Below are 71,186 nucleotides of genomic sequence, written 5' to 3' on the forward strand. Positions count from 1 at the left end.
TTTTTTGCAGAACACAAAAAGCCTTAATATCACGTGAATTGAAATCCAAGATTTATCAATGGAGGGATTGAAATTTAGGATAGCGTAAGAGCAAAGTAAGTTCATAACATTATTTATTAGCTTCTACAAAAAAGATTCAAACTCTCTCGAAGCCAACCAGAGAGGCACTATAAAGTCTAAGTTGGTGCACAGGCTCACATGACATATAAATCTATATCAATATATGTACTATAGATTATAAATAGAATCAATTAAATAAATAATGTAGAGTTTGGAGTTGCGTTTGCACTATATGGTCATTTATCTTCTGAATTCACTCTTGGTCCATTTAAATTTCTGATATTGATGGTCACCATATTTTCTCAATGGGGTCATTTATGCTTTAGTTCCAATGGGACGCAAGATCAACATCCCATATGTTTATCAAAAAAAGGTCGGGCCAAAATTCAGCCTTAAATTCAATTGTATTCCAATGGAGTGCACAAATTACAAAAATATCGATGTTTAGGGGCATTCAGTGCTTGCAAATTTGCAATCGAAATCTGGTGATTAAAACCCAATTCAACTATTTGGAGAGGAAGTTGTAAAGGACGCACCTATAAAAGAAGACTAAATGCTCTAAAATCGAATTGGAAACTCTTAACAAATTTAAAAAAAACCACCTTGTGTCCAAAGATGGAATTTCCAATTTTCTCTATTAATTTATCCGCTCGAGGAGTGCCGGCGCCAGAACTTTTTGACATTTGTGTTCTAAAGCCGATAACAACGCATTTGATTACCAAACTTAAACTTATGTCCGCGCATACAAGCAATGAGATTTAGGTGATTTTTAAATCTCATCGATGAAGTAATCATTGACTTTGCTTCGTGTCATGGCATATGGCCTGATTTTGCATGTCGAACTCCACGCACCAAACACCGAATAGAATTCCGATCCCAGGAGTCAACATTTCGATAGGGTTTTGGTGCACAGACGGCACGTCCCCATCTCAAATTTCTCAGGGGGATCTCCAACTCGTGACCGAAAGTCAAAGATTGGAGCTGCCCCAACCTTCATTTATTAGACCTAGTATTACCTATCAGCTCTATGGGGGAGGGTCTCGTTTACTTTTGTCGAGCTAATTAGGCACTATCAGATGGAAGCTCATCCCGCGAAAGAGTTTTAAAAATTTGCACAAGAAGCCATACAAGATACAAAAAAAAGATATGGGTATATATGCATTCAATGAGCGTTGTGCACCACACCATCATTTATTGTGAAATATGACTTATATTAACAACCACAATGAGCGTGACGAGTAAACATGATTAATAGGTAGGTTTGGTCTGGTGACGGCTTATTAGATTTGTATGCACATTCATGCTTAAAAACTATTAAAATCTTTATAAAAGAATTGATTGAAGCAAGGCAAATCAACGGCGGCAAATCCATCCATTTTCACCCTTTCGAGCATACCTGGCCTAGATGAGACTTAGGAAGCCACTCATTTGTCGATCAAGTTCTAATATCGACATGATAGAGGCAAGGAAGCTTTAGTGATGTGCACTCAAATATCACATCAACCTCTGTAGGGCCAATTCGAAAGTTGAATACAATATTTCTTGATGGTGAAGTCTCCATATAGCATAAATTGCTCCGTGACACATTTAAAACCACGAGAGAGAGAGAGAGAGAGAGAGAGAGAATCTCTTTAAAATTTCCCTCCTTTTCCATGAACAAAGAGGAGTAGGCGGACCAATTACCAAACCCTCATCCTGAAATAAGATGGATACATTAAATACTTCTGCTAACCCAAGAATCTCCCTCACATTCCTAACCACCAAATAAATAACCCAATCAATCCTATCAATCAAAGAGTCCCATACACACACCCGGTCCCCTGTCCCACCCGTGGCCACTTTGGCTCTTCTTCTGGCATTGCCTCTCCAACCACGCTTTCTCATTTAATTTCTGATGGATGTGGACATCGTGACATGACATTGCATTATAAATGCGTTTTGTTCGTGTCCTCGAGTCACGTTTTCCCATTGCTCGTGATTTGATCATCCACTAGTGAAATTTCCCGGGTCGAGACACGGGACATGTCCAAACATGTCTCTTTTCACTAGACTCCCGTGGGGGCAAAAAATGTAATTTTGCCTTGTCTTCCATTAGGTTCAAGCAGATGTCCTCGTCATCTTCCTCTAACGATGCTGTATCTACAGAGTTGAAATTAAAACGTTTGTTTGGAGTTAGATGTCATTGTTTTACCTCTTGATTGAATTAGTACACTAGGGGGAGAGGCATGGGGATACTTAGGTGTGGAGGAAGAGAGAATAGGAGGAAAGTAGGTGAGTGGCTATTCTTGATGGAGATATGGCGATGGAGGAAATTGTTGATACGTCCTTATGATGATAATTTCATTGTGAGAGAATAATTGATGAATATGTAATAGTCAATTTGCATCAAGAAAATGCCAACAACTTTTGATAAAGAGTGTTGATGTTGGTGCGCACTCATTTGTGTGCGCTAGATTAGAAAGTAGAAGAGAGTGATTTTAAGTTGAACCGATCCAACCCCTCACCTTTACGAACTAAAATTTAGTTGTAGACCTTAGAATTGATCCTACTAGTCTGAGTTTTAGGTTACAAACCAACTCTTTCAAAGAGAATTGGACAATTTAAAAGGGTTTTTTTCCCTTTTTATTCTTTGAAATGACAAACCCCAAACTGGTACACTTGTCACGTGAAAGTTAATTGATATACCAATTTGAGATTTTACGCTCTATTTATCATAGTTTACAATTTTTGTGATTTTTGTGATATTAATCCAATTTAGTGGATTGTATATTTGTTATAAATTTTCAAAATACATATTCTCAACACACAATATTTAAAATCATGATACTAAGCCACTAAAAAAAATGCAAGAAATAAAACACTAGTGAATGCCACTTAGCAAAATTCAAACACTGATGAAAATCAAGAGGGAATTATGCAACGCATCCCTTAGTCAAGCAAAACCAAAACTAAAGCAATGACTTGAAATCTCCACTTACTAAAAACAACAATTCGTAAAAGATGAATACGTAATATAAAATAAACAATAAAAATGTTTAAAACATACAACATAAAAAAAAATTACAAAACTTCATTCCTCGTCCATTTATAAAAGGATTGCTCCAAATTGTATTATTTTGAAAATAGAACATACAACAAACATAATTAAAATGAGGTTGGTCTCCTTGTTCAGTTCAACACCCTAACTCTGGAATTGGATTGCATAGCGTCGGTTCCCAACTTTTGGGATCGAGCATCGGACCACACAATGTAGTCCAATCTAGTTGCTCCTCACTACTAGGAAGAGAGATAAGGGAAGAGTTGGTCAAAGAGAGAGAGAGAGAGACAGAGAGAGATTGGTGACCTTCAATTTTATTAAAAAGTTCATTTAACAGGGGGTAGACACAGAAATTTCATGAAAAATTTCGTTAAAAGAAATACTACCAACAATATTTTAGTACGTATGAATACGATATATATAGTTGGTGAGTCAGAGGACCAATCAATGTTATACTTTAGTAAACCGAAAATGATACAAATGTTTCTTTTCTTAAACCTACATAAAGACCTTACTTAAGGAGATGGCATGAAGCGACACTTTGATAAATGGGATGGGATCCTCCTGAAGTAGTCCGTGGACTTTTGTGGCTCTTCACCGTGCTTTCGACTCTAATAGGTTTCACGTGATGTAATTAAAGGTAAAGAGCGTGCATTTCGTCAACCTCTGCTTGGCAAATGGGTTGAGTATATTAGTCGATAAATCGAAAAATCAAGCACGTAATTGACTATAATTAATTCGAAAGAAAAAAATCCAACATTACTTAAAACGTCGTGATTAGCTGGAGTGGATTGATATTCTTAGTTAGTATAAATTTTTTACTATCTTCTCTTTTTTTAGAAGAAATGCACCTAAAGTAAATGCAATCGAATTTTTTTGCTAACTCTATTTAATTTAATTAATGAAAAATACTGAAACGGTTTTTTTTAATATTTTCTCTCTCTTATGTGGAGATGGCATTGTTAAAACAACGTCTTTTGAATTCAAAAATATGGTTTCTAATACAAATTCATATAATAAAGTTTAAAAAATAAGCTAAATTAGAAAAGAAGAAAAGAGGAAGACAAAGTCGCCGAAAAAGGACAGGTGAGGGTGGGGGATGGCCTGCGGGGATCACGGGGCCTCGGCGGCGAGAAAGTATCTGCATAGAGATTTTTGCATGCGCCGACCGGCCGGTGATGGTGGTGCATTGTGGGTTAGCCCAGGAGAAAGTATCTGTCCATAAAGATTCGAATCCAGTACACGCATTAATGGTGCTCAGCGAACGCCACCGAAATTTGGCTTAAGAAGTTGACAAACCCTTAATTAGGAGCCGAAAATAGAGGGGAGACTTCTGATATCCGATGTTCCCGAAACCGAAGAGGCGAATTAATTCAATGATACTCCGTCCTGATGCCGCGGTCCATGCCCCTCTTTCTTGTCGTCCAGAGAAAGAAAAGTAGAGAGGAGAAAAACAAAATAGGAAGCAACGACGCTCTTTTCTCATCCCTTTCTTTGACCAGCCCAATGGCAAAAAGCCAACATCAAACGCGGTTCGCATAGACTCTTTCAATTTCGATCGGCCAACACGTGAAGTTGACATGAACGCACGACGCACCGAGCTCCGACGTAAATCCCGTTTGATTCAGCATTTTCAAAGAATTTTGAACCCCCAAAATCTCTCGGGAAAAAATTTAGGATGTTTGGATCAACATTTGAAGGCTTCTTAACAAAATGCTTGCTTTTGAAATGTTGGCACGTCGGATGATATCCAGCCGTTCACACGTGCACGCGGTCCGGAGAATTTTACTTCGCAATGCGTCCGAGGAATTTTATCACTTTCTGGAAGCCAAAAAACCAGGACTGCGGTTGGAATTGGAGATTAACAATTCATAGGAAGAACCCTCTCTCTCTCTCTCTCTCTCTCTCTCTCTAGAGCGACGTCATCATGTTTTTTTTTGTTGGGTGGGAAGGTTCAGATGGGGCCGGTGACATTACCGTAGAATTCAACCCTTGAAAACCTAACAACGTTGAATTATGTACACACACGCCCCCCAAAAAAGAAATCATAAAGAAAATCAAGATCGAAGAACGTTTCTAATTCCTCCTCCTGCTGCAGCCGCATTGCTCGCCATATATAATACCTCATAAACTCCGAAGAAGCCACAGCGAAGGTGGGAACCGAGCGCCTTTCCAACTCCTGACGACGACGCAGCCATGATGAGCCGCGTCTGCTTCGTCCTCCCCGGGGACCAGTCCGGCGAGATCTGCGTCCGGCCCCCGAAAGAAGGGCTCGAGAAGCGCCGCCACCGGGATTGCGGGGGTCACGTTCTTGGTCTGATCCGCCAGCAGCTGCGCCGGCTCCACGGCTCCAGATGTGCCGTCAAGTTTTGTCATCATCAAGAAGAGGAAGAGGACGGCAGCGGCGGCGACTGGGAAGAGAAGCCCGAGAAGCAGCGGTCCGGCGTCTTCTTTGACATGGAAGGAGTCCAGCTGGCTGACAAGGTCGGGAAGGACAACCCCAGGATCTTCAGCTACTCGGAGCTCTACATCGGCTCTAACGGGTTCAGCGAGGATGAGGTTCTTGGGAGCGGAGGCTTCGGGAGAGTGTACCGCGCGGTGTTGCCGAGCGACGGCACGGTGGTGGCCGTGAAATGCGTGGTGGAGAAAGGGGAGAGGTTCGAGAAGACCTTCGAGGCGGAGCTCGTGGCGGTGGCGCATCTCCGGCACCGGAATTTGGTCCGGCTCAGAGGGTGGTGCGTCCACGAGGACCAGCTGCTGCTCGTCTACGACTACATGCCGAACCGGAGCTTGGACCGGATTCTGTTCCACCGGGCCGCGGAGAGCCCGGCGCCGCCGCCTCTCGGCTGGGAGAGGCGGCGGGAGATCGTCCGCGGATTGGCGGCCGCGCTGCATTACCTCCACGAGCAGCTCGAGACGCAGATCATCCACCGCGACGTCAAGACGAGCAACGTGATGCTCGATTCTCAGTTCAACGCCCGGCTCGGGGACTTCGGGTTGGCCCGGTGGCTCGAGCACGAGCTCGAGTACCGCGCCGAGGCGGCGCCGCCGCCGTCGACCAAGATTCACAGCCGGTTCCATCTGGCGGAGACCACCAGGATCGGCGGCACGATCGGGTACCTGCCGCCGGAGAGCTTCCAGAGGCGGAGCGCCGCCACGTCCAAGTCGGACGTCTTCAGCTTCGGGATCGTGGTGCTGGAGGTGGCCTCGGGGAGGAGAGCGGTCGACCTCGCGTGCCCGGACGACCGAATCGTGCTGCTCGATTGGGTCCGGCATCTATCCGATGAAGGGATGCTGCTGAAGGCAGGGGACAGCAGGCTCTCCGACGGCTCCCACCGCCTCTCCGACATGGAAGGCATGATCCATCTCGGCCTGCTCTGCACGCTCCACGACCCGCAGCTGCGGCCGAGCATGAAATGGGTTGTCGAGGCCCTTTCCGGCGACGTTCCGGGGAAGCTGCCGGCGCTCCCTTCCTTCCGATCGTGCCCGCTGTACATCTCTCTAGCCTCCCCAGCAGGCACGAGCATGAGCAACACGACCACGGAATTAGGCCAGTCCGCCACCACGTCGACCGCCGCCACCGCCACGACGTCCGGCACCGCATTTAGCGCGTCCCACTATGTCACCGCCGATGCCGAAACCATATATGCCACGGCCGAAAGAGGAGAGACCAACAGCGATGCTGACAATCCCTCCTCTGCTAACGGCGGTGGCCGGCCCCGGGTGAACGGTTTCTTCTCGGTCGAAACCCCGCGCGAGATATCGTACAAAGAGCTTGTGGCCGCCACGGACAATTTCTCCGACAAGAGGAGGGTGGCGGAGCTGGACTTCGGGACGGCTTACCGCGGGTTCCTCGATAACCGCCAGCACATCCTGGTCAAGAGGCTCGGCATGAACAAGTGCCCTGCACTACGAGCCCGGTTCTCGAACGAGTTGCACAATTTGGGCAGGCTCCGGCATCGCAGCCTCGTGCAGCTCCGTGGATGGTGCACCGAGCAAGGAGAGATGCTCGTCGTGTATGACTACTCGACGAATTGCCTCCTGAGCCATCTCCTGTTCCATCACAATGATCCGCGCAGGGGCCGCCCCGTCTTGCGGTGGCGTCACAGGTACAACATCATCAGATCGCTGGCTTCGGCAATTCTTTACCTTCACGAAGATTGGGACGAACAAGTGATTCACAGAAACATCACCTCTTCCGCCGTCATTATTGATCCGGACATGAACCCGCGGCTCAGCTGCTTCGCCCTGGCCGAATTCTTGACAAGAAACGATCACGGGCATCATGCGGCGCATAATGCAGACAGATCGGTTCGAGGGATCTTTGGCTACATGTCCCCTGAGTATATGGAATCAGGGGAAGCTACCACGATGATGGATATATACAGCTTCGGTGTCGTGATACTTGAGGTGGTTACAGGATACATGGCGGTCGATTTTCGGAGGCCTGAAGTGTTCTTAGTAAGAAGGATATGTGAATTGGAGGCACAGATGAAGACAATAGAAGAATTGGTTGACATGAGACTGAACGGTGAGTATGATCTGGGAGAGCTGAAGAGATTGGTCAAATTGGGAATAGCGTGCACGAGATCCGACCCAGGATCTAGACCGAGCATCAGGCAGATCGTGAGCATCCTTGATGGGAACGATCGATGCTTCATACAATGCCAGAGCGAGAGCCTGAACGAGTGGAGCCAAAGAAATGCCACTTCTTTGTCAATGATCAGAAGTATGCAATCTCTAGGAATTCAATAGGATCTTCCAAACCAGTATGAGATTTCAAAAGAGCAGAAACTTGATACTGTCATCAAATCGCCGAGAGCGATCTGCAGATAATTCCTTACCCTGTAGAGTAGAGTGCAGAGTGCAGAGAGAATGTAATAGGATGGATGGAAGTATGTAAGCACAGAGGTCTTAAATAGTCAATAGTGTTGCCGTTGACTGTACACATTGCAAGTTTTATGAGCTCGTGTATGTATTTGGCTTGGCGCATGTATGTACAGACATCGCCCAAGTTTTGGTTCTTCTGCGAAATTTGGTCCATCTCTATGTATGGCGCAGAACAAGCAGACACTTCCTAAAGAAATGTTTGCCAATGTCCTAGGCACGGAGAGAACCATCCCCAACACTGTACTGGTCCACTCATGCTAATTTCTACGACAGACTAAGAAAAACACTTCCCAAGAAAACGATTTGGAAAACGAAAGGGTCATGCAAGAGTGCTTCTCTCAACTATCTGTCCATTGTAAGCAGAAAGATTTGTCTATCTGAGATCCTGCTAAATACGCATGCTCGATGTGCAAGATGAAAGCGCCATGATCCATAGCAAGTGCAGCTCTGAACTAAAGTGATTAGTGGAGCAGACTCATCCAATGGAACCTTTCGTCTCTGCAAAGCTTGCTGTAGTTTCTCGAAGGGGCTTTAGCACGAAATTCTGGAGAGCATCTGCATAAGAACATCAATTTTGAGATGCGATTGAAAAACGAAGTATGGGCAAAAGGAGAATATCAGAAGGAAAGTCATCAGTGTTATCCTGCTCTGAAAATCTTTATCCATCTACAACAGAACAAGAGCTTCATACTGAGCTTGAGTTGGAGATATTAGTGATCTATCTAGTGACGACCGTAATCTGCGAAACTCGTTATAAAAACTGGGCATGTCAGCATAAAGAGGAACAAAGTTTAATTTATTCTTTGTAAGAAACTTGCAGGTTTGACCGGTTATTGGACGGAATAATGGACAAAACACGGCGCTAAAAACACTATTCATATTCATAAGCAAAAAACCGGGAAAAAAAAAAAGAAAATGTAGGGATAAATTCACTGGAAGTTTTAAAATTTGTTACAAAAGTCTAATTCAATCTTAAAATTTTCAAAAATAATTTCTTAAAATTTATCATAAATGTGCAATTGAGTCTTAAAATTTTTAAAAAGTACTATTTGACTTAATTTGACTAATTTGAAAATCACATTTTCATGATAAGTTTTGGGACTTCATTGCATCTTTGAAAATTTTAGAACTTTCCACTTTATTGACAAATTTTGAACTTTCAATGCACTTATCCAAAAAAAATAAGAGTTAATACTTTAAAAAAATTTCAAATTAGTACATGTGACAATTTACCCAAAATTAAGTTTTTTATTATGAAAAATCCTAAACTGGTACACCTATGATAAATTTACTTCAATTGACCATAAAAAATCCCAAATTGGTATACTTATAACAAATTTACTCTAATTAACCATAAAAAATCCCAAATTGGTATATTTGTGACATTTGCTCTAATTGACCATAAAAAATCCCAAATTGGTATACTTATGACAAATTTACCCTAAAATAATTTATTCAATTGTCAAAAACATTAAACTGGTACATTTGTGACAAATATACATTCGTTAAATTAAATTAATATCACAAAAAATCACAAATATTGTATAATGTGACAAACGGAGAGTAAAATCACAAATTGGTACACCAGTCAATTATCACGTATAATTCAATTTGATAATTTGATAGTAAAATTTAATGGAAACTAACATAGATAAATTTATCACAAATGTATTAATTTGAGGTAAATTTATCAAATGTGTATTTGAGTAAATTTATCAAATGTGTATTAGTTTGTGGTTTTTGATAGTTAAAAAATTAATTTTGGATAAATTTATCGCAAGTATACCGGTTTGGGGTTTTTCAGGGTATTAACCCAAAAAGTAATAATGAAGTTAGGATTCCCAATATACCAAATATATTCAGTTCCTAATAAGATTGATCCCTAAATGATGAGCGGATCACCAGTTTTAGAGGTAAATAATTCTGCCCGATAATGAACAAGGAGAAAAACAAGTTGCATTGTGTAATGGTTAGAAAATAATACTGGACGGTGAAGGAACAATCAAAGAGACTAGGAAAATGGAAGGTAAGAGATCATGATACTTTCACGCCAGTTTTCGCTGGCTAAACGTTATATATGCACACGAGCCAAACCATACCATGAGCACATCGTTTTGCCACGAAAGGCAAAAGGGTAGTTTTATAACAGTTGACATTATTATCACACTTTGTCGGTAGTTCCAGTACTCTGCCCTAATAACAAAAACCAGGACAATGTAAATCTTTCCAGCAATAAAAGAAGACAATGCAAAATCTTCCAACAGTCTGCTGATAGTAGGTAACGTGCAATGCAATTACCAATGAAGTCCTTGTCCAGTAGTATCTACTTCTCCTCCAATGACGAAGTAGATTTCAGAAAACTTCACCATGAAGCATTTGGTAAAAGGTGAAAAACTCAAAACACCTTCTGATGGTGGAAGCATTGTGTTAGTGATATATCCCATTAGTGATTAATCTCCACATAGGCAGTCCAAGCTTTCCATCAACACAAGAATTGTGCTAAAAACTTCGATTATACCATTAATTTGTGCCGATTCCAAATATCTACTTTTAAGATATACAGACTACAGTTTCTATAATTGACACTGCCAGTTGAATCAACCAAACAGGAAACGATGACGTCAAGGACAAATAATGATGATGGTGTCATGTTCGCTGGAGGCACATGCTCACACTTCATCACATATTATTCATCATCCAGTCTACTTGCTTTTGTGTGCTGCTTTCCATTGGCAATAGTTCCCGATTACCAAACACCGGCCTTAATCTCTTCTTCATGGAAATAACATGCGACCCTATAGTATTCGGTGAAATTGAGCTGTCCAATGATGTCAAGCAGCTTTCCGCCGAGCCGTCACCGAGCCAAGATGGCAAGCCAGACAGTGAGGTGCTATCTAAAGCAGCTGCTAGTTCTGAGAAACAAGGCATCTTCAGAGTATCAACAGCCCTTACTCCAGGATAGTCATTAGAGACCTTTATAGCTAATTCAGAGAGCTCATCTCTGGCTTCTTCAAGCCCAGCAGGGACCGCGACTTGGTCATTGAGAACTTTACAAGCTTTCTCAAGTATTGATTGTAGATACTTCCCTTGGGCTTCAATCCGCAGTTGGAGATGGCGCTGCACCTGGGCAAAGCAAATGCTTTAACGAAGCATAGTCAAAATGTCATAAGAGCATCCTATGACGGTTAAGACAGTTTATTACTTCTATAGCGCCATGAGTTTGTGCCAATAAACTCTTTTGTGCTAGGATATTAGATATTTTGCTTTTATTGGTACTTAAAAGAATCTGAATCTTGAGTGTTGATAATACTGGTGGTGGGTAAAATGATTCGTTAGTGATTGAAGAAAAATGTATAAGAAATCTTCTCTGATATAATGAATAGTTTAAACATTCTCTCTTTTCAATCGACCATCATCAGCCAAAAGCATAAACCAAGCACACCTCTCACATTATTTTATTAAGCAAGAACTTTCCACCAGCAGAGTAAATTCAATGCATGAGAACCAGGTTCGTTCAATACCACTATGTTCTCTTAGCAGCAGCTAAGCTGAGTACAGCCAGCTTAACATATTAATAGTTTCAGTTTGCGCATTCTTGGTAATGCATCTTAATGACCAATTTGGTAGAAACAGATCTGCTATTTCCATAAATTTAAACATTTGATGCCAATTCTATTCAGACCAAATGAGAGGAAACCAACCTCTAGTTGCTCATGAAGCCTTCGTTGGACTTCCATTTGGACACGCAAAGCCTCAGTGACTCGGTAACTGCTGTTTGAAAGATAAAAAAACAGCCATTACTTAAAAGCAGATAGACACCAAAAGCTTTATTACCATAAAGGGAATAGAAGCATACTCATTAAGTTCCTGAGTGAGGATTCCTGATGAAGATGTAGCAGATGAGCCTGTGTTCAGACTATCCGTATCACATGGGGCTGCAGCATCAACAATAAACAGTGAGGGTGGCTAGTTACTACTCTCTCTGTTCACGTATGTATGCAGAATTGGAAAAAAAAGAAAACTTAAACAGAAAACTTTCTGCCAACATCTTAAGAGAATAATTTTTTCCAATACAACTAGAAAGATGTGGTAAATAGCTTGGTAATATACATCAAAGGTGGAAGTGGACCTTCCTATGGAATGCTCACTAAACCCAACGGGGATGTTAATTTCATTCAAGGAGATATTGATTGAACTGGATGGATATAAACATATAGAACAAGAATGCATGTAGAAATGTCCAGTTTCCTTTCATTTCTAATCTGTATTCGATGGTCAAAGTTCATTTGGCGAAGTTTCAGACGGGAGGTTCTTTTCAAACTAGCCTAGCCATGATCTACACGAGAAAAAGATAGATGTAGTCAAGGTGAAAGAGAGCAGACCATCCTTGGAGTTGCCACTTGAATCTTTGCCTGACTGTTTACCTAAACGGAATTTCTGCAAGAACAAGGTACAAATTTAAGTGCAGAGCACATGGAGGAATAACTACATGATAAAAGCTGGCTTAGAAAACTCCAAATTATAGAAAAAAATGAATGACCATAGAAGCACAAGACAAGACCACACAACCATGCAGTGGAAGTAAAAATTGGTAAAAGCAACCAAATTATGCTTCACTTTGGCAACGAACCTGAAGATGAGACTTCAAGTGATACAAAGTAAGGCCTTTTACACCCATGGTTCTCATGATAGTCTTTGGGGTTGCTTCTGCAAAGTCACACAAAGGGAAACATGAAAAAGTCAGATAGAAAGTCAAACCATAAAATCCAGTAAAACGGCATCAATAAAATACAAAAGCAAACTGAAATTTCAGATGAAAATTGGCGACTGAAATAGCTATTGCCTTTTTAAAGAACATTTCTGCCCTTGTAAGTCAGTATTCCGAGTACAATTGGCAGGGTGGATCGCCAGTGCTTTTTACTACTATATGAACAGAAAAGACAACTGCTAAAATGCCATTTATGTGGGAGAATTGGTTCATTATGCCGAAACAATATCATGTGGCATGATCGTATAATGACATAAAAGTATTTAAAGTGGTCACTGGTTATGGTATAATGACAACATGAACATATAATGACATAAAAGAATTGGAATCATCATGACACAAGCCACATTTAGCTTCCACGAGGATTACATCACCTGAAGTTTTTGGCAGGCTAGACATTCCTACTAAAATAGAAAAGTAGCAGAAAAGGAGAAAAGGAAGAAAGAAAAAGAAGAAAGAAGCAGCAAAAGAAAGAAAGAAGCCAACTAAACTTGCAAGAAAAGAATCACTACAATATTGAGATCCTTCTCAATGATAGAGAACACAAGCTTTAGAAATATGATCAGGGAAAAAATGTTATTCACATATCAAAGGAAGAACATATAAATGCTTTCAGGAAAAAACCTTGCAGCTACTTCAAAGGAGCAACTATAATCATCTTAATTGGAGAGTCTAGAAATTAAAGGAGGAATGAGGGTTGCAATGAATGGCTGTGATTCACGAGTAGCAATGCTCTTCAATGGCAGCTGTCCACGAGCATGGTCATGACCCTGCACTTGTAACACGCATGTTGTCTTCCCAAGTCTTGCACTAGATTTGCTTAAGAAGAACTAATGTCGACCACACTGTCACTATTTTCAGTCATATCCAAAAGTTTTAGATCAAATCAATCGCGTAAAGCTCGCCATAAGGATTTAAGTTCAGAAAAAGGCAAACTCTACCCATCTCTTCAACTACTAGCAGGTACATGGATATATAAAATAAGCCCATACATCTGAACAAGTTCCAGCAAATATTTGAAAGCAAAATAAACCCAATCTTGGTTCCTACAACTTCAAGATTTAGACATCATGAACCACCTTATAATGGTGCCTTCAGTTTGTTTCTCTCAACACGCCCACCAAAACTCATGAACTAAACTCGGAAAACAAATTACCAGAATTTGTCCATAGAAAGATACAAATGACATGTAGCACTCATGGGAAGAGCAATCAATCAAGCAACACAGCAAGGTTCAAAATCTGGTTGAAGATTAACGGTTGAGTGCCTACGATAACTAACCTCACATCCATCTATTCGTTTTGAATTTTAGAGAGTTGGATCATAGTTCAATAATGTTTACCTAATACCAAAGTATAGGATCCTACATCCGAATCTCCAACCGCTTCATTTGTCGCCCTATTAAAATCAATCCCCACAGTCCAGATTAATAAAGAATGCTTGCCAACACAAAAGAGAGAGCGTCGAACTATTTGGAAATTCAAGTCCGAATTGTTTACTTTTTGCGAGGAAGTTACCCCGGGTGGAGAGACCAAACAGTTCTCGGAGTGCAGAATCTCCCCCCAGATTGCAAATAATTCGCTAGAGCTACGCGGAGAGCAAACAAGTAATCGGTTCTTGTCGCGCCGAGTTTCAAATAGAGCAGGCAGCTCCTTGAAAGGAAGATTCTTTTTTTAGCTTCTACTCAGGCAAAAATAATCTTGATGAGTTCTGGGTAGCAGTCAACAAGCGTCATCACCCTGAATTTTCTATGGATTACTGAACTCTTGCACATTCGTATAAATGACAACAATAAGAGGCAAGTGTTTAGTCAAACTGTTGTAGCTCTGTCCAGTTGGGCTTGCAATCAAAATCCAACACTAGAAATCACCCAAGATCCTCCACAAAAACAAGAACCAACTCCGATCAAATCAAGTCAAACGAGAAACCCAGGAACCAGAGAAACCTCAAGAACCGTCCACCACCACCACAAGGCGAGGCGCAGCCCAAAGCCGAGGACTTACTGTCGGGACCGCCCAGCTGGGTGACGGCGTCGACGAAGCGGTCGTGGAGCTCGGCGGTCCAGCGGAGGCGGGGCTTGGGGTCGGCGGTGAGGACGAGGCAGGCGTCCCCGGCCAGGCCGTGGCCGGCGCCGTCGAAGTCGCCGCGGAAGTCCCCGCTCGGTCCGACGCCGACGCCGACGCCGACGCCACCGCCGTCGAGCGGCAGCGAGTGGAGCGCCTGGTACATTCGGGCCGGGCTCTCCGGAAATGGCGGGTCCCGCGCGGCCCGAGGACGGCGAGCGCTCGCGCTACGCAGAAGCGATCGTGGGTCGAGAATGCGTTAGAGAGAGAAAGAGAGAGAGAGAGAGAGCGAGCATGTGAAGAGAGAGAGAGAGAGAGAGTTCTTTTCTGACAGAGGAGAGAGAAAAGGCATGCAAGCACAAGCTCGATAATACGGGGAAGAGAGAGAGAGAGAGAGGGAGGAGAAGAGAGACAGGACAGCTCGGCTTTTTGTTCCGTCTCCTGTCGCGCGGGCGAGCATCGCGTACGGCCGGCGTACGTGAGCCCACCCACCACCCCCCCTAAAAAATCGATCTCGTGCGGGGCCACGATCGCGATGAAATGAGCTCACATGCATCGAGTATCGCCGATCCCATTAGGGCACGACTTGAATCGAAGCAGAGCCGATCTGCCCCTGAGCTCGATTCTGTCGACACTCGAGATCGACTTAGTGGCTCAAACTCGCTCACCATTGTATTCATAGGCTCGTATGATCCACTCACAATGCTTAGAAGAAATCCTCTTGGTTTCTACATGGGAAGAGCCATCCGATACTTCACTTAAAAGGCGACAAGATAAGATAGAAAATGTAAAAGTGAGTTAACGCGTTAGAAGTTTGTCGTGATTGTCTTAATGAGAGCAGCTCATCAGTACACTCACCTGATTTAATTATAAACTTAATTTTATAAGAGAGGAAACTGTTTATGAACTTTTTTCTTTTCACATGCTCTCCGAGCTCGTCTCGCCGATAATTATGGATCCATCACTAATCAATAAAGAAAACATAAGTGTGAATGGATAAATTTCGAATTGTAAACATGGAAATATAGGTACATAAGAAAAACGTGAAGTTTCATTGAGCAATGCCACAGTTTCATCATAAAAAGCATGTTTTGCTTTTACTCTAAATTCACAAACTTTACATTCATCTACAAGACAAAGTTAGCCTTCAAGATTATCCCCAGGCGCTTGATTAGACACATGCATTTTGGACCCATGTATCTTTTTATTCATTATGACAAGTTGCTTTTATGATCACATAAAGTATACTCACACACACATTTATGCACTTTCTTGTCATCCTAAAAGTCGTGTAGATTATTTTATCACGCTACCTATTTTATAAACCGTTACTATTGACATTCCATATTCTAATTCCATTCCAATTTAAACCTACATTTTACTGATTTTACCCATTTAAATTGAATTGACTAGCCACACTCGAGACTTTCAACCTAAAATCTCACATTCCAATTGGTCATGGTCATCACCATCATGTGGCAATTCATAAAAAAAGAGAAAACAAGAAGAAAAAACAAGGGGGAGAGAGACAGGGAGAAGATGTTGCAATGGAAATAGATGGATAAGGAGGCAGACAAAGCCAGTCCAAAGAGATAGGAGGCCAGCAAGACAAGGGCGGCCACTCCATGACCCTACCACCATCACCTTGCCTCTTGCTTATTTTTTATGCTAAAAATTATTGCCCAAAAAAAGAAAAAGCATTTATGCTAAAAGTAAATAAAATAAAATACATTGAACATTGAGAAGCTGACACTGCACTTCCAGACAAAGTGTCTTCCAATTTTGCAGGTCTGGTGCTGTTGTAAACAGCGAGTGTTTTGATTCTGTTTTTGACAAGACTGTGCCCATTTTTACTTCACTTTTTGCATGCATTGATTGTCGTACATGAAAAATACTGTCCCTCTCTCATTTTATTATATTTTTTTGGTTATAATTAACTACAAATTTCTAATCATATCGTTGATACGCACATGTCATGACCAGTTTTCTAATTTTCCCCAATCATTCGATTATCTCAAATCATAAATGGAAAGTTAGTACGATCGTAATTTTAATGATATTATTAAAATCGGTACGATTCAAATCGAATCTCGTGTTGTTGCTTGCTTGAGGATAATATATATCGCGTTTCTATTATATTTATAATGTCACGTTAAAATAATTTTGAAATCGTACGATTAATGCGAGGGAAGAGTTGCTAGGTTTGATTAAGAGAATAAGTTGTGATAAGTCAATAGTTGATGGCGTATATTATATTCTCGAGTGGGCCGACAGATACTATTTATTTTCTAATAGTAGCATGGCAATTACTTAATTGATTGTGTTTTTCTAAAGATAAAACTGACAAAGCACCCAGAATAAAAAAATAATCCCTGTCATTACTTTAATGTGTTAAATAGCAGATGGGGTTGGAAAGTCACATGGCAAGTTGCTTTAATTACAAATAATTAGAAAAAAATAAGTCCTTGCCAGCAAACACATGAAAACCAAGCTCCAATCACCGTTTTTGAATGAATAGGCCTTTTGACCAATTCACTTCTAGTTCTCGCCCAAGGGGGTGATAAGGGAAGACCCAACATGATTACAAAAATCATGTTAATCAATATGGACAAACCGCTACTTTACCACAAGGAAAAGCAGTGACATTATCACGTAAGGCATCAAGATAACCTAAGTGGTCTCTTTGAGTAAATATAGATGAGAAACAAAGATATCCTAATACAGTAATTCGCGAGTTCGATCTATCTTATCTATATCTATGGTCCCAAGACAAGATCAACGAAACTTGCCATCAAAACCCGTCAAGCTTTATTCCATACTCGATTTCTTGAACATGGACCCTGGTTACAAACGTCGTCCTGTGACAGTACAAGTCCAATTCAACAATAATAATTCATTTTATATACAAACCTATCCCTTCATATCAGTTTTGATTGAGCTCAAGCATTTTTTTTTCCATGGAGATGTGATCTTCCTTGAGATACTATATACAATAATGCACCTATAGTCAAACTATTGTCTCAAAATATGCATTTCTCATGGTTGAGCTAGTAATCTATACCAAAGTGTCGGCACCTTCACCTAATAATAATTCAAACCATGTTAACATAAAAACTCACAAAAAAAATTGCATTAGGTCCCCTCCACTTAACCTGTCAAATTCTCTCTCATGAAATGACATCAAGCAATATGGAATGGACATTGCTTTCTGATTTTCCTTGCCAAAAGCACTTAAAATTAGAAGAAAAGAACAAAAGGGTTTTGGCTTTGATTTATTGGGCAGGTCAACCCCAGCAAGTTGCAAGGACCACCTCTATTTTTCTAAAGTTGACAGTAATATTTGGCCCAACCCATCATGGCTTACCAAAAGCAGACTCCATTCAATTGAAATTCAACCTTGAAAGATTCAACCGCATGATATAACCAATCAGCCATATAACATAAACACCACAATGATTGATTGAAAATATTAATTTAACTCTGACCATGGTCATGGAGGTTGCTTTCTTTTTTATAATTAATTAATATTTGAGATAATATGAAATCACCAGCAACCATCTCCTCCATTGGTCTCTATCATCTACTACATCATTGTCATAGTCCTTTTGATTTTATTATTTATTCTTTTGTTTTTGTATATGGCGGAATTCCACTTAAAACTATTTTCTTTACAAGGTGATTTTCTTACAAAATATTCCGTCACCCGCTTAACAATCATATTCAAAACAATTTAATGAAAGTAGTTTCGAAATGGCATATACAGAGGAATTGAATTTTCTTATGCTCATATTTGGGCACAGCTAATGACAAATTAGATGCTACTGCATTATCGATATAAAAGGAAAAAAAGGAAAACAAGTAGCACCCCATACATATGATTTAGACAGAATTGGATTGAGTCTCCACACGCACAAGTTTGCAATTCCGAACCTCCTATTGTTTCAGCACCACTTTATTCAGTCTAAAATACGATTTGACAAAGTGGACAATCGACAAATCTCCATCCAAAAACTCAAACATCACGTTTTCTAGCAGGGGGCCCAATAGCGACATCCAATAAAAATAAACATAGGGACAAAAATACGTGAATCGAATCGAGGGACATCTAATGGCAACGAATGGCTTTATGTGGCATCAAAAAATCATATCCTATAGTCTAATATGCACAATTTTGCGAAAGTTCAAAGATAAAAATAAAATTCAACCCCGTTTGGTGCTATGTGTCACCTAATTTGGAAGAAGAGGAAAGAATCGAAGCCTTGGTGGTTTAGATGAAAAATCATCTTTATCAAGGTTGTAAAAGACAAAGCTCTTCATCGTTACTTCAGGGAACATGAGACTCCGAGAGGTTGGGGCTTGACCCTCGGTCTTCTTTGGGCATCATATTGCCGCACATCACCGCTGTTTGTAAGAGCTTTATCTTATCTCTGGTGTTGGGGTTTTCGTTCTTCGTTTCCCTGGAAGGTTTGCTGGGCTGTTTTTATAGTTGTGGCTTTTGCGGTGTGCCGTTGGTAGAGTCTTCAGTTACCCAAAAATAAAATTCAGCCCCAAAATTACATAAAAATAAAAGAACAAGTCAGCCCCCCCCAAAGAAGAAAAGAAGAAGAAGACAAGGGAGCATTAAATTAGTTGATAAATAAAGAGACTCAAATCCAACGCTGCCAAGAGGAGAGCTTGGCCCAATGGGCCTTGAAAAAGTTGGGTTATCTATGCAAACTTTTGCATTGTGGTTTTTGAAATTTCAGCTCCACCAATTCGAAATAAACTCTACATAAGGGAGAACCTAAAAGGGTAACAAGAAGGAGAAGAGATAACAATGGCCATAATAAGATGGACTAAATTGAAAACAACACAAACTTTCGCTAGTTTTTATTTTATTTTTAAAACTCACTTCACATTCTTCTTCTAAAAAGACATGCGTGGGGACTCTGGAGCATCTTCCCATCCCCGGTGGCTCTGCTCGCTGGCACCATCATCCTCGCCGCCGTACACCCCATGCGCGATGGCAAGAAGCCGCCATCGATCTTGCCGGGGAGAGACAGAGAGTCGCTCCTCTCGAACCTCAAACCCAACCGACATGGCACTATCGTCGACAACGTCCTCACGGTGCGATGTGTTCTCGCTAAGGTGAATCCTCGACAACATGTCGCGCCCCCTATACCAGGAGGGACAGGGCAAGTACATTTTGGGCCAACTGGCTTGACTTGCAGGAAACTCAGGTAAAAGGATTTGTAGAGATAACTAAAGACTTCTCTAGGATAATTCTCTTTATTAGAGATATTTTGATGATTTTGTTAATTATCCTTATATTTTAAGATTGCATGTATATTTCACGTATATAGCCTTTTAATTGTGCATGTATTGAATGATATATTATCTTTGAATAGTGAAGATATCACCTATCTAGTTCGAATTAGAATTTGCCCTTCGTGGCTTATTTGTGCAAACTTTTGCATTGTGGTTTGTGACACTTCAGCTCCACAAATTGAAAATGAACTCCTCTACATAAGGGAGAGCCTACAAGAGGAAGAAGAAGAGGAGGAAGAAGAAATAATAGTGCCCATGACAAGATGGGCTGAACTGAAAATGACACATCTTTTTTTTTTTTTTCTCTCATTTCACAGTCTTCTTCTAAAAAGGCGTTCTGTCAATCCATCCTTCGGAATCAACGTAGCTTAAGCTCGTCATTTGCTGCACGGATGAGTCGTCGAGTTTCCTTTCCCAACTCACCCTTTTGGACATGTCGGCTCCAGGTCCATAGCAGCCATACTCAACGAAAGTCAACTGATACCTGTCAACACATAATTAACGATTTCATATGTCGTTCTAACTCTCTCTTATCATAAGACAAATCGCAAAAATATAATGAATGGGGAAACTCACTCGCGGCCGACGAAACTCCAGGCATCCCATCCCTTAGGGTCGACGACGTCCGTGAAGTTAGAGTGATAGAAGAGGACCCGTGCGTAACCCCGCCATGGCCTTCCTAACTTGGCCGAGCCGGATCCGAAGACGTTGCAGTTCTTGAACACGAACCCGTCCGTGTCTTGCTCATTCTCCCTCCCCTGCGCCGTGATGAACCCCGACAACCCCGGCAGGGCGTTCCCGAGCACCGATATGGCACAACCCTGATACGTACAAACACGGCGATGTTATAAAAGGCGACCGAGTCGGATTGACAGAAGACCTTTCAAAGGGAGATAACAAGTGAAAATTAGAACATCGATCTGAGCATCAATGTTCACTCTACTATATCCAACTTAATTCACCTAACAATTTAGAAGAGCATAAAAGTTCACCCCTTAAAAATATATTTATTTTGCGAAAAATGAATAATTCGAAATATATTTTCAAAAAAGATTGTCTAAATTATTTACAAAAAATGAATGAATGAACGGAAGATATTTTCTTTGTCCATGAAATTGTTTAAATATTAATTGTTATTAATAATAAAATATTTTTCATTGACTAATAATTTCGAGTGATACAAATTATATATATATTTAAAATATTGTGCAAATCATTCAGTTTTGACAAAATAAATGGAGTCCATGAACATTTTTTTGTTCCACGTTGGCAAAAATAAATGAAATAGTTTTTGCATCGTAAATTGGTTTCATTTTTCCGCATTAACTTTTAAAATGATAATAAGATGTTATATTCCCCGCAAGAATTCGAGAAGACAATCCGAAGACATAAATTATGTTGGATTGCCAAATATTAGAGCACATGGAAATATAGTCATGAATCATGTCCCCCAAGGAGATCTTGAGCACTAACATTACAAGACAAATTAGGTAAATTCCAACATAATTTTCATTACCAAAAATTAAAGAGATTGGGACCACTAAAGCAGCCCGAACCCAAATAATACTTTCATTCCACTTATTTAATTCTATTCGACGATTATTTGTTGCCCTAATAATAAAAATTATTTCCATTTTCACCCGAAACGATCGAATCACATAATCCCACATTCTCCAAAATATTTCCATTCAGTCCTGCGATTTAAATGCCACTCCGGCTCTTTAATTTCTCTATGAATAGAAGCAAGTGTTATTCGAGCTTTGCCGATATTCTTATGGAAAAGAAAGATACTCCCATAAAAAGGAAGGGAATTATCACCAACTTTCACCACGCACTATTGGTAAGAGAATCCGATCTAAATTGGGTAAAATCTAATTATATCGTGCAAAACTTAGGAAAGAGAATCAAGCGAAATGATTTTCAAGAAAACACCATGGCCAAAGAAAGCCTCAAACCTCGTAAATGGACTGGCCACCTCCGAAGATGAAATCGACCGCCCCTTGGATCGTGCAACGCTTGAAGTAATGCCTGCCTTCCACGTCCCACAATGTGTCCTGCAACCCCGAGAACCCGACCCGGTAGAAGTAGGACTTGTCGCCGAGGATCATCGCCGCCGCCGCCGGAACCTTCGGGTTCTCGTTGACGGGGTTGTTGTACGAGTTCTGCCGCCCCCACACCACCACGAACCCCGTGACCGGAGCCCCGCATAGAGGTGAAAATGACTGATCAGAAGCTGAGACAAACAAGATAGAACGTCGATAAACCTATTGCTCACCCGAAAACTGATGCTCTTGACAACGATGTTGTCTGCTGACGAAGTGAAAGTGGGGCTCTGGGCGACCGTCTCGTGATCGTCCCACACGATCTCGGTCTTCCTCTTCCCTCGTCCTTTGAGAATGATGAAGGGCTTGTTCTTAGGAATCTGCACCTTCTCTCTACACGTAGAGAATAATACAAAAGGGCAAGTTCTCGTTTCGTCAGTTCGCACGCGCACGACGCAAACACCATTCGCCGAGCACCCCAGATTATCAGAGCTAAAGGCCAGACTCACCTGTAGGTACCTTCCTTGACGTAAATGCAGAACCAATGGTTGTTGTTCTCGGGGACGGCATCGATGGCGGACTGGACCGTGGTGAAGGTCCCGGACTGGCCCGACGGGTCAACGCGAATGTGCCACTGAGAGGCATCCCCGGGGGCGTCTTTCCAGCCTTGCCAGGTGCAGCTGCCATTCGCCGCCGCCGTGGCGAAGCTCGCGCAAAGTAGGACAAGGAGGAAGCGGATAATTACAGGTGCCGATGAAGGATAAGGACAAGGAGCTTGAGCTCCGGCGGGACTGAGGCCAAGAGAAGCCATCAGTGTAGAAAAGCGAAACTGTAAAGCTAAACGATATGAGGCACGTTTCATGGTGGAATCCTATTTAATAAAAAAGATAGGAAAATCAGAGGGTGGGTTTTTTCCCCTGGAGGGAAACCTGGGAATGTTAAGGCAACTCTCTAATTGCACTAATTATGGAATCTCGAAGATTTTACAGCTGGGATTTTTCTTTCCATAGTCCTCCCCATTTTTGCTTTGCAAGGCAATATGCAATTTTCTAATTAATTGCCATAAGTCAAAATGGGCATGAGATTTGCATACATAATAAATTATATGGCACAAAAGGGGAAGCATATATGTCGGGTATCGCTGTAAGAATGTTTGACTCTTTGTAGCTAAATATCAAATCAATAAGTTGAGATGGTTTTTGCAAAGATAGGATGTGTAGAAGGAGGGACTGACTCGGATTAGTGGAGGGTCAGCGAGCCTCATATTCTTATTGGTGTAAAAGGATATTTATGAGTAAGATGATCGTTGCTAATCAATGTCTTGTATTGACATAAGAATGTTTGACTCCTTTTGGTTATTTCTTTCCTTGGGTTGTCGCTTTTATCAAATTAAGAATCGATGTAGCAGATGATCTTGCTTATGACCGACTCTTCTAAAATGGAATGAGGGGTCAAATCTCCACTATAAGAATACCGGTTGTAGCTAAATATCAAATCAATAAGTTGAGAACCAAAGATAGGATGTGTCCACCCGGATTAGTGGGTGGTCACAGCCTCAAATGTCTATTGGTGTAAAAGGATATTTAGTAAAAAGGATATTTATGAGTTAGATGATCGATGCTAATCAATGTTGTGTATTGACATAAGAATGTTTGGCTTCTTTTGGTATTTCTTTCATTGGGTTGTCGCTTTTATCAAATTAAGAATCGAGATGATCTTGCACAGACACGAAGGGCAAACCATTGAGAGGTGAAGGAAGGGTTTAAATCCCCACTTTCGTTGTAAGAATGTTTGGCTCTTCTGCACTGGGTTGTAGCTAAATATCAAATCAATAAGTTGAGATGGTTTTTGCAAAGATAGGATGTGTAAAAGGAGGGACTAACCCGGATTAGTGGGTGGTCAGCGAGCCTCATATGCCTATTGGTGTAAAAGGATATTTAGTAAAAGGATATTTATGAGTAAGATGATCGATGCTAATCAATGTTGTGTATTGACATTAGAATGTTTGGCTCCTTTTGGTCATTTCCTTCATTGGGTTGTCGCTTTTATCAAATTAAGAATTGAGATGATCTTGCACAGACACGATGTAACAGCCAGCACCAAGCCGGTGTGCGTAGAAAAGTGGGGACCGATTCGGATTAGTCGGTTGGTCAAGGAGCCCCAGATGCCTATTGGTATAAAAGGAAATTTATGAGTAAGATAATCGTGGTTGATCAACGCCACAAATTATATATCATGTCTGAGTTCTCTATCTTGCATCGGAGGGCCAAAATAATTAGTTTTATTTGGTCATGAGACTAGATTCTTTTCAAATTTTGCCACATAAATTGGAATTTTTTCAAATTATGGCCATTGTGAAAAATGAATGATTTGGAACCGATATCATCATATATCAAGGATTATCAATTGTAAACAGACAAAAATCTCTATCAACAATTAAAGATTTTTGAAGTCATTTGTAATTATGATATTATAAATAGGAGATGCGAATAAAAGATGGGTGTGAGAGGGAAATGAGGGGTTCAAATTTCCATCTTCTCGGAGGTTAAGGGTGAGGACGATTTAGTTTCAAGTATGGGTTTCAACTCTACGTCCTACAATGAAATAGGACAAAAGTTTGGAAATGAGTTAGAATAGGTCCGACCAAAAAAATAGAAATATTTACAATAGGGGAATTGATCTCTCAAGAGGCTATAGAAAATCCAACTGGAATCTGAACACCCTGCCCCTTCTCGAAATGGAAGGAGAACACATGATATCTTGACTTTCCTTACTCAGAGATAAGAGTCAGACGAAAAATCCAAATTTAACTTATATTTGCCATCGTTCCGGTCAACTTATTCATCCGTCTCGAACCATGTTAGCGCACATCGAAGTGGTCATCACACTGAAACTTCAACAAAGGACAATAATTGAAGGGAACCAGAATCGACCACCGTGGTTTTTTACTTGTATCAGGACTATGTTCTCTCGAATGATTCCTGGTCCGCTCGTTCTCCATGATACTCTACAACCCAACCTAAGATAATAACCATTATCTTCATTTTTCTTATGATGATGCTCTTCACTTGCTCGAAGAATGATTGGTTCACATATTTCAATCGAAATATATGTACTAGAATTGATCGAAGGAAAGCAAGAGGAAGACACGGATTATTCTTGTCGTCCTTTGTTTTGCCTTTGCCATAATTAAGCATACTTCAAATTAAGGTGGAAATGTGCAAGGTCTTCCATCTAAGAACAACAAAATTTGCAAGCTCTGTAAACTAAGATATGGCTGAAAAGCAAGAACCAAAACTGAAGTAATCCTCTCCATATTGTGTAATTTAACGCAGACCCAAAATAAATGCAGTCGAAAAAAGGGTGGAGAAGATCCCGAAATCAATATTTTATGGGCGCTATGATTTCCATCTGGGCACCGAGCTTCTCTTCAGCAGCCTTCTCGGCCTTGACCCTCAGCTTGGTCAACTGCTTCTTCCTCTCATATAAGAGCTGTGATCTCTCCTTCCTCTTTCTCTCGAGTTCCTGCACAAGCCATGAGCAGGACATGAGAGTTGTAAATCAAACAGTCATAAGTCACCCATGAATGACAAGCCTGTAAACTCTGCAACGCATGAGAATGAGTCACAGAGGCAGCTTCAGATTGAAACACGGCTGGGAAACACAAGGAAAGAAAGACGAACTCATAGAGACTTCTTAGACAGATCAAGGACATAGGTAACTGTGGCATTCAATTATATTTTCCGACCAAATAAAAAACTGATAGATTACAAATTCTCCTAGACATGACAGCAGGCAAATAACACCTACACAACCATTGAAGAGATAGACAGGAAAAAAAATTGTAGCGGAAAGGAAGATCAACATGGAGGGGAACGTTAAAAAGGTGGTGCAATTGTCATAGAAACAGAAGAGCATAGTCAAGACTATAGAATGCAGCCATCAGAACATCCATGTTCTGTACGATCAGGTAACAGACCCCAACTAGCCCACGCACAAAAAATATATAATAAGGAATAGTGCTCATATCTCACCTTAATAGTTTCATAGTGATTCCATCCAACTTCAGATGAAAGCCTGCCCAGCAAGCAGTATTTGTGACCAGCCTGGAGCCTCAACACCCTGATCAATGTTAAAAAAGCAAAAGGCAAATGAAAAAGATAAGAAATAGTCAACTGTAGATCCACGAATGTATATAACAAAGTTAAAAATAGAAGGAGACACATTATATGCCTGTCAAACAAACTCACTTGAGAGCATCAGGGATGACCATTCTCTTAACCTTGTCATATGGTGGTGGAACACCCTCAAAGGTTTTCAAGCGTGCAAGCGCTGCCGCTCCTCGCTTGGTCTTGTGAGGAATCATCCTGCATTTGGTTCAATTAAGGTTGCGCAATTTTGTAAAAAGAAAGGAGAGCTTTTCCAGAAGATACTAGTCTCAGCTTGAGCAGATACTAAATGTTGACAAACGGAGAGCAAACCAATCAACCAACTAAATGGAAAACCAATTATCATCCTCGTCACTAAGGAATTGAAACATTTGTATATTTAAATAGAAGTAGATAGGCAAAAAAAAAAAACAGATGGGGAAAAGACGAAGGATCATACATATTTCAGACAAAGCCAGACGATATAGGATGGAGACAGTCCCGACTTGTTCTAAAATCAAGTCGATAACACATCACAAAAAGAATGGTCTTTATCTCATCATTTGCTATTTCGTCCTTGCAAATTTGTCATAACACTCGAGCGTGTATTTGTCAATTTAATCCTAATCCGAGAGAATTAATCCAAGTCCTGTCATGCAGGGCCCTAGTCCCAATGTCTTTGCCAATGAACAACAAGAACGCAACAGGTAGTAACGTTCTCTCACAAGAATAAACAAACACTGATCACCAAATTAGTACAACGACAACAAGACCAATGCGCCCTCCAAATCTAAAAACCACCAAGATCAAACATCAACATTCCCTCTCCCATTCAACCAATACCTTTCCCTCCAATCCCTCAAACTATAAAAACCGAAGCTTTAAGCAACTGAAAAAAATCAAAATCGAAACTTTACACAAACCGGGGGAACAATCAAACGCGAGAGCGAAAACCCAAAAGAGAGAGAGAGAGAGAGAGAGAGAGAGAGAGAGAGATCATCGTCCGTACCCACGGATGGTGCGCCACAGGATCTTGGCGGGGGCCCTGAAGTGGATGGGGCCGTGGGAGGGCTTGGTGTTCATGCGCTTCCTGAGGAACCGCATGTACTTCATCTTCTGCCTCACGAGGCCGCCGGAGAGGCAGATCTCCTCGCACCGCACCACCACCACCCGCTGGCCGTTCAGGAGCTCCTTCGCCAGCACCGACGCCAGCCGCCCCAGCATGTGGTGGCGCCCGTCCACCACCACCCGCTTCACGCACAACCCCGACCCGGACACCATTTTCTCTCTCTCTCGATGGACTGTGCCGCGGCGGCGCGAATCCTCTCTCGGCGGCGGTGGGTGTGCAGAGAGGAGAAGAAGACTGAGGAGCTGGACGGCTAGGGTTTTTGAGAACGAGGCGAGGGGAATCTGGGAAGAAGATGATGGTTGGGCTCGATTTTGGACTGGGCTTTGTGCATCCTCCACCTCGTGGGCCCAAATACTTGGGCTTCGACCCACTTCGACTGTTTACGTTGTCTTGTCAGGATTTACCGTGCATCCAACGAGATCCTTCCACTAGGGATGAGCTTGGCTTCAGGGTAGGACCGGGACCGATCTGGTTATAGTTCCTAAGATTTACAAGATAGGTTCTGGATTCTAAAATTGAGGTACCCATTTCGACGGGTAGATTCTCGAGTACTTGAAATCTGAAACAAATCTTTGTGTTTTTCCTATTATACATCTTCGCGTGATTTTACGTCATTCTACGGCGTTTAATGATGAATGTGTAATCTAAAATCACTACTCTAAATTTCCGTTTCTAGCGATATCCGTGACTGAAACTTTTACTTTGTTAATATTTTATGATTTTCATCTATTTAAATATGAGTTGTGATTAATAAATTGTAGCAAATGATAATAATTAGAGATGATGATGATTTATTACACTTATTCAATTAAGAGTACATGTGGAATTTGGGTGAACTTTGGAATCGATCCAGAACCTATAATAAGATAGGTTTCAAGTTCTTGAGTATACAAAGTAGGTTCAATGTTCCAAAAATTAAAAAACTTGCTCTGGTAGATAGGTTTCACGTTTTACATAAAACTTAGAAAGAACCTAAAACCGCTTACTCCTACCTTCCACTTCAAGACAATGACATGTAAACATTAAAAAGAAAAAAAAAAGGCGACCATATTTATCAAAATTCAAAAAATGAATCAAATCAAGATTGAAATGCATACTAGGCGGGTGGTCATTTTCATTTGTTATACCATATTGGCCATGTAATCGATCCATAAAATGCTTCGTCGCACAGAATCAAGGACTTGTTACGCTTGATGAGATTTTCGAACATTCTATTGTTTAAAATAAAAATAAAAAACTTTATTTATCATATTAACTAGAAGAAGGAAAATGTTTATCCTATTCACTTGTTTCTCTATATATCGTGTTCCAAACTTGATTTATGCAATTATATTAGATGTTTCAATTTCAATTCAACTGCAATTGAATATAGAGCACAAATACTCTACTGTTAATCGATGCGAGATAATTTTAATATTCCTCTTGCATGCGGATTGGATTAAGAATGACACATGAAATTTAACCCACGTACCCAAAATGCCAGAACTTTAATACCATACTAAAAAGTCCAATCCAAAGATCATATATATATATATATATATATAAATTTAACCCACGTACCCAAAACGCCAGAACTTTAATACCATACTAAAAAGTCCAATCCAAAGATTATATATATATATATATAGGATAAGTGCTACAAAAATCCTAAAATTTGTCACGAAAATGCAATTGAGTCATACAAAACTTGCAAAAAGTGCAATTAAGTCCAAAACTTGTCAAAATGTTTCAATCAAGTCCTAAAATCGACGCCGTCAATTTTTCTAACGGAAAAGTTGACGTGACGCAAACATGGTTTTTTTTAATCGTTTCTCTTCTACGTGGCGAATAGTTAAAAACAGAATTCGTTAGGAAATTTGACAGTCGATTTTAGGACTCAATTGAAACATTTTGATAAATTTTAAGACTCAATTTCACTTTTTGCAAGTTTTATAACTCAATTGCATTTTCATGACAAGTTTTAGGACTTTATAACACTTATCCCTATATATATAAATAAAGAGTATTTGAATCCCATTGTCAAGCGACATGCAATATTTTCAACACTCTTGCGTGCAAGCCAAATTGAGAATGGTACATGAAATTTGAGTTACAAATCCGGACACATAAGCAAAATGATTTAACCTAACTCTAATATCATGTTAAAAAAAAAAGTCTAAACCCCGCGTCCATCCTCAACTAACGGGCATCAAAACACTTTTCAGAAGTCATGTGTCAGCACTCCGGTAAACTACTTAGAAAGCTTCCAACAAAATCTAGAGAAACAAGTGATAGGATATGCAACATAAGAGTTGAGGCAACCCATTGAACAGAGTTTTCGCATGCCGAAGATTTCTCCCTAAACGGTTATGTCCGCAAGCTAGAAACCATCCCAGAAAACATGCATTTTATCAAGTCGCGAAACCATATACCGAGATGATCGTATGACCACCGCGACAGACCTCGAAAGAAACAGTACCAGTCCCGACAGCGATAAAAACTTAAAACAGGAAAGGACCTAATAATGAAGTACATAAATTGGAGGCAATAAAGGTTATGGCAAATTTTAGATTCTGCGATTGTGCCTAGACCTTCAGCTCATACAGGAAGCTTCCCACGGTTCCAGCAAATGTCTCGTGAATGCTCTCGGGGAGCAAGAAAATGCCCTAAACGTAGTCTCCTAAGATCCACTTCAATGTCCAATTCCCCCAACACCCCAGTAAAAACAGTTGAAAACTAGCCCTTTTTTCTTTCTCTGGGGTCTTTGCTACAGAGCTTAAAGCCACGAATTTGCCTGGACCAACACAGATCGATCAAAGACCTTGAACACCTTGCAAGAAGATATGGCTCAACGTCTACAGAACCAGAACCAGAAGCCAGATTTGCCCCAATTCGAGTATTAGATTGCAAGGTTGTCATCTTCAACAAAAGCAAGCCAATCACCAAGAAAAGATATAAATCAACATTGCAATCATGAGGTGTACTCAAACGGCTGAGGCGGTTGTGGCTCTTCATCAACTGCCATGGCTGAAGAAGGGGCCTGCTGTCCCGTTGCAGATCCACCGGTATTTGATGCAGTAGAAGATGGTGAATCAGTCAGAGAGAAGACCTCAGGTTCAGTCGGACGCAGGTCTCTCAAAAGAACAAACCCTGAGGGAGCCAACTTCACAGGCACATATCTGCTTTCCTCGAGGAATTTAATAAATTTCTCTTGGGCCGGTACAACCCGCGCGGGGTTGGTCAGTATTTCAAATGAAGGCTCGGGCTCAACTTTCTTTTCTTGGGGACTATCAACCTGCAGCGACATTACAGGATGCATTATTTTATCACATCAGAAGTCTAAGAAGAAATTAAAAGCAAACCACGCCCCTCAGCTAACCCAGATCAAATTTGAACAACTTCAGTCATATTAAGAGAATACTGAGAATCAACCATGGACTAAATTAGGGAGACACTTCATTTGAAAAGCCTGTCTATTGCTCTGACTAAAGTACAGCGCTTAGATAGATTCTTGAACTGTCTCTGTGTTCAAAATCTCACAATTTACTACCTTTGCCAAAATGCAACGTGTGAGAATCAATACACAATCGTAATGCTCTTATTATAACAGAATCATGACTGAACAAACTAGCAGAAGAAGCTTGTACCTGCATAGAATCTCCGTCCTTCTCACTAACTGATTTTCCTTTCCCAGCACTTGAACCAGCAGAAGTTGCCTCTGCCCCAGATGATTTTTCAGCATTGGCTTTTGCTCAGCTTCTTTCTTAGCCCTAGCTTTGGCCTTGGCTGACGTTGATAAGACTGCAGTTGGTAGCTTTACAGCAGAGGTAGTCGTAGGCACGGTAGTAGGCTTTGGATATTCAAAAAGGGAAGGTTTTGCATGTGATAAAAACTCAAACCTTGGAACTTTTAGGTCATAACTCAGTCCAACAAATGCTGTAGGAGAAAATGCCAGGCTAATGAAATAGATAAGGGGATACCAATACCAAAACTGGCTAAACACCGCAAGTCCAACAACTGCTGTGACTTTATCATGCTTTGTCTTAGAAAGCAACCTAATCGTAACATTCCTTCCACCAGCATCAAGAATTCCAGAGGCCAAAATAGCTCCCATCTTGCTCATAGTATCTTCATGTTTATCCAAAATAATTTTTTCCAATTGCCGCCTACATGTCGATTCAAATATGAATAATGCAATTATAAATGACGCAACGGAATAAGACAACAGTCATTTATTCTGTTTAGAATAGACTATTCAATACCTGAAAGCTCCAACACGAGAATCACTCGCTTCACTTGTCTGGACCATGACCATGGCCATGGCAATGAGAGCACCTTGACGAACAAAATCAACGACATCTGATGTCAGAGGCTCCAGCAAAGATATAGCCTCGCTTAGGCCAGTCCCCGCACAGGATATGCCCACGGCAAGAGCCGCACCATATCGAACATGTGGATTATAAGATTCAGACAGCAGTGAAACAATTCTGGGAGTCTGCGTACATAGTCGGATTCAGAGTCAAAATCACAATGTTTGATAAAATCCTTCAAAAAAGGAAAAATGAACACAACAGAAAGGAATAGAGGAAAGAGAAAACTCATTGCTGAAGAACAATTTAATCCATGAACAATCAGATCAGACTGGGCAAGCCAGATTCGAATTGGAATATACTTGCCAGCCAGAAAAGGGAAGGAGAAGAACCAACCTGTTCTGGCTCTGAGTAAAGCACAAACCCCAGGGCTAGAACTGCAGTCCTCCTAACATCGTCACTCACGTCTGACACGGCAAAGTGTAGCAGTTGACGGATGGCTTTGTTATTTGCTGTACCCCTGTACGCCAGGGCCAGTGCGTACATACCACCATAACGAATAATAGGATCCTGGTCCCGAGTCATTTGCTCAATTAGTGTATCTGCTTCCTCTTCCCTTCCATAAACCATGAGGGCGATACCTAATGCTAATCCCCTGGAACAGGAGTATCCAGTGAACAATAGAGAATAGAATAGCTCAAAGTAAGAAATGGGCTAAACTCCACGAATTTTACCTAATGATCTTCTCGTGTTGTGTCTCATGGGCGTAGGCAAGCATCTCACTTGCCTTCTCACTTGCAGTTCCCACCATGAGCAGACCCATACTGATACCTGCAGCTTCACCAGCAACAGCACTGTCTGTATATAGGGCACTTTTGATGTCATCATATATTTCCTCATCAGCGGTTCCCAGAGCAGCCAATCCAAGACCTAAACATGCTCCGTGTTGTATGACCTGGATAATAAAAATGCAAGTGAGCATTTGTGAAAACAACCATTCCAAATAGCTGTCATTCATTTTATAGACTTAGCACCTCCACATTAGTACTGCGCAGGCTATCACGCAAGAATTGCTTGATGCCCTCTCCGTGGTTTGCGTGAATGAGACCTAGCGCATAGAGGGCACCACCCTCGGAGTATGGACTGCCTCCACCACCAGCCCCTCCTTGGGGTAAGTAAGGAGCCATTAATGACCTCCCCTGCTGTAAGTGGCCTCTGTGAATAACACCTAGGCCTGCCGTAGCACTAAATTTAGCCCAATTGGTGGCTCTGCTCAACCAATCCTGAAGAAGTGTTGTAGCAAAGCTCAGTGATCTTAATTAGAAAGCTAAAAAGATCCATGGAAACATTTGAAGAATAGATGGTCTGCCTTACCAGATTTTCCCTCAGAAAAGTGTCCACAGTTGTACCAGCATGCATAATTGCATTAGCATATATGGTCGCACTGTGGCAAACACTATTTCTCATCTCAACAGATTGCTTAATTGTCTTCAGAATAAGCAGATCCGATCTACATAAATTATAAATTCAGAAGCATAAGATTCCAAATAGTATTATAAATCAAATAGAAATCAATAAGGATTAAAATGTTGAAGAAGAAGAAGATGATGATGACAAAGAAGAAAGGCTAGTAGTCATACTTATTATGACTGTAGAGAAACTGCAAGGTCAACTGAATTGATGTTTCTCCAGACAAAATTCCCCTAATTTTCTTAAGCCTCTCAGCATATATGCCTTCACTTGGATCAACTTGTTGAACTGTTGCATCAGAAGTATGAGACCCATCAGTCATAGCAACATCCTCTGATGCAGCAGGGCTCTCATTTTGAGAAGTATCTGCTTCGTTATGTCCTGGTTGTCCAGATTCCTGAGGGCGAGAAGTCGAAGCTGACAGACGATCTCTTACATTTAACAGAAAAGCTTGGTGCTCATTCTCCACAAGATCAAAGGCTATTTGAAATGCGAGCAAAGCATCATCCTTATTAGATCTCAGGAGTTTTTCCAATATCCGCGCAACTTCCTCAGGTTCATCCAAGAACATTAGGCACTGGCAAATGCTCAAATAGTCGGGAGAAGGCAGGTTTTGATACACGTTCACAAGAAGACGAAGAACCTGAAGTGTAAACCAGGGTCAAACAATGTGCCAGGTCCATCCTCCAATAATTTTGCATATTTCATTTTGCATCAGATCTATTTTCATGACAATAGACATATTTGTCCTCGCATCCAATTTGATGACTTAAAAATTCAACAAATCACCACATTGATAGAAAATTTATGACAAAAGGGGAAAAGAATGATTGGAGAGCATATCAAAGAAAAGCTATAAGAGAAGCAGACTTATAACTTGGATCTTGTTAACAAGAACCCCTCAGGCATTCGTTAACCATAATTAGAAAAAAAAGGTTTTGATTTCCAATACATTGATCACACATAACATTAGGAAGATTACATCAGAAATCATTCTTTAATGGGTGTTTAACAAGTGGGCCCAACACTTGTTAACAAAATCCTAAAACTATTAGTTACAGGCCAGAGAGAGAGAGAGAGAGAGAGAGAGAGAGAGAGAGAAAACTTGCTGGCTAAAGATGATGTAGAACTCACAGAAATTGTAAAATGTGGCTGAGGAATTGATTCTAAAGAAACACTGGGTGAAGGTAAATTCAACTATTTCCTCTCCAAGCAAGAAGAATAGAAGCAATAGCAAAACCAGGATAAAATTTTTCCAGCCCATTTCAAGAAACTTCAACATGAAGGCTAAAGAAATTTTGGAAAACCATTTCATGTTAAACGAATCCAATTAACACTCGAAAAAATGAAAACACATACAGAACACAGAATTTGGAAAACCTAAGCCCGAGTAGAAAAGATTATAATGATAAAGAAATTGGTCACTGTTTAAATCTTAACCAATATCAAGTGCCTATTAGACTTTAGACCTAAATGTTTCAGTCAAGGATTCCAGTGATCCTATCATCTCAGAAACTTAAGTATTTTTAAAGATAACCGAAAATAAAACCCTTACCTCATGACGATATTCTCTGCGATAAACGAAGGAATGAGAGATATTGATACAATAAGAAAGAGATCCATGCACGTTTTCACTCCTTGTAATTGCTTCCTCTAGTTTGTCCAATCTTCGGCATTCAATTGCAATACCCATGGCTTGTTGGTACTTTCCATCATTGATACACCTAAATCAAGTAACTGTAAGAAGGCCACAGCAAGAAAAATCATCGGATCAAATCAACAAAGGCATTGCATAGCATCATACTTATCAAGCATTCTCTCCACTATAGCCTCCAGCCGAGGATCCACTTCAACTGCTTCTCTATTTGATTCTGCTGCCCTAGTCTTAAGGCTTGCATATTCATCAATAGCTTTGGCTGTTAGTAAAATTAAAAAGGGGATCAAGTAAGTTTCAAATCTTGATCCAAGGGACCAAAGCACAACCACCAGAATAGCTGGAAAATAAACTGACAGGATGGTCATGCACATGAATAAAGTTGCGGTGCTGTTCCCCCCCCAAAAAAAAAAAGAAAAAAGAAAAAAAAGAAACACGCCAACCAACTAATTAAAAAACAAAAACGCAAGCTAAGGTTGCTATTCTTACATAGCAAAGTGTGAACATAATCGGAGTCATCCGAAACGTCAAACAGAGAACCAGCTCCAAGTGCATAAGACAGTGAATCATTAAGCTCGCCCAAATAGTAGAAAACCTGAAAAGAAAAAATATAGACAGGAAACAGTGGAGACACATCAAGAAAACATCAGAACTAAAAACTCCAGATTCCAAAATCAAAGGCAAGGGATGCTACAAGAATGCAGGAATTTGTAAGGTCAAACAATATGCACCAAAAAAAAACATGGATTCAGATGAGGACAAGCCAACATCAACAGCAGATCCATGTCAAGAGAACACCAAAATCAAATGCAGATTCCAAAATCTAAAATAAGTGAGACTATTGGATTGCAGTAATCGTCAGACTGATTCACGTGCATCAATAGGACATGCGCTCATCAACGTAGATTTTGTGGGCATAATATTCCAAATGTTACAAGGAAGCTTGCAAGGACAATGAGAACATAAGTTTAAATTGAAACATGATATATGCTACTCAAGCACATCTTCAAACTTAACTTGCCCTGAAGATTATGAACCTCTATCAGGACAATGTACAAACGCAAACATAAACTGAATAAAAAACCACAACTATGTAATAATTCAAAAAGAGAATGACCCAACAACCCATAAATACATTGCATGCAATTTACAGGTTGGCAGGTTTTAGAATAGCGTCGATGAAATCATTCAAAGGCAAGGGGTAAATTCATGCAGCAATAAGTGAGTATAAAGATATGAGCCTTTGAGCGACTTTATGAAGGCATCCTTTAGTCTGTATAATATTAAATGTTGATCACAAGGAATCCAAAACCACAACCAACTTTAGATAAAATAGATGGCTCTCAGCAGAAAATGCTCGAGTAATATCTGCAGTGACAGCTGCCACATATTACTAAGCATCCACAAAGTACCTATATCATATGATAAATGAAAAACTGTGAAGCATCTAAGTTGTGACGATGCACAAACTGCTCTGCTTTATAAAACACAGAAGTAATCAAGACAACAGCTAACAACAGAGACGCAATCCAGACTGACCAAAAAGAATCATGCAAGGAAGTAATCATGTAATGAAGTGGAGGGTTGAATAGAGCTATCACCTTTGAGACAAGCAGTGCTGCAAGTTGCCTCTGATGCTGATCAAACTCTTCGTCTTCATAAAGACTCTCTCTGAAGAGAAATTATCATAAGAGAATAATCGATCAAATCAACCAGAAACTTTTATAAAGTTGAACATAGCATTGTCAGATCACAATGGTTTTCCTGAACCAGTCTAGCTTGTATGCAAAATCATCCCTCCTCAACCAAATTGTACAGTTAAATTGGAAGCACTTCAAGTTTGGAGTGTTCCTCAATGTCTAAAAGGGACAAAGGTTGCATTTAAGCAGTTGAACACAGCCTATAGGAAAAATAATTCCAAAGCAAAACGCAGACTCCATAAACACCACCTCTAGAGCTCAATATGAAGGTGCCGGAATAACTGCAATAATGGTAAACTCATGATTGATGCCAGTAATAAAAGGTGTGGATCACCAATTCCAGCCAAACACCTCATTCGTTGCTCCCAGAAGACTTCTGCATGCGCTTAAATTTGTTTGGAGACAAAAAAAACCCGTTGACTCTTACTAATCCCATAATCCTCAATCTTGCTTCCAAACATCGAATCCCCGATTTTATCTCAATCTAAAATCCTCCACCCATCACGGAAAAGATACAAAATTCAACAAGGGTATGCAAATGCAACAACCAAAAACTTTACTGGCATTCCCCAAATTCACTACTCCAAAAACCAACAAAGGAGTAAATCAGTAAACAAGAAGCTACTGTCACTGCTCAACTCACTTCAGCATCCCATTTTCACCTGAAGAAAACAACCCCACCCCCCGAAAAAAAAAAATAAAAAAAAAACCCATATTCCGTCTCAAAATAACATCTTTTTTGTTGTTTCAGCCAAGGAGCTCAGGAACCCGCAGAAACCCAAAAACCCACCAATCCAACCAGAGCCGAATCAACCTAAACCGCATCGAAGCCGAAGGAGAACTCGAGGGAAGGAAGGTTCCGACTCACATCATGGGGACGCTGGTGGAGATCTCGGGCCAGTAGTAGTCGACGCACTTGTTGAGGTTGGAGAGGGCGTGGAGCTTCAGCCGCGGGTGGTCCTCGGTCAGCATCGCCAGCAGGCCCCCGGCCGAGCTCACCATCGTCGCCACAGCCATTGCTTCGAGACCCGAGCTTAAAGGCGCCTCCTCCTCCTCGTCCGATTCGGATCCCTCGAGGACGATCCCGGACGGCAATCGGGATCGCGATTTGGGGGTTCCTAGTCGAGAGATCTTTCGAATTCGGAACCCTAATTTCCAGAAAGCGAGAACGAGAGAGAGAGAGAAAGAGGAAGGAATTTGCTTGCTTTCTGATATGGGTTCTGGCTTTTTGAGAAATCCTGCCTTCACCACCAAGCCAGCTCCCAAGTGAAGTGATCCAATCAATTAGGAATTTAACCTAAATGAAACTGCTTTGGTGTAAAAATATCAGAGCTAAAGTGATTTAATTATGTAAAAATATCTATTTACTAATAACAAAATAAAATTGTCATTTTGTGATAATACACTTACAAACATGATTTTTTAGTAATATTTGTTCTCTCGACGGTTGCTAATCACAAAGAAAAATACAAATTATTTTGCATCGAAACAAATTGCACACATGGAGATTATGCATCAGTCTTATACCTAAATGAAACTGCTTTGGTTATTAACAAATTTCGTTAGATAATTAATAATGTAACATGTTGATCATTATTGGCATCTAAAGAATATCATCTTATGATATCTAATAAAGTATTATTAATTTAACTTTTCATATGATAATATGAAGCGATAACATTAAATTATCATGTTGTATGGTATATTCTCAAAATCTCATGATTTAAATGATCTTACAATACACCACTTTTCACTCATTGTATATTCAATGTAAATTCAAGATAACCATATTTCTTAAATAAATTCCGTGTACTTTTAAGGAAAATAAAATCTGTACAAATGTGTGTTCCCGTACTACATGCTTTATACTAATAAAGTTAAATGGACGGTATATTACTGATTATCATGCGAGCCTATAAATTCTTTATCTGGTCATTTAAGGTACTAGTTCAGCCATTCGTTTAAATGAATCAACTTTTAAATTTATACTTACTCCAAATCAAATCATACAAGGCATATATTTTAACATTTTTGGAATTTCAAATTTTGCAATTTTTACAATGTCCAAAATTTGACTCTTCCCAAAGTTTCAAAGAATTATAAAACAAGTTATCTAAAGCAAGAAAAAAATTTGCTTTTAGCTAATCTCAAAGAGGGCTTGTAAATTATTCTCCTTATTTTCCCTTAATTATTTAAAATATTGCTCAATTTTTGTTTAAAAAAAACATATGATAAATCTACTTATTAGTCAAAGTACATAAACAAGAATGGGGTCGGTGTAACTTTGTTTTCACTTGCAAAATTAACAAAAGTGCCATAACTTTCGTACAATATTCATTTAATTTTTATTTACTTGAGTGCCACAAATTTGAAAAATCATTTACTTGATTGCTATTGACAATTGCCTTATCGAAAATTTATCATCTTATGTGGTTTTCGCGGCGCTAACATGAACGATTTTTAATAATATTTTTAATTTGTAATTATTTTTTCAATTTTTTTTTTTTTGCCCTTTTTTTAAGGGTCCTCATTGGTTGCGAAGGCCCTAAGCAAGGCCATTGTGGCCTTGCCCACGGTCGCCCAAATCTCACGAAAGTCACCAGTGACCCTTTTTGGCTTTAAAAAAGAAAGAAAGAGAAAATAATAATTAAAAATAAGAAATGAATAATTAAAATAATTAGTGATAAGTAAAATAAAAGTTTTAAAACTTGTCATAAAAGTGCAATTGAGTCATAAAATTTTTAAAAAGTATAATTAAATTTTGAAACTTGTCACAAATGTGTAATTAGGTCTTAAAACTTTTCAAAAAGTAATCAAGTTCCAAAACTTATCAAATTAATATAATCTAAGTCTTTTTTATTGATTGCACTTTTTAAAAGTTTTAAGAATTTAATTGCACTTTGTGATAAGTTTTAGGATTTTATTTGACATTTTAAAAGTTTTAGGACTCAATCGAACTTTCACGTAACAACTTTTAAGACTTGATTGTCATTTTTAAAAGTTTTAGAATTTAATTACATTTTCCGTGATAAGTTTTAGAACTTCCAATTTACTTATCTCAAATAATTACACAATATGATTTGATGGAAATGACAGGTAGTTGCGCTCTTCTTCTCCCTTGTTTCTAGCTTTAGGTGTTTTGGTTTTCTCTCTGATGTGGAGATCAAGAGTTTGTGCTGAAGGGGGTTCATGTTGAATTACAACTTGAAGAACTGATGTATTATCACAGTTAGAAAGCCAAAAAATGCATAACGCCACCACAAAATGACAACCAAGAGCACAAATCCACCTAAATACTCTATTCTGTTACTTCACCTGAAGACCTTGCCGAGTATAAAGGGAGTTGAGGGAAAACCCATTGATAACGTGTAAGGTGAGGAAGTTCAGTTCAGTGTGTTGATTTGTTCTTGTGCACATTGCTGTGCTAGACTCGTTTTCAGATGGGTCGAGATGCTTTGCACTTAGAGCGGGTAAAGGAGCTTCCCTGAAAATAGAAGAGCGAAAAATGCATACTTTGGCGGCATTTTTGTTATATGTTCATCATACAAAACTAAATTGACAGAGCATGCATTCTGCATGCGTCTGTGGTATGTACAATGTTAGCAGCATCAATTGAGAGGATGAAATCACTAAATAAATGTCTCGAACGAACAATATGTCCGTAGTCTCTCGAACAGCATAATCTCGTTTATGCCAAATTCACTCGGACTAGGTTGTTTTTGAGTCATTCCATTTGTCGGATTCTACAAGATCTCTGACCTGAGTCTTTCTTGCTGCATCTGCATTGATGAGAGGCTTTGTGCAAACCAGCAAACTAGGACATGTGATACAACTTTCCTTCTCTCCTTTTTGCCCTGAAAAATGATGTTCATGTTCAGTCAATTATCTGAAATTTGATCTATCAGATATACTCTGTATCAGAGCGGCGAGCAATTCAGTGCAAAGTTGACATTCCACTCTCGAAAAATAGTTCTTTGGGATTAGGTCGTTCTCCTCAAAACTTGTCCTAATTTGTGGAACTATGAGACATTTTGTTAGGCAAGGGTTCACCTTATTCGTGTATGTTGCGGCGACAGGTTTATGATGGGATCAAGTTCCTAGAACGGCAGAAGAACAGCTCAAGTGCTAAAACTTGGCACGGAAAGACACTTAAGTGCCAAAACTTCGGAAATGTATACTTAAGTGTCAGTTTCGGAGTAAAGTGGATCAATTAAGTGCCACTCCAACCAAAATTTGGCCAAATTGCCGACGTGGCAATTTTTTGGCGAGTTGGAGTGCAAAACGGCGTCATTTTGCTCGGCGACGTGACGAGAGAAATACTAAAACGACGTCGTTTTGTGTTTGATGTATAAATAATTAATATAAAAATTAATTAAATTAAATTTAAACTTAATTTTATTTAAAATATTCTAAAAATAAAAAACTTAAAATTTAAAAACCTAATTTTTTAAAAAAAATGGGGGAGCCGAATGGGCGGCTAAGGGCCGAGCCCTCGCCGCCGCCTCCCCGCCACCACCGGGAAGGGTTGGCGATGGAGGAAGGGTAAACCTGGGGTCGTCGGCCCTCGGCCAACCGGCGGCGAGGGCTCGCGAGCCCTGCCGGATCCGGGCGAGGGCTTGCGGGCCCTCACCGCCGTTGGTCGCCGTTGTTGGTCCCCGGCCGTGGCTCGGTGACCCGCCGATGCTCCCCCACTGTCACCAGCCCTTCCCGACAACGGTGGGGAGGCGGTGAGGGCTCACGGGCCCTCGTCACCGGTCGGCCAAAGCATCGCCAACCCCGGCCGGGGCTCGGTGACGACTGGGAGGCGGTGAGGGTGGCAACCCGGCCGACCCTCCTCCCTCCGTTGCTAGCCCTTCCGGCGACGGGGGAGGTGGTGGTGGCGAGGGCTCGGCCCTCGGAAAATTGCCCCCTCCCCTTTTTATTTTTATTTTTAATTTTAGGTTTTTAAGTTTAGGTTTTTTAATTTTAAGTTTTTAATTTTTAATTTTTTTAAATAAAATTAAATTTTAATTTAATTTAATTGATTTTTATATTAATTATTTATACATCGGATACAAAACGACGTCGTTTTTGTATTTTCTCGCCACGTCAGTGAGCAAAATGACGCCGTTTTGCACCCAACTCGCCGGAAAATTGCCACGTCAGCAATTTGACCGGATTCTGGCCGGAGTGACACTTAAGTGATCCACTTTACTCCGAAATTGGCACTTAAGTGTACATTTTCGAAGTTTTGGCACTTAAGTGTCTCTCCGTGCCAAGTTTTGATACTTCAAGTGTCCCAAACTCCAATCCTAGCAGTGATGAAGCTTTGTTGTCGACTTGTCAGCAACAGGTAATGTTTTTCAAATGTCTTAGTTGAAACTAAACCACATGAGGCCTCTCCTCTATTAGAAAGCTCGATACTCAGTCCTGTCCAAAGATCTTTGAATGACATGACTATTTTTCGCTTATCTTAAACGTGGATCCTAACAAATTGGAAATTTATGGAGACACCGGTCGCAGCAGTAGCGCTATAGCGACTGTGGACGAGGGTGACCAGGTTGGGGACGTCAACTTGGCGACCGTCCCGGCAAAAAACGCTAGACCAAATGCGCATCCGTGGCTCCTCAGGTTCCTCATTCCCCTTGCAATCTTGGGTCTAGCTAGTGGTATCGGCTTCTACGCTAGATTGAGCTGAAGTTTGAAGAAATTATATGATGTCAAACTTCAAGTTAAAGGCATAGGAAATGAGCTCAAAATCTAATTCCTTTTAGTAATCCGAAGGGTCCTGATAACTGAGTTGATAATACTGGAAATGTCGAGTTTAGAGTAAGTTGACGTTTTCTCTCATTGAAGTGACATAACTCTATCTTTGCATTGAACCATCTCATTGAAAAGATAAAGGGTGCGTTTGGTTGGACTTTTAGAGAAAACCTTTGGGAAAATGCAAATAACTTTGAGTTAAAGAAGTTTTTCAAAATACAAATTGTGTTTAGTAAATTGTAGTTTGAAAGCCTATTGTGAAGTACATTTGAGTAAAATAGTGTTTGGAAAGATTACATTTACAAATGATTAATAAAAAAAAAAAAAAAATTATCAAAAATAAAATAAAAGAGTTCGCCGACAAGGCAAGCGGCCGACGGTGGCCTCAGGCAGCCCTTAAAGATGGCGAGGGCCGCCTAGGGGCGGGCAACCTCTGGCGAGGGTCGCCTAGGGTCGGGCGACCCCCGGCGGCCCTTCACGGAGGTCGCCCGACCTAGATCTAGGTCCGTTGGAGGTCACAAGACCTCGTGGTGACCCAAATTTGGGTCGCCGGAGGTCGTGCAACCTCATGGCGACGCGACTCGCAAGTGGTCGCTAGGACTTGCGAGCGGTTGCCGCAACTCGCCGGGTTGCGCGACTAGCCGGTGACGGTCGCCACGACCTCGCTGATCTCATTTGTGACCTCGTCGGCCTCTCGAGCTCATCTCTAATCAGCCACACCGCTGGAGAAGAAGATGAACAATAAAGATGAATAGTGGCACGAGGCATTTCAAGAATGTTGAAAGCCCAAGATAGCCTCGGACCTGCCTTGGGCTTTTAGTCTTACAAATGCCAGCTTTACCTTAATGCCCATTGGAAAGTAGTTTCCAAACACCTTCATTTTGGCCCAAAGGCTCCCCAAAGCCCCTTGGAAAGCAGTACCCAAACATAGTCAAAGGCTTGATCTAATGATATCTTTGAAAAGATAAGCTTAAAAATCTATTAATGAAGTATGGAGAAATTTCAAAAGACTATAAAGCAAGCTAAAGAAATAACCTTGTTGTGTTTTATTTGGTTGGAAGGAATGCCCTGTCCTTCCATCTCTTGTCTGGCTGCAAAGTTTCTGGTGAAGCACTCGTGAGAGGAGGATTCATGATTTTAACCCTTTCTTTTTTTGCACTAAAGCTGAATTATCAAATTAATAAACCAATAACAACCAAAGATAATTAGTACGATATAAATTAGCATTTTGATTAAATTTGAACAATATAATTATTAGTTATTATGATTGATTTACAGAGTATTAGATTGTGAACTAATCTATAGTTATAAGTAAGTAAAAATTTATTCTGGGTTACCGAATTAGTTATGAAGATCAATAAATTAATTATGAATTGGGACCTAATTAAATATATAATGGATATTATATTAAAAAATATTTGGTTATATCAAATATTGTAAAATTATTGATTCTATTGCTCTTTTTATGGACTTATAGAATAATTTAATGCAACAAATTAATACCACTTTAAATGACTTTTTACTTTCGCCACTTTTCTAGAATAATGCTGGGTGAATTTTTTATAGCACAATTATAATAATATTTTCTATATTAAAAATATAATATTGTGAGTGTATGCAAGTATAAACTAAATTTTGGGTTAGATTTATCGGTGCCCTCATTTCATTGCAATTTGCTGTCGAGCATGGAACATATGAACTGGCAAAACCTCATCCCTCCCTAAAAACTTCTTATTAAACAAAAATATTTTGATGAAAGTCATTTTTCAAAGAAACTTGTTATTTTTCATTTATTTAGTGATTTAGAGAAAGTGAATTCCTTCTTATTAAAAGGGAAATTCGTTTTCCACAATAGAAGCTTGTTTATAGTTTATGAAAAACACATTTTGTAGATCAATTAGTATTGTGTCATCCAAATAACGAAAAATAGGGAAACAATTTTCTAGACACATTTTTTTCTTCATATAAGCTAAACGTATGTCGTAATAACTTTTCTAGAGGTCTTATGATTCTATAACCTTGTTATGTTGCTACCAATTTAGGGGTCCACCCTGCCTTTCCCTTTTACTTACATAGTATAATATGGGAACAGAGATTCTATGATGGAAAGATGGTAAAAAATAAAAAAAAAGGAAAGCATATAAAAGAATCTAGAATGCGAAATAGGAAAGGATAGAAAGACTAATAAAAGAGCTACCATATACCAACACACCAACTAATGTCGACACTGCATTCAATGGACACAAATTCAACCTAGCCTCCACCTACCCACCAGCACCACCTACCACGTATGGCTTCAATGACCTTGCCATAAAAGAAGAAAATAAAATCTCATCTACGAATACCGTCCAGACATTTGTTGAACATGCTCATTGAGGAAATATTCAATTCCCAAAATACTAATCATGCATGTTACCAAGATTAAGAAGATAAAAAAGTATTGGACCACGTAATGTTTAGCTTTTGTCTAAACAAAAAAAAAAGTTTTGTCGTCTTCGAAAGGACTAATTTTCACGGCCAATGCAGAAAGCAATGGAAATATGATTATTATTTTGCTACACAATTTACATTTCAGGAAAATGAAAGAAAGACAGAAAGTCACAGCTAATGATGTAATCAAAGTCTATATCTGCGCGCGCGCCCAAAGAAGGAAAAAAAAAGGGAAAAATTGGAACTTTGACAATGCACGTTCAATAAGGTAATGAGGTCTTCTCTCTCTTCTCTCTCTCTCTCTCTCTGTGGCCGGCTCATTTGGTCCGGAATCGTGTGTTCCTGTCATACCCACCATCGCAGCGAGCACGCTCTTGAGTTGGTGAGAGCCCCACAGTTTGATCGGTCAAGTCGGTGAATTTAAAGCCTGTACCTTTCCCCCAGGTTGAACACCCTGCAGAGCCCAAAACCCACAGAAGCAGAAGCAGCAGCAGTGGAAAGAAGGAAGAAGAGGAAGGAGGAGGAAGAAATCGAGATGGGTGAGGGTAAGGTGTTCACTTTGGCTGAAGTGTCCGAGCACAACAATTCCAAGGACTGCTGGATCGTAATTGATGGAAAAGTTAGCTCCTTTTCTTTTTTCTAGCCTCCTTCTTGCTCTGTGTGGTTTTTGTTCCTTGTCGTTGGTTCCCTTTTCGCATCTATCTTTTCACTTTTCCCCTTCATCAATCGACTTTCAAGAGATGGTCAATGCCAAAAGCGGCAGATGGATAAAGTTGAATGCTGGGTTTTGTCCTGATTCTTTGCGGCCTTTGTGTTCTTTGATCAGTTGCTTTGCCAATGTGCTTTTTCTGTATTTGGATCTTGCAACTCAAAAAAATTGTTTGCTGTGTCGCCTCCCAAGTTTAGGCGATCTGGGCGTCCTTGATTATATATCAAGGTTCGGACTTGAGCACGGTTAAGGGAAAAAGAAGTCGTTGGTCTCCTTTGTTTGATTTCTGTCTGAAATAGCTTTTATGAAGTTTTCTTTTTGTCAATGGGATCGATTAATGTAAAGATCTGACTTTCGATCTTTGAATTCTATGACTCAAGTGAACTCTCCAACTTCTGATTACTCCGAGCCTAGTGTTGCTGATTTGGGTAGTTGTTTGAAAAGTCCGAGGAGTTTTAATTGCCCCCATCCATCAGCAATTGCTCTTTCTAAGGGCTTATCAACTTACATTACATTTGTGTAACCAGTTCTAAACAGCTTTATGGGTTCAATTTCTGCTTTAGGCTCTGGGGTTTTCTCCATGATGTGGCTATAAATATTCTGTATATGTTGGCGGGGTTTCTGTTGAATTACCACTTTTGAGCACTAGTAAGCCACAGTAAGCTGTAAAAGTTGTCATAATACGGAAGCCAAAAGTGCAACCAAAACCACAAAGTTACAACTCGTTAGTTTTGTATGAGAGAAAGCTTGATCACACCTCCAATTAAGCCTGTAGTCGATGACAACAACTTTGGTCCTTGATTCTTTTTGAGGAAAATAAGGAAAACCCTGTTGTTATGTCTAAAATGGGAACTTTGGTTTCAATTGTATGTGGGTTTCAACATTTTGACTTTGCCCTTGGGCATGTTTCTGTGCTAGAGACACATTTTTAGCACATTGGATAGGTGCTAGACACATTTTTAGCATATCAGGTAGGCAGATTATTTTGATCAATCGAGAAAAGAAAAGAAAAGATTTTTTTCTATTGGTATAGCATAGGACTTGAGGGTTTGATGTACCTGACTTCAGTTAGCATCAAGTGCGTGGTAATTTTATCCTTGTTGCGTTCCAAGGTTAGACTGTGCTCCGCAACTTGAGCACTGAAAAGAGCTTAGCTGAAAATTGAAAGGCGACAATTGCTTAGTTTGGCTTATAAGATTCGCTTTTCACATGTGGGATAAAATGTTTTGTCAAAGCAGGCCTATCTGGATCCATTGATAAGATGAAATCTGAACCGATTGTGTCTAGTAGGCAATACATGCTCATGATCTCTTGAACAAACTACTTGTTTCATTTACTTTTTGGGTCAGACATTTATGATAAATTCACTTGGCTATTGTCAGTTATTCTATTTCTAAGAGTCTGCAAGGTCCCGCATGACTTACGTCTTACAGTAGGTCTAGTAGCTGCTCTGTTGCATCTGCAATGCTCTGGATGCCTTTTTTCATTTGAAGATATTGATGAGATACTTTGCACTATGGTAACCATCAAAATGGATTCTTTGGATTTCCCATGTCTCTAGACACTGATCGAATTAATAGTGTCTGTCTGCAATTGGTTCCTCGGAAAATCTATTTGAGGCAAACTAGAAACTTGTAAAAATTCCACTCATACTTGATATATCTTACTGGAAGCGTATCATGACAAGGATCAATTTCCACATATACTGTATTAGATTGTTTGACATAATTCAGCCAATTAAATTTTCCTTGTATTCGAGCTGCAACAACGGCAGTAATAAAAATGCCATTTTACCCTTTTGCTTAATACTATTCATGACTACGTTGTTGGCGATAACTTTAATCATCTATGCATCGACATCATGATGAACTTAAACCCACCGACTGCTTTGGAAAAAAGTAGATACTTTTTTTCTTCATTTTTCAGTGCGGAGGAAGTGCATTGATGGTAGTAGTGGCTGATGACATACCAAATTTGCTTTCCACTAAACTTACGAGATGATTTTAGTGTTGTGGTCCAATATTATTTGATCTGGCGATATGTTGCCTTGATATGGTCAGTCGAACAATCTTTGTGATTAAAGATATTTATCTGTGAGTCTTTTACCTTACTTCTGCACTATTGGGCTTACTCGTTCACATCACAACAGGTTTATGATGTGACCAAGTTCCTGGAAGACCATCCTGGTGGCGATGAGGTTTTGTTGTCCGCAGTAGGTAATACCTTCCTATGTCCTTCAGTAAGCTTTGGGACAATTATAAGGTGCTTAAGTTCATTCTAATGTCTAAGCAAATCACTCGAGCGCTCTGTTAGAAAGACCCACACCATTTAATAGGGGAAGGATACGGATCTTTTCGTGCCTGTGCAATTTAGTAAAACCACAGGGTCTGGGCTGTGATTCTTGTCCTCCATATTCTTTGCGTTCTTGGAGATCAAGTGAGCTCAAAATGGGAAGGTTTTTCAATTTTTCAGGGAAAGATGCCACTGATGATTTTGAAGATGTCGGCCATAGCAGCAGTGCCAGAGCAATGATGGACGAGTACCTTGTCGGGGACATTGACTCTTCGACTATCCCCACGAAAAGAGCCTACACTCCTCCGAAGCAGCCTCACTACAACCAAGACAAGACGTCGGAGTTCATCATAAAGCTCCTCCAGTTCCTAGTTCCCCTTGCAATCTTGGGTCTGGCTTTCGGCATCCGCTTCTACACCAAATCGACCTAAATTAAAGTCCTGATGGCACTAAATCATTTCAGAGTTAGACATTTAAAATTCAGCTAAGGAACTGCTCTAGTTGCCTTCCCAGATGGACCTGATCACTGTCGTGAATTACTAGTGTTCAGTGTACTTTTGAATGTTGCTTTCCGTCATATTAAAGTGAGAAAAATACCTTTTCATCCGTTTTTTACCCCTGACGTGATGAATGCGCTTTGTTTTATTGGATTGGTAGCTTGAATTCTGAAGAGAGATACAGGTAACTTAACTCAAAATTTTCTTTTCTTAGTGTCTTGTTAATGCCAATGTAAGCGATGCATTTTAAGCGATACCAAGTCCCGTGGTGTGCTCAACTTAAAGCCAACAATTGGGCAAAGGCAAAATAGATTGTAAACAAAATATGGTTGATGTAGCAGAATGTGCAGGTTTAGGAGCCAGGAATTGTCTTGCTCAATTGACAGATTCTTGAGGAGGAGGAGGAGATGGAGATTCCAGTATTCCTAATTGTGAAGCTGATGGCCGGTATGAAACTGGGCCGTCGAATGCGTCGTGTGGCAGCTCGGGGACTGAGTCCTCGAGCTGGAGGAACCTGATCACTTGCCCCGCCCTTGGCCTTCTCGTAGGGTCTGGGTGCACGCACCACAGCCCCACCCTCATCAGGGACTCCATCTCCTCTCTCTGGAACCTTGAGCCCAAGGCCTCGTCGACTGCGCTGAGGATATTTCCGGCAAGGTAGAGTTCCCAGACCCACTTGTGCAACACAACCCGGCCCACTCTATCCTCGTAGCTCCTCCGGCCACATGCAATCTCCAGGGCTACGATGCCGAAACTGAACATGTCGGACTCCTTCGTGGCCTTCCCACTGGTGAAGTACTCTGGCGCCAGGTACCCGCAAGTCCCAACCACGTCTGTCATCTGAGACCTGAAGCGGGGGTCAACGAGCTTGGCCACTCCGAAGTCGCCGAGCTTGGTTGTGTAGTTGGTGTCGAGCAGCACGTTGGCTGCCTTTATGTCCCGGTGGAGCACGCATTGCTCGAGCCCCTCGTGAAGGTAGTTGAGGGCGGACGCAAGGCCAAGAGCCACTCTATACCGCACATCCCACGGCAGGCTTCTCCGGGCCCCAAAGAGGTGTTGGTCGAGGCTGCCGTTGGGCATGTACTCGTAGACGAGCAAGAACTTGCCTCTCTCTTGACACCACCCGACGAACGGCACCAGGTTTTTGTATATTGTACGGCTGATGATCTTCAACTCATTGACAAAGAGCTTCTCAGAGTGTTGGGACTCTGCAAAGATCCTTTTGACGGCGACCTGGCGGCCTGAGTGGTTCAAGAACCCTTTATAGACTTGGCAAGACGCGCCTTCACCGAGCTTTTGATCGTCTGCGAAGCCCTTGGTTGCCGTGAGCAACTCCTGATAAGTGAACTTCGTAGGCAAAGCGCCCATCTCTTTGTCGATGTCAGTGAGGGCATGGAAACCATACCTTTCGCGCCTCTTGACGGCGACAAAGCAAGACCATGCAGAGATCACCAGCAAAAGACATGCCACGGGAACCGTGACCAGCATCGTTAACCGGTGAGGCTTGGATTTCACCCCCTTTGGTGGCAATCTATCCATCGACGGGGGCATATCTGTGTCCAGATTCGATGTGAACTCCCATGAATTGATGCTGTGTCTCTCCGCAAAGAAGCCAAAAGAAGCTGAAAACCCGATCACAACTGTTTCGGGAAGGACACTCGCAAGATCGACTTGGCAAGAAAGCGAGGAATAGCTCTCACCCTGGAAAACCGGTATGTCGTCGAACGACCAGACCACGCTAAGGTTCTTGCTCGTGGAGTTGTATGTCACGAGAACATCGGTTGCTTTCCCGCTGTGCAATCCAGGATCCCAGCCGGCATAAACGAGTGAGGAGGGCCGGTTCGTATTAATTCCTATGTGGTGCACCGGGGGATCGAACTCTGGGTTCACATAAGTGTCGAACTCGACCATGACAATCTGGTTCCGAGGCCCTTCATTAGCTGTGCTCGCGTTGAACAATCCCAGGAATCCGCCGGCTGAGTTGGGTGGGATCGAGATCCCCGCAGGAGCGAGGAAAAATGTGATGCCGTCGCTGTACTGAGCAGAGCCGTCAGTCTCGATGGTGAACGAGAAATGGGTCGAGAAGTCTGCTTGCCGCCCCGTGAGAGGATCCCCTATGCGGACGGGCTTGGAATACTGGATCCGGCCCACCGTGAAGTGCGGCGGAGCAGTGCCCGTGGTGAGATCGACATATCCATATGCCAGCGTCGCGACACCCTCGTACAGTATGTCCCTCAAATCGGTGTCGAAGCTACCTATGCTGAAGGACAGAGGAGCAACGGAGGGGATCAAAGGACAGCTGACAAGGCAGAACAAGAACAAGCGAGCACGCAACAAAAGAGAATGGGAAGTTGCGCGCGGCATACTAAAAAGGGGTTTTGGTCAGGATCAGATCCACCAGATTGCGAGATCAATATGTTACCATTAGGGGGCTTTATAACGAACCCGAGTATGCCTTATGGCTGACCGGACACGGCGAGCAATCATAGATCAAGCAGCTTCTACGATGTTTCCTGGAATTCTGCTTAAGTCAAATGGATAAATTAGTCACAAAGAGGAAAAGTCAAATGGTGGGGATGGTATCATTGCTATCTTCCGACGAAATGTCGTCCAACTTCTAGGATGGTTCATTGTATTCGACTAAGTCAATGGAGAGGGGGGTTGTCTTATCTTAATTTGAGAGTGATAGTTTCTTTTTTAAAAGCATGAATACCATTAGACATCCCTAATTAGTATTATCTTGATAAAACCTTGTCCTAGATCGCTTTACACAAAATTTCAAATTGAAACATTCATGGCGCATTTAGACAATACTACCTACTCTAGTGGTTTGGGATCTGATGCAGAAGTTGATTTGAGCTAGCATACCGGTTTCAGACTTTTCATTAGATAAAAATTAGCTTGGAGTTTATGTATTGGATATTAGTTTTGGGTTTTTCATGGAATGAAAAAATATTTAGGGTAATAGGCTTGACTCTCGAGCCAATTTCTCAAGACAGCGTGACTAGAATCTATCGTTGCTGTTATTTGTCAACTGGGGAAAATATTGCAGGCGTTCTAGGGAGCCACGGATGTTCACTGCGAGAGATGGAAACTGACCAATTGATCGCCCCGAGTCGAGTGGCTATTGATACGGTTATTGATAAAGCGAGCGAGCGATAGGGGATTGTAGTTTTGCATTTGCTAGGAGAGTTCGCATGGTTCACCTCTTTTACATACATTATCACACCACTCAATTTGTCTGACAGCAATTGTGAAGGAAAGGAGTGCAAGCTATGGTCAGATGAGTTGCAATTTGCAGAGAGACTTGAAGCGTGGTTGAGGTGAGGTCAATAAACAAATATGGCCCGTGACTTACGCAACTTGAAGAGAGATTCGTAGTGTCATGTATTCTAACGCAAGGATGCATGATAAATTGATATCAAGTCCCCGTGATTTGTGCAACTTCGAGCCACCAATTTGGGCAGGGCAAAAGAGATCGTAACCAAAGTATAGTTGATGCAGCAAGTATGTGCAGCTTAAGTCAACATGTGTAGCTGTATGACTTTAGTAACCAAGATTTTTCCTGCTTAATTGACACGGATTCTTGAATAGGAGGAGCAGATGGAGACTCGGTCTTCCCACTTGCAAAGCCAATGGCCGGTATGAAACAAGGCTGTCTAACGCACCGTGTGGGAGCTCACAGCTCAGGGATCGAGTCCTGGAGCCGGAGGAACTTGATCACTTGCCCTGCCCTCGGTCGTCTGGCGGGATTTGGGTGCACACAACACAGCCCCAACATCATCAGCCACTTCATCTCCTCCTGTGGGAACTTTGAGCCCAATGCCTCATCAACCACGCCGAGGACTTGCCAGCGAGCTAGAGTTGCCAGACCCACTAGTGCAGTGGGTGTAAGAGTTTTCCTAATGTGGGCTACATTAATTGACATTGTAATTTACCGTTTTGCGAGGTTTGGTGTAAGGTGAGATAAAATATTTTTTAATTAATCTAATATAAGGCTGACTAGTTGGAACCTTTATAAATAGTGTTTAAGTATTTCATTTAATTATAATTCTCACAAAATCTTTACATAAGGAGTGTTAACCTAGCGCTAAAGGGTGAGAGGGCTATCTCATTGAGCTAATGATATAGAGGGCAATAGAAGAGAAGAACTTGTGCATAGATCATCGCTTTTCGCTTCCACTACAAGAACGATGGATCCTAAAACATGTGTGTTAATTTTTTTACTCAATTATGTGTGTTCTTGATCTAGTTATGGAAATCATGGGATTGTGCGATTTGCGTCCACATGTGGTATCAGAGCAATTATAACCCTAAAGCTTGAACACATAGAACTTTTGCCCTAATTTGAGATTTTCATGATTTTTCATTCAATAAAAATCAAATTAAATTATATATTCAGAACTAGACTCGTCAAGACAAGCAGATCCGTGGGCGGCGCGTCGCCGGGGGAGGTCCCACGTGCCCCCACACACGGTCACACGCTCCCATGCGCAGGGCGTGGCTTGCGCGTGCAACTCATGTGGGTGCTGACGTCACGATGACGTCAGCGACCCAAGCCCGACCCGACCCGACCCGACTCGTTGACCGACCTGACGTGATCAACTGTTGACCCGACTAGTCAACTGGTTGGACCGGTTTTGACCTAGTCTCTTCGCCACGTGCGTGAGCTGCACTAGGTAGCGGTGCATGCGGGTGCGTGGGATGTCACGCCCCGATCCTCGGGCACGCACACATCCTTCTACTTGGTCGATTATATAATGCGATATCCCAGGAATATGTATCGCCGACCCTTTCATATATTAAGCACATGCGGAAGCAGTTATAAATCCCCAGACAATAAAACAATGGGATAGAAAAGCAGGCTATATTTTTCATATTGAAATCTATAACCAAACTTTTATACATGGCATTAAACATAACACTTCACAAAATAATCACAACCTATTAGCCTCACTCTATCTACACATATACAAAGGGTTCACAAAAGATGGGATTTCAATCCTCATCTGGGTCATACTCAGGATCATCCTGATCCTCCTCTGACTCCTCTTCACTTAGATCATTCTCCTCCAAATCATCATTCCCTTCTTCAGCTTCATCCTCGGCTTCCGACACCGGCTCATCTTCAGGCATCTCTTCGGCTGCTCCCCAATCTTCTTCCTCCTCCGGAGTTTCCACTTCCTGCTGCTGGTCCCTCACATCCACTACCGATCCATCCGCTCGGTCGGCTGTTCCTTCTCCAAATGCCTTCTCCATCACATCAAAAGGCACATCCTCTTCGGGATAGACCTTCTCTCGCGCCCATCAAAGTAATCACGGTACCAAGACCGATACTTGTGGGGCCTCTCGGTCTTCCTTCCCCACATTGACCCAGATGGTCGACTGGACTAAAACGTATACCAATCCTTCCGGGTGAGGGTGGACGTGGAAATGGGTCTCAAACTCAGAAATTTGCTCCGGAACACCATAATGCATACGAGGACGAGGAGGTGGAGGTCCTGCCATTCTAAGGGCCTGAAATGATATCCCACAACCGGGATGAGACTAGGTCTCAGCAAGTTCTACCCCACTAAGCCCGATTAGTAAACCATTATACTATAGGCTGCCTAAACACGCACAGGGCAGAAGACGTACCTTGGCCTCAGATCCCACCTGCAAGTCAGTACAATTCACAATAGGCACCCAAGCAATCACATCACAGATCGAAGCATCGATCTAATCGACTTAGTCGATTTCACATCAGGAAGACCACTCACGATCATCTCCCTTCAATCATCCAATTCACAACATCAAACCAAGGCAATGAATCACATCAAGACACTCTCAGATCGAATCATCGATCAATCGACCTAGTCGATTACATGTCATCACGACTCACACTTGGTCGGCACATTCCATACTATCTATAAATCCGACCATAGTCCAGGACTGCTCACTCTAAGCTGATATATAGATAGTATAGCTCGCACTAAGCTGATAGGGTTAAGGTATACTGCTCTCGCTAAGCTGACATATCGCCCGTAGGCTGATATAGTATACCGGCATATCTTTGCTCTCGCTAAGCCGACATATCACCCGCAGCCGATATAGTATACCCCGATGCTCACACCGAGCCGATAAAGTGTCTTTGCTCGCACTAAGCTGACATATCGCCCGTAGGCTGATATAGTACACCAGTATACTGCTCTCGCTAAGCTGACATATCAGAGCCCGTAGGATGATATAGTATACTATCCAACCATTCAATCCATTCCATCTTTTATCCTTCTCGATAAAATAGCCATGTATGGGGACACGGTCGGCCTTAGCCAAAATATTATAATTTCCTTTTTCATAATTCCCACCATTCTCTACAGCCCACCAAAACACTTTTGGTGCTGTCAACCGACACCCGGTTATTTTCCAATTAATAATCAAAGATTATTCCATTAAAGAATAATTCCCAATTTCACAAATAATTCAATTCAGCACAAACTAAAGCTCGATTAAATAAACGAACTGCGCCACGACGATCAGCACGAGATTTCGGTCGTCGGCCATCTCAATCTTAATTTCTGAAAAATAAATAATTAATTAATTAATTTCGAAAATTAATTATTAAATATTAAAAGTTCCGATTAGTTCAAAATAAGGCCCAATTAAATAAACGGACTTCGCCGGAAAATAATTAATTAATTAATTTCGAAAATTAATAATTAATTATAATAAACGGTCATCAGCATAATATTCCGGTTCTAGACCATCTCAGTTGAATTTTCGGAAAATAAATAATTATTTAATTTAATTCAGGAAATTAATATTTAAAATACCAAAAATCCACTTAGGCCCGAAAAGCCTAATTGGAGCCCACCAAGGGTCGGGAAAAATCCCGAGGCACTTCCAATAATTAGTAGACCACGTCTACTTGATAATTGCGCAATCAATTTATCTAAATCACATCACAATTGACTAATAATTGCTAATTTATTCTAATCTAACAACCTAAACATAATTAATTAAATCTAAACCAACCTTAAGCATAATTAGCCAACTAATCCAGGATTAGTGAGATTACTCACCGGAATCGCACGCAAAACGTATCAATCCGACGAGGACGACACGAGGAACGATTCCTCCCAAAGCGACCCACGGATCCGGGGCCCGAAAACGGCCCAAAGCGAGCTCGAAGCTGGCTGGAAACCCACACGACGGGGTTGCTGGATCGGCTACAAAACAGAGAAAATAGAGAGGAATGGGGGCGGCAAGGGTCGGGAAGGATGGATGGAGCTCCGGGGAGGCTGCACGGCGGCCGATCGAAGCTGGGCGGAGGTCCGGCGGTGGCTGAACGGAGACTGAATAGAAGCTGCAGGGGTCGGGTTGCAGGGGAAAAACGGCACACACGGCCAGGCGGAGCACACGGCGTCGCGCGGGCGGTGGCGCGGCAGCTCCAGTGCGACGGCGAGCGGCTCCGATCTTAAAATGACGGTGGCTGATGCTTCTGCTTTGCTGTCTTTGCTGGTTCACACAAACAGGGGAGAAGGAGAGAGGAAGGGCGGCGACGCTGGCTGAGGGGGCGAGAGAGGCGGAGGTGAGGCGCGGAGCGCGAGCGGCGGTGCGGCGGCTCCGATCCCAGGCGAGCTTCTTCGGTTTTCTTCCCTCGGCGAGGCTGTCTCCGCTTCTGTCTTCTGTTTTCTGTTCGAACCGTGAGGGGGAGAGAGAGAGTGTCGAGGGAGAGAGAAGGAGAGGTGAGAGAGAGAGAGAAGAAAGAAAGGATAAGTATGAGGGAGTTTGACTGGTCAATGAAGAAAAGCAAAGTGGAAGCCAGCAGAGGCAATCGGTGGGGGTTCACGCACGAGGGAAAAAAGGAAAAAAGAGAGAGAGAGAGAGAGAAAGATAAAAAGAAAGAAAGAGAGAGAGGGAAAAAGGGAAAAAGTGTGTTTGGCTACAAAGGGAAAAGAAATGGGAATATCACAAAAATAAAAGGATTTCCTCAAATAGAAAATCCAAATCCCAATTTCTTTTTAAATTGGCTCATAGAAAATTCAAGAAAATATCAACTTAGATTTCTTGGTCCCCACTTGCCATTGCATCCAAAATCCCTCTTAAATTTCTCTCAAATAACTCTCCCAAAATCAATTGATATTTCCATTACCAAATTGATCATTTCTTTATCCAAGAATCCCCCACACTCCTCGATTTCACCATCAAAATTAATCCGCGACTTCAACTGAACGAAAACGGCCATAATCTGACTTTTTCCCAAAAAGTCTTGGTTGTCAGAAAAATCTTCTGAAACTGAGTCGTAGATCCTAGAATTTATTGTGACACGACAAAACCTTTCAATTTCTGAAATCGGACTTGAATCGACGGTTAATTTCAATTTGGCGCGTTTTTAGCGTAACCTAGGTTACCGGGTGGTTTTCAGAACTTTTTAAGGCAAATAACCCGTGGTCGATTTTCTTCGAACCACTATGAACCCATTCGATTCAATGGCGACTCTCAATTGTCGTGAAAATCTCGATGATTCAATTCCGGACACAGGGTACCAAAACGATAGTAAAATCAAATTAGTGTCGGTCGATGAGAATTTTCCAATTTAGTGGAGTCACCCACGATCGGTCATACATCTCAGTCGAACAGACCTATCTCTGATCTTAACTCGATTTTTAACTGTGCCGCAATGACCTCTAAAGATGAGCACGGTCGAGAAGCCGATTCTTGATCGAACTCTCAAGTTTATTGCCTTAAATTTTCTTAATTACTTACCCAGACAGCCTAGTTATCTCAAGAGTGATCGGCTCCGAGAATAGCCCTATAAACGCATCAACGAAATGCCCGATTAATTCAGTAGAAAACAGGTTGAGAAATTCAGGATGCCACATGGGAGCTCCAATGGGTGCGTGTCTTTGTGGCGTTGGATTCGTATGACCATTCTCTATCTTATGGTGTATTTATTTTACATGTTTGATGATTTTATAGATGTGAAAATACATACGAAACACTAAATATGTATATTTTAAGTGTATTTTTGCGTATTTTTATTGTATTTTTCTATGATTTTGAAAATACAAGTATTGGGTTACTGATATGTTATCACATAAATATTATAAAAGTGTGATTCATTAATAATATATAATAAATTTTAATTTTTATTAATGAATAAAGCAGTGTAATTAGCGTGATATGTGATTTTAGTGATTTACTGCTTTTATCACTAAAGTTAAAATCACATGTATATGGTGTATGTGAGTAGTAAAATTTATATCCCTAATATAAGAAAGTTTTAATGATTCAATTGAGTAGTGACCGCCAAAGTGACACGCTTGGTTGGGTTTAAGAAATTTTGGCGACGGTTGCTGGCCCCTTCGGCGATGGGCGCGACAAAGGTGGCGAGGAGGACTTGCCTTTTTTTTTTTTTTTTTTTTTAACAATTTTTAAAAATAAATTTTAACTTTTCTTTTTAGTTTTTAAATCTAATTTTTTAAAAATTAAATAAAAATAATTAAAAAAACCATGTGAAAAATGAAAAATTATTTAAAATTCCACGTCCATGCCACATTAGCATTTTCCGTTAAAAAAGTCGATGGTGTTAATTTTAAAACTCGATTGAAACAATTTGACAAGTTTTAGTACATGATTACATTTTTGCAAGTTTTAGGCACAAGTTTTAGGACTTTTATTATCCATCCCTTTAATTTTAGATTTTGGTTTTAGGATGATGTTGAGAAACACTTTTTACATATCTTCTTTTAGGCAGAATTTAGTTTCTATGTCTTGTTTGGACATGTGTTGATATTTTTGAAATAAAGAGCAATATTATTTCCATGTTTTATGATTCAAATAAGATTGGGTGTTGCAATTTATCCAATGAGTTTATCTCTTAACGACATGTACTTTACTTATTCAGCTGAAAAAGTTGTTTCCAAAAAGCCTATATCTATGGAAACAGTCTTATGCATTGTGGCATAAATGTCTTGGTCACATCTCTAAAAAAAGAGTAGAAATGTTTATAAAGGCTGACATTTTGCCTACTCTTAAAAGTGATCTAGAGACTTGTGTAGACTGTTGTAGAAGTAAGATGACTAAGATAAAGAATAAATCCATCGACAAAGTTCTGACTTATTGGAGGTTATTCACATTAGGGGTGAGCGGTTCCAAGATCCTTACAGGTTCCGCCTGGAACCCGGAACCTACCCTCGGGTATAGGTTTCCCATTTTGTGGAACCTAGAACCTACCCATCGAAATTTGGAACTTGGAACCAATAGGGTCCAAGATTTTTTTTTTTTTTTTCATTTTTAGTTAAACAAAACGAAAATGAACACGACAATAATAAACAAACTTGTCATTTATGAGAGAGAATACAAAACAAATAAAACTGAACAACGACACGTGGGACTTTTTCCATGGTAGCTTGTCGACACGCGGGCTGCTCGTCATCTAAGTTTGGATAGCAGCAGCATTGTTGATGGCAAGTGATGGCAAAACAACAAGGTCAGAAAAAGCACTAACAAAAATTTTACATTCAAAAACACTAATCTCAAGTTCAGAACATTTATGTGGAATAATATCAAGGCATCTTCTAAAATCAGCCAACTCATCATTGGCTTATTTTGGAAATTTGTGACAAAACTTATTAAAAAGCTTCCACAAAGAGACACCAATCTATGGAGAGACTAAATATAAACATGGCATTCACGTTTCTGGATTGCAGATCCACACTATACGGTACATATCCTAAGAATCCAACTCTACAGAAGTAATGGAAATAAAAATAAAAGAGGTCTCTAACTCGCAATGCCAAGTCCTGAATAGGTAAAACCATCAATGCATGTAGATATCAAGAGTGTCATTCTCTAGGTTTCTATCTGTTTGAAAGAATGCCTCGAGAAGGTTATGTGCTGTCCCAGATGTAGCTATAGAAGCAACATCAATAGTCCCAACATAAGACTTTATTCTAGCAACAGCAAAAAGTGCTCTACCAAAAAATCTTGATAACATTGATCTTGACCAGATGGCTGCATAAGAGAACACATAAAAAAAAGTAGTTATGCGATTATAATAAACCAAATGGCTACAAAAAACGGAACTAAATACCAATTCGAGAAAGAGAAACAAAGTGAAACATTTTTAAATAATTTCATAATCAAATAACTCAAAGAGACAACTAAAAGACTACAATTTTGCAAAATCGATCAAAGTGTTCTCTTTTTCCTTTAAACTTTACCTCTTCAAGGAAGGTACTTCATGAGAACATTGCAAGATCTTGCCCCTCCATTAGAGAAATCAAGTTAACAATTGTTAAGTTGTGTCTAATTTTCCACATTGAAAATTAATTCAGAAGCACAACCAGGTCAAGATCAAAGGGATTTCATAAACTTCCACCATAACGTAAAGCATGTTTTACTTCGTTGGTAAACATACTCGACCAAACTCAAAGAATCAGTCAGCTCCAAGTCACCGGTCCTTAAAGCAGTCATCTTTAAAGAGAAATGAGCAGATTAAGAATCATCAATCTAATTTCTCTCAGCCCTATGCCTACTTACAAGCACAAAAACAACAAGACACCAAGTAACTGAAGGGTTAGTGACTCAAATTATTAGAATATTTCATAATAAACACTAGCAAATGCATAAGTGAAGTTATATAATCCAACATTGAGTAAGTTGGATTCCAAAACTACTCGGTGTTATTTTGTATCTTATCTAGATCATTCAAATGTGTATCGGTTTTATAACCCTAATGGAAGTACAAGAATTGTAGAATTTCAGACTGCAAAATTTCTGAAATTTGATGTAGCCAAAAAGGGTAGTTGCTCACAAACTATTGAAAATGATAGTATGGTGGGGATTATTGGATCCTTGTCTCATCTTATGCGGACAATTATGGAGCTTCCTGCACCTCAAATTGTGCCTGTTGCGGCTTAGGATCCTATTGTTGAGATAGTTCCCGATGAAATTCCTCAAGCCCCTCAAATTTAGAATGAGATTGAAGTAATTCTACTTAGAAGATCAACTAGGGAAATACGTTCAGTTATACCACTAGACTATGTTGTCTACCTTGGAGAGCATGATTATGATATTGGCTGTGTTGTTGATTTGGTAATTTATATGGATGTCATCTTATGTCTTCAATCAGATTTGTGGCTAGATGCGATAAAAGATGAGATGCAATTTATGAAATATAATAGTGTTTGGAAGCTTGTTGAATTGCCTGAAGGTTGTAAACCTATTAACTGTAAATGGGTATTCAAGACTAAAAAGGATTTCAAATGAAAGATTGAAAAATTTAAAGTTAGGCTGGTAGCCAAGGGTTTCGCTCAAAAAGAAAGAATAGATTATGAAGCAACATTTTTTCCAATTTCTTCTAAAGATTTCTTTAGAGTGATCTTGGCATTGGTAGCTCATTTTGATATGGAGTTACACCAGATGAATGCTAAGACTGTTTGTTTAAATGGAGACCTTAATGAGGAGGTTCATATGATACAGCCTGAAGGTTTTGCAGCAGATGACTCAGGTAAGCTTGTTTGTAGATTGAAAAAGTCTATTTATGGCCTTAAGCAAACTTCTAGACAGTGGTATTTAAAGTTTCATAATGTTGTCACTTCATTTGGATTTATTAAAAACAAAGTAGATCGGTGTATATACACCAAGGTTAGTAGGAGGAAATATATTTTTCTTATACTTTATGTAGATGATATCTTGTTTACTAGTAATGACATTGGTTTACTGCATGAGACAAAGCGGATGTTGTCGAAAATTTTTGACATGAAAGACTTTGGTGAGGTGTCTTTTGTTCTTGGCATTGAGATCCATAGGAATCGCTTTCGCCATTCATTGGGTTTGTCTTAAAGAGCATATATCGATCGCATTTTAGAAAGATTCAATATGCAGCATTGCAAATCAAGAAATGCTCATGTTATTAAGGGTGATAAATTGAGTCTTTCATAATGCCCTAATTTATATTTTGAGAAAGCTCAAATGAAAAATGTACCTTATGCTAATGTGCTTAGATGTATCATGAATACTCAAGTTTAGTACTCAAGTTTGCACTAAACTAGATATTGCCTTTGCAACATGACTTCTAGATAGATATTAATCAAATTCAAGAAGTGATCACTGGGTTGTTGCCAAGAATGTTTTAAGGTATTTAAAGAGGACAATAAATTATATGTTGATTTATAGACATGTTCGGACTTGCAGCTAGCAAGGTATTCGGATGTAGATTTTAATGGCTGTCAAGATGATAAGAAATCAACGACATGATAAATATTTATGTTGGCAGGAGGTGGTAGTATCATGGAAAAGCGAGAAATAGAAATTCATATCTTATTCTACCATGCAAGTGGAGTTTGTGGCATGTTTTTTAGCTGTTACTTAAGCTATTTGGCTCCAGAACCTCATTAGGAGTTAACATTTTTTGATTTTGTGGATAGGCCCATACAGCTACATTGTGACAATAACTCTATAGTGTTGTTTATTAATAACAACATAAGTCTCAAGGGATTTAAACACATGGAGGTCAAGAAGTAATCAGTGTAGAATGATGACATTACAGTAGATCATATTCCTACAAATGATATGGTTGTAGATCCACTAACTAAAAGCCTACGCCCATGTGTATTTGAGCGATATGTCATTAGCATGGGCATAGGAGTATCTTGGGATACTATTATTTAGTGGAGCTGTGTTTTATTTTTCCTTGAATAAAGTTTATATCTGTATTTGTTACAATTTAGTAAATTTTTTATATATTAAATATAAAAATAAAAAAATTAAATAAATATATATATATATATATATATATATATATATATATATATATATATATATATATATATGTCAACTTTTGCATTCAACTTTTGCTTAAACCTTTAGTGAAGACTAGGGGCATCCGATTATTAGCCTTGTACATATGTCTTATTATACATAAAGAAAGGTTAACCATAAGAACGATGCATATGTGGGTTCATTGGAACCATAAAGACATTCTTTAGTGGTACAAGTTTTTTGTAACGCTTAAGGTAAGAGAATGGTTACTGACAATGAGATTTCTCTATGAGAGATGTTATCCATTTGCCACACTATCATATTGAATCAATATCAATAAAGTTGAAAGCATTCGTGATCGTGGAAGGCTCCGTTTGTATACATGCAAGTACTGCCATGATTCGGTGTTTGAGACTTTATGGGATATGATTGACTAATAAGAATTATCTCTAGACCAATGTGCATACATACAGTACAATTTCAATTAATATAGCCCAAGTGGGAGAATGTAAGAGTTTTCTTGATGTGGGCTATATTAATTGACGTTGTAATTTACCGTTTTACGGGATTTGCTTTAAGGTGAGATAGAATGTTTCTTAATTAGTCTAATATAGGGTTGGCTAGTATGGGCCGAGTTGAGTCTGGCTCGTAATGAGAGGGCCTAGTTGAAAACTCTATAAATAGTGCTTAAATCTCTCCTCTAACCCTAATTCTCATAAGTATCCTCACATAAAGAGCATTAACCTAACGCTAAAGGGTGAGGGAGTCATCTCATTGAGCTAGTGATATGGAGGGCAATAGTGGAGAATGATTTGCGTGTGGATCATTGCTTTTCGCTTCCGCTACAAGAATGATGGATCTTAAAACAACTGCGTTAATTTTTCTACTCAATCATGTATGTTCTTGATCTAGTTATGGAGATCATGGGATTGTGCGATTTGCATCCACAGTGAGGCCCGGCTCTCTTCGTCCTCGTAGCTCGTCCGGCCATGACGCCGACTCCATGGTGGCCCTTCCTCCAATAAAGTACTCTGGCGATAGATACCAACAAGTCCCAACCACGTTTGCCGTCTGAGTCCTGAAGCGGGGGTCAACGAGCTTGGCCACTCCGAAGTCGCCAAGCTTGGTGCTGAAGTTGGAGTCGAGCAGTACATTGGCTACCTTTATGTCCCGCTGGGGCACATATTGCTCGAGATCATCTTATTCAGTTGAGGGTAGATGTGAGGCTGAGCGCCACCTTGTACCACACGTCCCATGGCAGGCTTCTCCGCGCCCCAAAGAAGGGGTGATCGAGGCTGCCATTGAGCATATACTCATAGACAAGCAAGAATTCGTCTTCCTCTCGACATCAACCCAAGAACGGCACCGGGTTTCCATGAATCGTGCAGCTTACGATCTTCACCTCATTGACGAGAACCTTTTTGGAGCATTGGGATTCCGTGAAGATCCTTTTGACGGCAACCAAACGGCCTGAATGGCTCAAGAACCCTTTATAGACTTGGCCAGACCCACCTCGGCCAAGCCTTCGATCTTCTGCGAAGCCATTGGTTGCTGCGAGCAACTCCCGATAAGTAAACTTCGCAGGCAATGCAACGATCTCTTTGTTGATGTCGGTGAGGGCATGGAAACCGTACTTGTCAATTCTCTTGACAGCAAAAAGCAAGACCCTGCAGAGATCACCAGCAAAAGAATTGCTGCGGGAACCATGACCAGTATGATTAACTGGCGAGTTTTGGAGTCCCCCGCTCCCCACCCCCACCCCCCACCTTCGGCGCCGATTTATCCATCGATGGTGGCAGATCTACCACGTCCAAATCTGAAGTGAATTCCCATGAATTGATGCTGTGTCTCTCCATCTAGAAGCGGAATGAAGCTGAAAACCCAATCGCAACTGATTCGGGAAGGACACTCGCAAGATCAATTTGGCAAGAAAGTGAGGAAAGGCCCTTATCCTGGAAAGCCCGTTTGTCCTCAAATGACCAGAACACTGAGGTTCTTGCTCGTGGAATTGTAGACCACCAGAACATCGGTCGCCCTGTGCAGGCTGGGATCCCAGCCGGTATAAACGACCTATGAGAGCCCGTTCTTATTGATTCCAATGTGATGCACTGGGGGATCGAACTCTGGGTTCACGTAAGTGTCGAACTCGACCATGACAATCCGGTTTTGAGGCCCTTCACTGGCTATGCTTGCATTGAATAATCCCAGGAATCCACCACCCGAGTTGGGCAGGATCGGCATGCCGGCGGGAGCAAGGAAAAAGGTGATGCTATCACCGTACAGCCCAAAGCCGTCGTTGTCAATAGTGAACGGAAAACGGGTCGTCCTAGTCAATAGTGAACAAAAACGGATCGAGAAGTCCGCTTCCCGCCCCGTGAGAGTATCCCATATGGGGACAGGCTTGGCATACTGGATCCGGCCCACCCGGAAATGTGGTGGGGTATTGCATTTGGTGAGATCGACATACCCGTATGCAAGCGTCGCAACCCCCTCGTACAGTATGTCGCTCAAATCCGTGTGGAAGCTGCTTATGTTGAAGGACAGATGTGCAACTGAGGGGATCAAAGGACAGCAGACAAGGCAGAACAAGAACAACGGAGCGCATGGCGAAAGAGAACGGGGAGTTGTGCTCGGCATACTAGAGACGGGCTTTGGTCAGAATCGGCTCAACCGAACCGCAAGATCCCTATGTCACATTTGAGTGCTCTACAAGGATCGTGAGTATACCTGGCGGACCTAATACGGCGAGCGTTCATAGATCAAGCATCTTCGATGATGGTTCGTTGTTTTCTGCAAAAGTCAATGGAGCAAATTCGTCACGATGAGAATCAGTCTTGAGGTGGGTATCATTGCTATCATCCAAACAAGTGATGGAACATTGTCAAACTTGGGGTAGGCGTCACTTGGGCGTGTCCCATTACTGGACCATCCATGACCCAGAGGCTTGACTCTTGAGCTAATTTCTTGTACCATCACTTGCGCGTCCTATTGAGAGCTGTACTATCCAATTTAAGACGGTATGACTAGAATCTATTGCCGCTGATATTTGTCAACTGGGGGAAAATTTGCGGGTGTTCTAGAGAGCCGCGGATGAAGACCGCGGAGATGGAAACTGACCAATCGATCTCCCGATTTGACTGGCTTTCGATAATATAACGGGAGCGAGCGAGCGACCGCGGATCGGTGTTTTTGCATTCGCCAGGAGAGCTTCTGCGGTTCACCTCTTTACCAGAAATTATCAGACCGGTCGACGTGTCTGTCTACAAGTGTGTAGGAAAGGAGAGCATGCTATTGTTAGATGAGCTGCGATTTGCAGGGACGTGAAGAGCGGTTGATAGTCCATTGCTTCGAAGCCACTGATTATGACGAACACTACGAACCCAAAAAACAAAAAGAAGAGCCGCAGATAGTTTTCTAGCTGCATCATCATTATGCCACGTCACCGTGCACGTCGTCAATGCCACGTCATCATGCCACGTCGTCAATACCATGTCATCATGTGTGCCATGTCATCGAAATATGCCATGTCATTGCTTGCATGTCATTGACTGATTGTATGTTAGGTTCATAAAATTGCATGCCATGCTTGAATAGTTCCATAAAATTGATTACCGCATGTTAGGTCATTTGATTACTGCAAGCCACATTGGAATAGACATACTTAGTACGTCGTCGTGTTTAGAGTACTTGCATTACATACATTACATACATTACATTTTAGCGTTAGCTTTCACTAGATAAGAGAAAACCTTAAAAAGGATTTGAGTAGAATTGTCTGTTAATTAGAAATCATATATATGTTGAGAATGTGATTATCTAATAAAATTTACAGTTGCTTACGTTACTTCAAGGTAAGTAAATCTATTCCTTATCTTGGCAATCTATTCATCACTTTGAGTGTATAATGTTTCATTAATGGTCATGCACGTGCATGATTACCTCGCATCTTAGTGAAGAGGTTTAAATTCAATCCAAGTCCCCTGCCAAATATTTTTTGAACAAAAGAGGAAGTTACCAAAAGGGTATTGGAGTAATCAAGCATAATCACGTCCCCGAATCCATAATCTATGGTTCGCGAGGGTAAGGTATATCTCCCAATGCTTTACCTAGGTGTCTACTCAACCCACAAAAAACTAATTAATAGTGATTTCTAAATAAAAATCATTGGCATATTAAGAACTTAAATCTAAGTCGCGAATCGATAGGGGCTTGGGAAAGCTCGAGCTAAGTTAAGCTTGTAAATTCATAAGCTCAACCCTAGGTGGTTCACTCCGAGGTAGATCGCGACACACTTTAGTTCCAAATTTGCTTCTGCAACCCTCCGTCCAAAAATTTCCACTGATTTCTTTAAAATTATCAACAAGAGGAGGCTAATGTTGTTCCATACAAAAGTGAATTTACTAATGAAATGTAGGTTCTAATAATGAACCTCTAAGCAATCTTGATTTGATGATTTTGAAGAAACTAATAGCAATTTTTGGACGTGCGGATAGATGTGGAACTAGCGTGAAAGGTGATGGTTGTTTTAAAATAAAAACTGGTTCAGGGCAAAATTAAGATTACTCTAAAATTGGGATTTTTTTTTTTTTTTAATTTAGGGAATTGGGCTTATTTGAAAATGGCATTTGGATGGATATAATTGTAAAATCAAAATCATAACAATCCATTATTTTGAATTAGACCTTTCTGCTTTTCATCATACAATTATAACCTTATGCATCTCCAGGTTCAGATTATCAAAGAGAAAATCGGCCTCAACTAAATTCTTCATGTCTTTCTATAATTTTTGCATGTCCTATTTAAGTGACACCTTGAGTTGACTTCATATGACATACGTTAAAGTCATGTTAAAGAACCTATCTAGAGTGATTTTTACGCTAACTTTTGACTTTGTACTCCATGAGTTTCTGGAACTCACGTGAAATGATTGGAAACTTTTCAAAATACTTAGATATCGATAAGTAAAATTCTATAAAGTTTTTTCATAATCTTTTTTAATCTAAAGGGTTTTTTATTTCATATTTTCGGACTTCCAAACAAGTTGATACTTCTACCTTTTCTTGTTATCTTTGAAATATTAGTGCAAAATCTATCCGGAAATGTACGAATTCCATTCTACCCTCTCTTGTTATCTTTGAATATTCGTGCAAAATCTATCCGGAGATGGACGAATTTCAAATGCTTTTATCATATTTTCTACTTGAGTTCAAGTGAATTCAGTGCTTCCAGCTTTTAGATTACGAGAGCTCAGGAATGTTTTATTTTCCCTGGAAAAAGATGCCAAGTTCGAAGATATCGGCCATAGCAGCAGTGCCAGAGCAACGATGGACGAGTTAACTTGTTGGGGACATCGATTCTTCGACTAACGCCGGAAAGGAGCCTACGTTCCTGCGAAGCAGCCTCACTACAACCCAGACGAGACGTCGACGTTCCTTGTTGCCCTCGCGATCTTGAGTCAGGCTTTCGGCATCCGCTTATACACCAAATCGACCTAAATGAAAGTCCTGCTCACTGTGGTGAATTAGTAGTGTCCAGTGTACTCTTGCATGCAGCTTTCCGTCTCATTGAAATGAGAACCTCCAACTTTTTCATCTGTATTCTCTCCGACGTGATGAATGCACTCGCTTCTTTATATCGTGTTGGGAATAACGGATCCCCGAAAACTGGATTCGACACTAAATCGAACCCCTAAATCAATGCGGAAGACGAAGCCCGGGATAAACACGTATCACCGATCGTAAAGCACACCACGGATTCGAGCGTACCTTGTTAGCCACATATTAGACACCGACGCCGATAAGAGGAAGAGATTTGGCCCTGTTCGATCCGATGACGCCTTGAAGGGAAGAAGAACGATGCCTTATGCTTATTGTTTCTTCCTTTTGCTGGAGAGAGAGCGAGGGAGAGAACGTACGTACGTTTTTTTTTAACAGGTGCCATCTCTCTCTCTCTCCTCCCTTTTATACCTTCCCCCATCCACGGGCCCTATTCCCGTGGGCCGGGCTTTTTGGGCCCAACTTGGGCGGACGGGCCTTGAGCCCATTACATATAAACCATCATCTCCCACTCGCACATGGTGGGCCGAACAGGATTCTCTTTACCTCTCTTCAACATTCATACCGGTGAATAATCCGTGCGACCAGCATACTTTGAGAGCTCATTGCTATACATCTGTTAGGAATATATAGCAGCTCATAATGGGCGTCACACTCCGAGTAGACTTAGTATGCAGTATCCTAGATCGATCGATCACATTTATATCTCTCTTAATCTCTTTCAAACATGATATATATATATTATATTCACAATTACAGTTATCACAAAGACAATCATAATTGGTCGACCGGTGAATACAAAAACTACAATGTGATTCTCCAAAATCGATCTTCCTCTTTCCTTCAAACTCTCAATTTCAGTTCAGCTTGCTTTTCTAGAAATGTCCCATTAGATCGAATCAACTCATGACCATTGGCAACATCCTAAGATAGCAAACACTAAATAGAAACCTTGAGAATAAGTAAAAGTCATGAGGGCACTAAAATTGAGGAACTCTTTTCCTCAAGAGTCTCACACATCATAAAAGTTGAGATCAAACCTTTTTGCCACTCTTATTGGTCGGCTCATGCATACGTAGTATGAAATACGTATTACGGTATTAACTCCTTTCCCATGGAGCGTATGTCTACACCTTTCAATACCGTACAGATGATAGTCTAGACATACCCAATGTCTAACTTGAGTTCACGTATCTACTCATTCACAAAATTCATCAGAACTCACATCTGGCATCTTAGACAGATAAAGTAAAATATGTGGGGTATTTTACTTTTGGACATAGTAAGTATTATGTTCTCATCTTAACACTCAGTTAAGGCGACATGCGTATTTTAAGCTTGAGCTCTCGATTATCACCTAGATAATAAGCTTAAAAACAGTCTCATCTCTATTTATCACACAGTAAATAGAGGCGATTACCCGTGTGAGTGGGCTAATCTTATATCTGTCCGACATACTTCTCTTAACTTAAAATAATACACTGAGTATTAAGATGCATAAAGATCAAACAAAGATTCATAGGCATTAATAATGAAACAACACTAGTTCATAAATGTGAACAACTCGGGAAATTACAATCCGGTACATCGGACTCTACGCAATCCTAGAGATTTTACATGACCACAAAACAAATTTCTAGGTACGGCTTTGTCATAGGATCTGCTACCATTCTATGCGTAGATATGTACTTTGTAAGTTCACATCCTTTCGTGCAACCATATCTTTTACAAAGTTATACTTTGTATCTATATGTTTGGTCTTGCCATGATACTTTGGATCTTTGGTGTATGCTATAGCTGCTTGGCTATCACAGGTTAACCAATAATTGATTTGCAACTTTCTCAATAACACCTAAATGATCCAAGAATCTCTTAAGCCAAACTGCTTCTTGTACTGCTGCTGATAATGCCACGAACTCAGCTTCCATCGTGGATAAGGCTATGCACGTTTGCTTCTTACTACTCCATGATATGGCGCCATTGCTCAGTAAGAAAACAAATCCTGAGGTAGATTTTCTTTCATCTAAATCTCCTCCCCAATCAGCATCTGAATAGCCTTCAAGTCGCAAATCCTTTCCTTGGTAATTCAACTTGAAATCAACAGTTCCCTTCAGATACCTCAGTACTCTCTTAACGGCCTTCCAATGTGCTGGACCTGGATTGGATTGGTATCTACTCACCATTCCAACTGCAAAACATATGTCGGGTCTTGTACACATCATAGCGTACACCAAGCTCCCAACAACACTTGCATAAGGAACATGTTTCATTTGTTCCTTCTCTTGTGGAGTCCTTGGACACAGTCTATGGCTCAATCCTTCACCTTTTGCAATAGGAGTGTCTATGGGTTTACAATCTTGCATACGAAATCGTTCAAGAACCTTATTTATATAGGTTTCTTGCAAAGAGACAATGATCTCTTGAACGATCTCTTGAAATATTAACTCCAAGAATGTATGCAGCCTCACCCATGTCCTTCATCTCAAAGTTGGAAGACAACCAACTCTTTGACAGTCTTAACAAACTCCATATTGCTTCCGGCAATTAGTATATCATCAACATACAATGATATGATCACAAATTGATCCTTGGATCTTTTGATATATACACAATGATCATCATCAATCATCGTAAAATCATATGCCATTATGGCATTATGAAAACGTATATACCATTGTCTTGATGATGCTTAAGACCATATATCGACCTCAAAAGTCGACATACTTTTTTTCTTGGCCTTTCACTATGAAACCAGCAGGTTGTTCCATATATATTTCTTCATCTAATTCTTCATTGAGGAAAGCAGTCTTTACATCCATTTGATGTAACTCAAGATCCAGACTAGCCACTATTACCAGAATAATGCGAATCGAGGTAAATCTCACTACAGGAGAAAATGTATCTTCATAATCAATTCCTTCCTGTTGATTATACCCCTTCGCCACAAGGCGAGCCTTATGCCTTAGTCATCAACCTTTCGCTTTATTTTGAGAACCCACTTGTTCCCAATAGCTCTGCGTCCTTTTGGAAGATCAACCAGTTCCCAGACTTGGTTTGATTTCATTGACTCCATTTCCTCTTCCATTGCATTAATCCATTTTCCTTACTAGGGCAATTCAGAGCCTCATTAATATTTCTTGGCTCATCCTCATCTTGTGGAGCAACCATAAAAGTTTCCCTTCAATGTCAAAACGTTGACGGGGAATACTTTGGTGACTTGTTCACCGTATGGGAGATTGTACACTTTGCACATCATCCCCATCATGCTCCCACTTGGATTAGGTAATGATGATGTCGTCTCATCATGTGGTTGCAATTGAGAATGAGTTGAATTTAATTCATCACTTCTCATATTACTCCCACTTGGACGAACTCCACTAACATCATTATCTGATTCAAGGTCTCAAATAGGGAACAATCTTCCCTATTTCGCCCTTCTTAGGAAATTCATCCTCTAAGAATATGACATCTCGTGATTCAAACTCAGTTATACTCCCACTTTCCTGCTCACCTATGAACACATATCCTTTCGAGTGTTCGAGTACCTTATGAAAATACTCTTCTTTCCTACGGGACCCAATTTCCCAAATTTGTGAGAGGACTCATGTGTATAGGCGGCACAACCCCATGGCTTAAGAAAACTTAAGTCCGGTTT

At 40.7% G+C, this 71,186-nt stretch overlaps 7 protein-coding genes across 10 annotated transcripts; 2 read left to right on the forward strand and 5 right to left on the reverse strand.

The window, feature by feature from the left end:
- Positions 1-4,734: 4,734 nt before the first annotated feature.
- Positions 4,735-8,368, forward strand: LOC104456028 (receptor like protein kinase S.2). The gene has a single exon (XM_010070735.3). It carries the CDS (start codon positions 5,294-5,296, stop codon positions 7,850-7,852), a length of 2,559 nt encoding a protein of 852 aa, XP_010069037.2. The 5' UTR covers positions 4,735-5,293; the 3' UTR covers positions 7,853-8,368.
- Positions 8,369-10,398: 2,030 nt separating this feature from the next.
- On the reverse strand, positions 10,399-15,173 carry LOC104456029 (protein PHR1-LIKE 2). Of its 4 annotated transcripts, none has more exons than XM_010070739.3 (6): positions 14,759-15,173; positions 12,618-12,694; positions 12,370-12,424; positions 11,844-11,922; positions 11,689-11,758; positions 10,399-11,104 (listed from the first exon to the last, which is right to left on the reverse strand). In XM_010070739.3, the coding sequence occupies exons 1-6, from the start codon at positions 14,982-14,984 to the stop codon at positions 10,667-10,669; spliced, it is 945 nt and encodes a 314-aa protein (XP_010069041.2). In that variant the 5' UTR covers positions 14,985-15,173; the 3' UTR covers positions 10,399-10,666. The 4 variants fall into 4 exon arrangements, with proteins under 4 accessions (XP_010069041.2, XP_010069042.2, XP_010069038.2 ...); XM_010070740.3 differs by having other exon boundaries at positions 11,689-11,755; positions 14,759-15,170; XM_010070736.3 differs by having other exon boundaries at positions 10,399-11,110; positions 14,759-15,169.
- A 5,276-nt stretch (positions 15,174-20,449) lies between these two features.
- On the reverse strand, positions 20,450-22,978 carry LOC104416062 (probable pectinesterase 29). Its single transcript, XM_010027500.2, has 5 exons — positions 22,677-22,978; positions 22,401-22,560; positions 22,081-22,287; positions 20,702-20,946; positions 20,450-20,609 (listed from the first exon to the last, which is right to left on the reverse strand). Exons 1-5 carry the CDS (start codon positions 22,976-22,978, stop codon positions 20,450-20,452), a joined length of 1,074 nt encoding a protein of 357 aa, XP_010025802.2.
- Positions 22,979-25,294: 2,316 nt separating this feature from the next.
- On the reverse strand, positions 25,295-27,705 carry LOC104456030 (60S ribosomal protein L13a-3). Its single transcript, XM_010070741.3, has 4 exons — positions 27,325-27,705; positions 26,418-26,534; positions 26,202-26,289; positions 25,295-25,692 (listed from the first exon to the last, which is right to left on the reverse strand). The coding sequence occupies exons 1-4, from the start codon at positions 27,594-27,596 to the stop codon at positions 25,549-25,551; spliced, it is 621 nt and encodes a 206-aa protein (XP_010069043.1). The 5' UTR covers positions 27,597-27,705; the 3' UTR covers positions 25,295-25,548.
- Positions 27,706-29,924: 2,219 nt separating this feature from the next.
- LOC104456031 (26S proteasome non-ATPase regulatory subunit 1 homolog A) lies at positions 29,925-37,814 on the reverse strand. Its single transcript, XM_010070742.3, is given in 14 exon segments — positions 29,925-30,718; positions 31,071-31,165; positions 31,168-31,589; positions 31,686-31,918; positions 32,130-32,388; positions 32,468-32,688; positions 32,768-33,016; positions 33,108-33,243; positions 33,374-33,846; positions 34,759-34,927; positions 35,008-35,119; positions 35,347-35,452; positions 36,459-36,528; positions 37,426-37,814. Coding segments are annotated over 14 exon segments (3,018 nt in total). The 5' UTR covers positions 37,575-37,814; the 3' UTR covers positions 29,925-30,394.
- A 7,197-nt stretch (positions 37,815-45,011) lies between these two features.
- LOC104456033 (cytochrome b5) lies at positions 45,012-48,373 on the forward strand. The gene is made up of 3 exons (XM_039300814.1): positions 45,012-45,348; positions 47,588-47,654; positions 47,911-48,373. Exons 1-3 carry the CDS (start codon positions 45,265-45,267, stop codon positions 48,159-48,161), a joined length of 402 nt encoding a protein of 133 aa, XP_039156748.1. The 5' UTR covers positions 45,012-45,264; the 3' UTR covers positions 48,162-48,373.
- A 108-nt stretch (positions 48,374-48,481) lies between these two features.
- Positions 48,482-50,853, reverse strand: LOC104456032 (L-type lectin-domain containing receptor kinase IX.1). The gene has a single exon (XM_010070743.3). It carries the CDS (start codon positions 50,589-50,591, stop codon positions 48,603-48,605), a length of 1,989 nt encoding a protein of 662 aa, XP_010069045.2. The 5' UTR covers positions 50,592-50,853; the 3' UTR covers positions 48,482-48,602.
- Positions 50,854-71,186: the final 20,333 nt, after the last annotated feature.

This window comes from Eucalyptus grandis, chromosome 8, assembly GCF_016545825.1.
Source record: "Eucalyptus grandis isolate ANBG69807.140 chromosome 8, ASM1654582v1, whole genome shotgun sequence".
In the NCBI taxonomy this organism is placed as follows: domain Eukaryota; kingdom Viridiplantae; phylum Streptophyta; class Magnoliopsida; order Myrtales; family Myrtaceae; genus Eucalyptus; species Eucalyptus grandis.

Coding starts and splice junctions, on each gene's coding strand:
- LOC104456030 (XM_010070741.3), bottom strand. CDS start 27,596: ATGGTGTCCGGGTCGGGGTTGTGCGTGAAGCGGGTGGTGGTGGACGGG. Junction 26,290..26,417: donor GTCATCCCTGATGCTCTCAA/GTGAGTTTGTTT, acceptor AACATTGATCAG/GGTGTTGAGGCTCCAGGCTG. Junction 25,693..26,201: donor ATCACTATGAAACTATTAAG/GTGAGATATGAG, acceptor TGGCTTGTGCAG/GAACTCGAGAGAAAGAGGAA.
- LOC104456029 (XM_010070736.3), bottom strand. CDS start 14,984: ATGTACCAGGCGCTCCACTCGCTGCCGCTCGACGGCGGTGGCGTCGGC. Junction 12,425..12,617: donor ACTTGAAGTCTCATCTTCAG/GTTCGTTGCCAA, acceptor TTGTTCTTGCAG/AAATTCCGTTTAGGTAAACA. Junction 11,111..11,688: donor GGCTTCATGAGCAACTAGAG/GTTGGTTTCCTC, acceptor TGCTTTGCCCAG/GTGCAGCGCCATCTCCAACT.
- LOC104416062 (XM_010027500.2), bottom strand. CDS start 22,978: ATGGCTTCTCTTGGCCTCAGTCCCGCCGGAGCTCAAGCTCCTTGTCCT. Junction 22,561..22,676: donor GTCAAGGAAGGTACCTACAG/GTGAGTCTGGCC, acceptor CTCTACGTGTAG/AGAGAAGGTGCAGATTCCTA. Junction 20,610..20,701: donor TGGAGTTTCGTCGGCCGCGA/GTGAGTTTCCCC, acceptor ATGTGTTGACAG/GTATCAGTTGACTTTCGTTG.
- LOC104456028 (XM_010070735.3), top strand. CDS start 5,294: ATGATGAGCCGCGTCTGCTTCGTCCTCCCCGGGGACCAGTCCGGCGAG.
- LOC104456032 (XM_010070743.3), bottom strand. CDS start 50,591: ATGCCGCGCGCAACTTCCCATTCTCTTTTGTTGCGTGCTCGCTTGTTC.
- LOC104456033 (XM_039300814.1), top strand. CDS start 45,265: ATGGGTGAGGGTAAGGTGTTCACTTTGGCTGAAGTGTCCGAGCACAAC. Junction 45,349..47,587: donor GGATCGTAATTGATGGAAAA/GTTAGCTCCTTT, acceptor ACATCACAACAG/GTTTATGATGTGACCAAGTT. Junction 47,655..47,910: donor GGTTTTGTTGTCCGCAGTAG/GTAATACCTTCC, acceptor TCAATTTTTCAG/GGAAAGATGCCACTGATGAT.